At 36.3% G+C, this 72,089-nt stretch overlaps 6 protein-coding genes across 6 annotated transcripts in view; 5 read left to right on the plus strand and 1 right to left on the minus strand.

Annotated features, from left to right (window-relative positions):
- Positions 1–3,005: 3,005 nt before the first annotated feature.
- Positions 3,006–3,846, minus strand: LOC115526097 (olfactory receptor 5F1-like). Its single transcript, XM_030333572.1, is given in 2 exon segments — positions 3,006–3,041; positions 3,043–3,846. Coding segments are annotated over 2 exon segments (840 nt in total).
- Positions 3,847–23,144: 19,298 nt separating this feature from the next.
- On the plus strand, positions 23,145–24,083 carry LOC115526386 (olfactory receptor 5AS1). Its single transcript, XM_030333792.1, has one exon. It carries the CDS (start codon positions 23,145–23,147, stop codon positions 24,081–24,083), a length of 939 nt encoding a protein of 312 aa, XP_030189652.1.
- Positions 24,084–34,297: 10,214 nt separating this feature from the next.
- On the plus strand, positions 34,298–35,236 carry LOC115526179 (olfactory receptor 1052-like). Its single transcript, XM_030333660.1, has one exon. It carries the CDS (start codon positions 34,298–34,300, stop codon positions 35,234–35,236), a length of 939 nt encoding a protein of 312 aa, XP_030189520.1.
- Positions 35,237–48,763: 13,527 nt separating this feature from the next.
- On the plus strand, positions 48,764–49,772 carry LOC115526142 (olfactory receptor 1052-like). Its single transcript, XM_030333626.1, is given in 2 exon segments — positions 48,764–48,828; positions 48,830–49,772. Coding segments are annotated over 2 exon segments (1,005 nt in total). The 5' UTR covers positions 48,764–48,766.
- A 6,918-nt stretch (positions 49,773–56,690) lies between these two features.
- Positions 56,691–57,629, plus strand: LOC115526387 (olfactory receptor 1052-like). Its single transcript, XM_030333793.1, has one exon. It carries the CDS (start codon positions 56,691–56,693, stop codon positions 57,627–57,629), a length of 939 nt encoding a protein of 312 aa, XP_030189653.1.
- Positions 57,630–71,188: 13,559 nt separating this feature from the next.
- The window catches only part of LOC115526388 (olfactory receptor 8I2), a 933-nt gene continuing 32 nt past the window's right edge, over positions 71,189–72,089 (plus strand). The window contains exon 1 of the mRNA XM_030333794.1: positions 71,189–72,089. This exon is cut by the window's right edge and continues 32 nt beyond it. Within this exon, the coding sequence (XP_030189654.1) occupies positions 71,189–72,089 (901 nt within the window).

Below are 72,089 nucleotides of genomic sequence, written 5' to 3' on the forward strand. Positions count from 1 at the left end.
GGGTGTTGTATGGAAACCAATTTGACAATAAACTTCATATATTGAAAAAAAAATTTTTTTTAATTTGAAAAATTAAAAAAAATAAACCACAATTTTTTTTATCCATTCATCAGTTGATGGAGATTTAGGCTCTTTCCATAATTTGGCTATTGTTGAGAGTGCTGCTATAAACCTTGGGGTACAAGTGCCCCTATGCATCAGTACTCCTGTATCCCTTTGGTAAATTCCCACACTGGACAATGTTTAAATAAATACTAAACACTGGGTAAATAATAAAATGGATAAGGAAACTTTTTTTTTTTAATTTCAGAATTGTGCTGGTGTTTACAATTGTTGTCTATTATTCAGATACTAAAATGGGATGAAATGACAAGTTTTCCAGATCTAAACACAAGAAAAGGGATGCCTGGGTGGCTCAGTCATTTGAGTGTCCGGCTCTTGATTTTGGCTCTAGTCATATTCCCAGGGTCATGGGATCCAGCCCACAATGGGCTCTGGGATGAGTGTGGAGTCTGCTTAGGACTCTCTCCTCTCTACCTCTACCCTCCCTTGCTCGCACTCAATCTATCTCTAAAATTAAAATACATAAATAAACACACACACACACACACACACACACACACACACACAAGGAAAGCAAAGTGAAATAAACCACATTGGGTCTTCCTATGCATGGTGAGCCCATTTGCATACAGAACTCATAACATGTTACTCTTTTCAATTTAATACCTCAATTAATCTTCCACACCCATCTTTGAGGTTCTCATTATTATTTTACACATGTTGCAGTGGAGATTTGAGACTATTAAATGACTTTTTAATAGAAAAACCGTTAGCAAGTAAGGTAATCAATTTGAGTACAATCTATACTGGAGGCAAATAATGCCAAGCTACTTAACTTCCCATCCCATCCTATTTTATGCTTGTCACTTAGAAGATAACAAATATGTATATATGTGTGTGTGTGTATACATATATATTTACTAAAGCAATGAAAATTACACTATGTATGTTAGTGTACATTTCACAAACTAAATCAAAATTACTTATGTGTGTTACTTGGATATATGTGATTCTTGAATATTGATGTTTCATTCCTTCCAACTTGTTTGTTTATTTTTCCAACTTTTTGATGCTCATAGGTTTTGAAAGGTAGCTCTATTTGAATTCATTCACCTCATCACTGATGAAAATATTGGCCAAAACAAAGCCCAAATACATACACTTCAAATACCCTTCATTAATTTTAGTAAATGACTTACTCAAAAAAAAACATCGAATAAGGCAAAATATAGGATTACATCTGTGTTTTTATATAATGAATTTGAATTAAACATTCAACTGAAACAAAAGTCTGAGGGAAATAAAAAAAATAGAAAAAGTGGAGAGTATATAGCAAACAAGGAAAAAGCATATTACATTCACGAAGAAGGATATGGTAAATATTGTCAAGGACATAAGACAAAATGGAACAATAAACACACTCAGTAGAATAATGAGAAGACTCAATGCTTTTACAGTTTAAATTTATTTTGAGCTAAGTAAAATATGTAATATTTGGAACACTTTTACATAAATACATTAAATAATAAGCAAGAAACTAGAATAATTTAAAAATATGTTTTACAAGTAACTTGAATTAATGAAGCAATCAAGATTTAGATAGGAAACAGATAGTCAATGAATTACAAAGCAGGCAAGATAATTAAGTGATCATCCCTCCCAAAGTTGGAAGCATTCGGAGACACTGTGAAGAAGATTCAAGAAACATAGGAAGGGCAAATTGGAGAGCAGAGCACATGGCCTCACATGCATATAAATGTGACAGATAAATGCCAAATCTCATGATAACTGGATTTTATCTCCCATTGTTTCAATTTCTAAGTTTTAATAGAAATTAAAGCATTTAAGGAAAGGAATATACTATTATCATTTACTTGTGCAACATCTCTGTCTGATCTATGGATCTACCAAATATCCAGGGCAGAGAAAAGAAAGAGTCCAGTCAATGAGCAGCCAGCTGGTGCAGAAGAATGTGAGCAAACTGCTCAGTCAAGGAGCAAATTATGTCTGAGGACAACGTGGTCATTGTCTGAAGAGTGCCCTAGGCCAGGAAACCCCTACAGACCTGGAGAGGAAGAGTTCGGTGCATGGGTGCAGAGACCATACCGATGACTCCATGTACACCTGTCTGGGCAAGGTCACTTACGTGGATCATAGGGAACATTGGAATACAAGCGGGATGACCTGTTTGTGACAGGACACAATGTATGTGATGTCGCAGTTATCACGGACATCACTACTTCTATCATGTACAACTTTAGTGGCAAGGGTAAAGCCCATGGGTAATCTCTGTCTGAAGATTATCCATGTGGCCGTCTCCCATGCAAGCACTGGCACCCATCAGTTTCTAAGTAGCCAATTCCCTGTTTGCCTTCATACTAATAATGCTTACTTTCAAATATTAGGTTAAATTAATTTTATTGGCAAGAGATAGACACCTTTTTGAGCTGAAATCCATGAGCTTATTGGAAAGAAAATATGTCAGATTTAAATATTGAATATTGATCTCTCCCTTTGTAACTATGTGTGGATTAAAATACATAGCAGCTGAATGTGTGTATGTGTTATTCTGTTGATGTGTCAGTGAAAGCGAGACAAAGAGGGAAAAGGGCTGGAAATTTTTGAGATAAAAGGAAGTTAAATATGGAATAATTACAAGGAAGTTCTATGGCCTTATGTAAGTTTGGTAATTTACCTTATGCCTCAATGGTTACATATATCTGAACACTATAGACTGTAATTACTCAGAAAATATTCTAAAAAAAAAACCTGTAGGCTTGAAGCAGCCTCTGAAAATCAATGAAATACTCAATTTTGTTCAGAGAATCAACCAAACAACCATAAAAATGGAGGGATCCTTGTCCTGGTGCTTACTTTCCATAAAGCCTTCTTTACTTCCTCATTTCTAAGGCTATAGATCAGAGGATTTAACATGGGGATCACTACTGTGTAGAACACAGAAGCCACTTTGTCCTGACCCAAGGAGTAGCTGGAACTAGGTCTCAGATAGGTATAGATGGCGGTGGCATAGAACAGAGTTATCGCTGTCAAGTGAGAGGCACACGTGGAGACGGCTTTGTGCCTCCCCTCCCCTGAATGCATGTGGAAGACAGAGAAGAGAATGTAGGAGTAGGAGGTGAGGATGATCAGCAGAGTTCCGGCCAGATTCGCACCAGCAAATGCGGAAAAGATACTTTCATTCACGTGTGTGTCAGCACAGGAGAGTCTAAAGAGTGGAGGGCTGTCACAGAAGAAGTGGTGAATGACGTTGGAACCACAGAATGGCAAGCTGCCTACATAACTCGTGTTAACCATGGAGTTCAAGAATCCTGCCGTAAAAGCCCCTGCTGCCATTTTGAGGCAGGCTGTCCTGGACATGATCAAGGAGTAAAGGAGGGGGTTGCATATGGCCACGTAACGGTCATAGGCCATTAAGCCAAAGAGGATGCATTCGGTTGTGGCCAAGGCGATGAAGAAGTACAATTGCAGGAAGCAGCCTGCGAAGGAGATGGTTTTCGTCTCTGACAGTAAGTCTGCCAGCATCTTTGGGGTGATGGCGGAGGAATAACAAACATCCACAAAGGACAGGTTAGCCAGGAAGAAATACATGGGTGTGTGAAGTCGGGAATCAGTGCCGATTAAGAGGATCATCCCAACATTCCCCAAAACTGTAAGGGCGTAAATCACAAAGAAAAGCAGAAAGAGGATGATCTGTAGCTCCATGGTGTCTGCTAATCCCAACAGGATGAACCCCTCCAGCGAAGTGTCGTTCTTGCCCCTCATGTGTTACAAATACACTTTGCTGAAACTTGCATTAGGTGTCGATATTGCCGATATTGCCAATATTGCTTATGGGAAATAGAAATGTGAATGGGGTTATTCATGCATCGGAAAGGAAAAAACAACCTAGGGTAGTACAACACAGTAAATAGAGTGACACAGGAAGTGGAAAATTGGGGGACAAAGAGGTGAGCTTTATGAGCAATTGTCTGTGTGATGTCACTAGTGCAAGGCCACAGACATGTCACTCAATTTCTGTAACAGCCATCTGTGTTGGTCTATTCTTTCATTCCAGCTAATAGCTAAATTCAATTGATAAATATATCCTTGCTGAAAACTCTCTAATTTTGTGAACGTTTATGGGAGTTTAACTCAGATGTATTTTTTCCCACTCAGGCCCACTCTGGATATTCTTCAATACCAAAATTCATTCATTGCCTGCCAGAAATCATTCTTGTCTACCCAAGGAGCAACTATATTGACCATTTCAAACAACCAATAGGTTGTCACCTCTCATAAAAGTTTAAGAACGATTTTGTGGTGTTTTCAAAGTGAATCGAGGGACGTCTGGGTGGCTCAGTCGGATAAGTGTCCTACTTTGGCTCAGGTCGTGATTTCATGGTTTCTGGGTTTGAGCCCTTCATAGGGCTGTGCTGACACCTTAGAGCCTGAAGCCTGCTTCCGATTCTGTGTCTTCAGCTCTCTCTGCTCCTCCCCTGCTCCCTCTCTCTCTCTCTCTCTCGCTCAAAAATAAATAAACCTTAAAAAATAAAAGAAAAAATAAAAGTGAATCAAACAATTGTTCTTGTGACAAAGTACACTCTCCGTTAGCATCTTCTAGTAGCAGGCATGCTGTTTGTCCACCTCAGTGCATTACAGTGCCAAAGCCCGATAAATTCCTTCCTCATGTCTTACCTGCGTAGTGTAGTATTTTCTTTTTTATTAGGAGTTCTCAGCTGAAGCTCTGAATGAAAAGAAGAACATTTTCATTTTTAAACTGCAATGCAATGCAATCCAAATTTGAATTAACTCTTTGTTAAAATTTAAGACACCTGGAAAAATACACATTTCCATGCTTTTATATTGTTTTTCATAAAGAGAAATGGGTAACCATTGGAACCAATTTATGAGTTTTCATTGTTAGTCAATCCCCTAAAGGCAGAATCTCCCATCTTAAAGGAGAACACAATATGATCACATGCAGATCTACGGGCTCAAACATTATGTGGGACCCTTCACCACAGAGTACTTCTTGATCTCTATGTTACTTTAAGGGCTTGCCAAAATAATTGATGAATCACTATATTATACACTGTATGTTGACTATGCTGGAATTTAAAGAAATTGAAAAATTGTCATTTGCCAAAAAAAAAAAAATTAATTGGTTATTTGTTTCCTCTCTCTATGTATTGGTAGTTTATCCCAAATGGGTACATGGTCAACCGCCAATTTATTATTCTTCCCTTGCCTTTTTAAAAATTGAAATAATTATTCTTTTCCTTTATCTTTGTGTGTACATGTTTGTGATGTGTGTGTATGTGTGTGTGTGTGTGTGCATGTGTACAAGCACACACACTTTTTCCCTTTGGGCAAGTTTTATCCTTCAACCCAACTCGAGACCTGAGTGAATTTCATAACAATGAGAAACTAAATCCATTGTACCATGTTTAAAGAATTACTACGCCCTGAGCAAATGAGGCAATAGATGAGAAAACTTAACTTCTTTTTTATGATTTTAGAGCTGTGTTGGCTTTTGCAGTTATTGTCTGTTATTCTGTCCCTAGATGGGGGTTAAAAAAACAACTTTCCATATCTAAGTATAAAGAAAACAAGATGGCCAACAAATACATGGGGCATCTGTATGCACAGAGTCTATTTGCATAGAGAACTTGAAATATATTACATTTGTCCACTTAAATTCCCAATTAATCCTCCACACCAGTATTTGAGGTTCACATTATTATTTTACACATTTTGTAGCTGAGGTTTCAAGCTATTAAATGACTTTTCAGTAGACAAATGGTTAGAAAGTGGGGGGATCAATTTGATCACAATTTTCAACAGAAAGAATATTCAGCTACCTAACTTTCCTATCTTGTTCCTTTTTATCATAGTCACTTAGAACATTATAAATAAATAAATAAATAAATAAATAAATAAATAAATGCACATATATATACACATACACACACATATATACTGCACACATATGTTGCATGTATCTTCCAGTATATAGAATCTTCCAATCATTAGACCAGGGAGACTACTTCTAAAAAAAGGTCTCTAACATCATGCAATATATTGCTTGAAAACATAACTTGATGTAAAGATGTCATCCTCATGCCATTAAAAACTACCTCCTAATTCATATATATACATATATACATATATGTATATATGTATATATATGTATATATGTATATATACATATATATACATATGTATGTGTATATGTATATATGTATATATACATATATATGTGTATATATGTATATATGTATATATATGTATATGTATGTATGTGTATATATATGTATATATGTATATATATGTATATATATATATGTATAAATATGTAATGTTTATTTATTTTTGAGAGAGAGAGAACAGGGCAGGGGAAGAGAGAGAAGGAGACAGAGGATCTGAAGCAGTCTCCATGCTGAAAGCAGAAAGCCCGATGTAGGGCTTGAAACATGAGATCATTAACCTAGCTAAAGTCAGATGCTTAATCAACTGAACCACTCAGGTGAGCCCATAATATTTATTTAAAATGTATATGAGTTATCATGGGAGCAAGGGAAGGAGATAATGTTATGAACAAAGAAGAGATCAATATTATTCAACCAAACTTAAAACAAAGACCAAAAACCAATATTAAAATGGGGCACCAGGGTGGCTCAGTCAGTTAAAAGTTCGACTTCAGCTCAGGTCATGAACTCGCGGTTTGTGAGCTCGAGCCCTGCATCAGGCTCTGTGCTGACAGCTCGGAGCCTGGAGCCTGCTTTGGATTCTGTGTCTCCCTCTCTCTCTGCCCCTTCCCCGCTCACACTCTGTCTCCCTCTGTTTGTCAAAAATGAATAAATGTTAAAAAAAAATTAAAAAATATATTACATTTATTGAACAAGAGATTATAACAGAAAATCTTGAGTTTCATTGGAGAAAAAGCAGAAAGGACAATAAATTTAAAAAATGTTTCCATTTAAAACACGGTTAAAAATGGTAAAATAATGAGTTGGAAGCTGTGACCTTTTAAATTTGTTTTTTAGTGTTTTATTTATTTTTGAGAGAGAGAGAGAGAGAGAGAGAGACAGAGTGTGAAGGGGGAAGGGCCAGAGAGAGAGGGAGACACAGAATCCAAAGCAGGATCCAGGCTCTGAACTCTCAGCATAGAGCCCAGTGTGAGGCTCAAACCCATGAACCCTGAGATCATGACCTGAGCTGATGTCAGATGCTTAACTGGCTGAACCACCCAGACGTCCCTGGAAGCTGTCAGATTTTTAAAGTCAGGTTTACTGTACCACAGTTTTCCTACAGGAAATTATCACCATGTTTAAGTACACAGTTTCATGATTTTTGACCAAGAAAGTCTTGCAAACACCAGCAAAATCAAGACAGAGTATTGCTGTGCTAGCCTAACAAATTCCATTATACCCCTTTATAGACAATTCCATCCCTTTCTCCAATCTCTGACAACCAAGGGGAAACCATTGATGTGATTTATCTCATGCTTTTTGTCCTCTCCAGGCTATGATCTAAATGGAATCATGCTGGAGGAGGTCATTGAGAGGATGTGACCTCTAGTTGAGTTGTGATCTGAACTTAGGCAATCAGAGGCTCCTTACTCCTCTCCTGTCTTTGAAATGCATGTTCTACCCATTATTCCAATGTTAGCAGCCATGACAAGGATGCAGCCTTGAGAGAGTAAGGTGATGTTGAGATCTTCTGGACTGAAAACATGACTAAATCCAGGTAAGGCCTCTGTATAAACTTTTAAATTTCCGGTGAGCAGGTGTAGCAACCTACTTGTCTTGCTTATTAAACCTGCCACCAGTGGAGTGGTCTACCTCTTCCTTAGGTTTCTCTTTGCCATCCATGCTTGGGGCCAATTTGCAAACCAACCATAGGAATGTAGCCTTTTGAGTGTGGCTTCTATCCTTCATTGTAACTTTTGAGATTCAACAATGTTGTTACTTTTATCCATGTTCCCCCTTACATTACTAAGCTAGTCCCTTCTATATATGCATCATCCATTGATGGCAATTGAGTCTGTTTCCAATTTAGAGCACTTATGTATAAAGCTCCTCTTCCTGTGGACCTATGTTTTTATCCTGAGTAAATAATAAAATTGCTAGAATCCATAGTAAGTGTTTAAAAGACTGACAAGCTTTAACAAAATTATCGTGTTGCTTTTTTTTTTTTCATTTTTTTTTTCAACGTTTATTTATTTTTGGGACAGAGAGAGACAGAGCATGAACGGGGGAGGGGCTGAGAGAAAGGGAGACACAGAATCGGAAACAGGCTCCAGGCTCTGAGCCGTCAGCCCAGAGCCTGACGCGGGGCTCGAACTCACGGACTGCGAGATCGTGACCTGGCTGAAGTCGGACGCCCAACCGACTGCGCCACCCAGGCGTCCCTATCGTGTTGCTTTTTATTGCCACCAACAACGTCTGAGAAGTTCTGTTGCTTTAAATAATCTCTAGCACCTGGCATGTTCTTTCTGTTTTTTTTTTTTCTTTTTTAAAGTTTTAGCCATTTTAATAGTTATGAATGTGTTTCTTATTGTGATTTTAATTTGTTTCCTTGATGACTAATCATCTTGAACATTTTCATGGGCATATTTCTACCTTTATTTTACTTTGGTGAAATATCTGTGAAAATCTCTTGCTTATTCTGTTATTTGGTTGCTTGTTTTATTGCTACTGAGTTATAATAATTCCTTATATATTCTGGATACAAGTCTTTAAATGGATATGCACTTGCCAATATTTGTTTTCTAGTTTGTAGCTTGACTCTTTATATTTTTATAAAAATATAAAATATCACTTATAATAAAATATATTATATATATTATTTTATATAGTGTATAATATTATATATTTGTATTAAAATAAACTATATTTTATAGTGTCTTTTTGAAAACAAATTATACTTTTAAGTACAGCTTATTAAATTTATTTGTTTGTGCTTTTTGTGCAATATTTAAGAGAAATGTTCCTAACTCAAGGTGAAATTATTTCCTCCTGTGTTTTGTTCCAGAATTTTTAAATTAAATTTTACTTCAGGTCTATCACTTTTCCCTTGACTTGGGTATATGGTTTGACATAATTTTCCTTTCTCCCTCCCTCCTTTCTTCCTTCCTTCTCTCTCTCATTTCCTCTCCTTTTATTGCTTTTTCTTTTTCTTTCCTTTTTATATTTTTTTTTTCCTGTGAATTAATGTCCAATTGATCAACCAGTGGGTTGAATCTTTCCCTGGGTTCCAAGGTCATCAAGCTCTGGGAAACTGGTGTTTCTCAGCACTCCTCTGAATAGCTGACTCAAATCCAGGCTTTGGCACCTGAGTTGATAATATTTGTCACTCAGGGGTAGGGCCACACACACACACACACACACACACACACTGAATCCATAAAAAGAGGAAGCCACAGGGATAGGGCTGTCTTCCCGAAGTCAAGCTCACTATATATCTAGCAGGCTTTCCATGTCCCTATAGAATAATAAGGAGATGATAGGGATAGGTCTGGTCTACTTTCTGAAGACCTCTGTGTTATAAACTTTGCCAAAATCCTGATCTTTAATCTGATGTAAGTGGTGTGGTGCTTGCATTCGCCTGCTTTTGCACAGTAACTAGTCAAAGTAGCCATGACTTTTATGACCTGGTCAGACCTAAAGGGAACATCTCATGGCATCATTTTCTTAACAGGGTTTAATGTTCATAGGTGCAAACTTTTCTGTCCTGCCACAGATGACTCCTCTTGTAATAATACAGGAAAAACAGAAAACACTAGAGCTGCTCAGGCAGGCTTAGAATCCTGATGATGTTCTTGGTTATTTCTTTTATAATGTACTCATTTCCATTACATACACATAAATAATTAAGGGCTAAAATATTGAGTTTGTTGGAATTACTTCCCATAAGTAGGGAGGATTGGGTAATATATCCTTGAGCAGAGACGTCATAGAGTTTGAGACCCTTACATTGCATATTGTATCTTTGCTACTGTGGCCTTCTTTTCAGTGCCATCAGTGACTTGCTTTTTGCTACATCCAATGGATTTATTTTACTTTTTAACTTAATAATGTCTCTGAAGAATTCTACACATCTGTGAAAACTCAGTGTGTGGATATATTCACTTGTATTTGATTCCTTCTGATTCTCTTACAGACTTTCACAGAAAGTGTCTAGGAAATAAACTCTAGTGTTTTGATAATTGCAATCTCTTGACTCAGTATAAATTGGACTCATCACAGGGCCATTATAGTTTATGAGATGTAGGGTAAGTCCTGTGTTTTCACATGTCATTTACTCAGTTATGACCAAACAAAAACATTGACATAAAAATGGAGTTTGAAAGGATAATTTTAAGTAAGCTAAATATTTTTGTTATTCATTCAGTTACATGATGAAGAGGGTATTCATTTATGTTGATTCAGATTTCTATATATCTTGACATTATTACATAAGATTGTTGTGATATTTATATAGTTTTTAAAACTTCAACATCAAAGGTAGAATAAAGCCCTTAATTATTAAAGTTCATTCAATTATATTCTCAGGACATATTAATAACAAAATTTATCATTTTCAGTTACTGGTTTATGTATTTTTTCTTTTTTACTTTTCTAACATTTTTTTGGGAGCACAAAGCTTTATAATATTGACAGGTTAATAGAACAGTGTCCGTCATATAGTAGACATTCAACAAGTATTTTAGAGAAATTAAAAAAAAGTATGAATAGACTTGATTATATTTTAAACTGTAAAATTATAAATCTTTAAGTCATCTTATACATAATTAGAATCATAATTCATCACTTCCTAGATTGTAAACATGTTTATCTGTGCAATTTAAGGATCAAAATGTTAATATTTTATTATAATAGTTTTATTCAAATTAATAAAGCAAATACACATAATAAATTGTGCATTAATATTGTAGGAAAATTGGTTATTAATTTAGTCATTTCTGTTGCTGAAATTCATGAGTGGATTTTTTTATACTTAGAAGAATGAAAAATATGTTGATTCATTAAGTAACTGTGATGTCTATTAATTTCTCTTGAGATTCAATAAGAAATAACATAATTAGGAAGCATTCTGATGTTGAGCCTTATATTTTTCCCAATGCAAAAGGTAGTAATTCACAATTTTCAAAGGGATTTATTACATTATAGTAAAAAAGGTTAGTAAGGAGTCTTCATTTTCTTATCCTATAGTAATTATTTTTCTCTCACGGTATTCACCACCATGGTACTTATCCCTTCAGTAGTAATTGAACTGTATGCTCCTTAAATTTAAGCTAAAAAATGCACCAAAGGTTATTGTTGATGAGATCCATTGGGCATTAATTTTGAAAGGTTGATCTTTCTCAAAAGGTAATAACATCAGCGCTGCAAATTTGTGGCTTAAAAAGGTGAAATGATAATGCTTTTGAAAATAGTGGACAACCACCTTTAATGGCATGTCTTCCTTTGCAATTTAATGGCTAAAAGTGTATGATTAGTTCCTTGAATTTTTGTTCCAAAAGATTTATCATTGAAAAGGTTTTTTTTTTCTTTCCTTTTTTTTTGTATCTTCCTTTATTGTAACAATGGTACAAGACAAGCCAGATAAATTGCATTTGGAGGCTCAAACATAATTTTGATTAAGATTTAAAATTAAATTGACATACTGTTATCAAAACTAATAAACAAGGTTAGTTATATTCACTTTAAAATTAAATACAAAACAATGACATTCAATGTTGTCAATTCTAGGTAACAATTCAATGGAAGGTGCGGGTAGCAGAAAAAAACAAAACCAAAAACAAAACAAAATTTTAAAATGTATATGGAATAGATTCTTGGAAAAAGTAAAATAGAAATTTATGAGAATAAATAAAAACATTTGTCTGAGTTGTTGAATTTAGGATGCATATCTGATCAAAAACTTAGTTGTATTTTCTGACAACTTCAGAAAATACTTGGATGTAATTTTTTGAAGGTTAACATTTGTAATATTAAATGTCCTTAAAAAAATAATCGAGCAATGGATACTCAAAACATTTGTAAAGAAAATTATAAAACATTATTAAAAGATTTTAAATAATTATGAATTGTGACACCATGTTTATAAAGATGGCTTCATATTTTAAAGATACATGTGTTACAAAGTTGATCTTTTTTTTTTTTAATTTTTTTTTCAACGTTTATTTATTTTTTTGGGGACAGAGAGAGACAGAGCATGAACGGGGGAGGGGCAGAGAGAAAGGGAGACACAGAATCGGAAACAGGCTCCAGGCTCCGAGCCATCAGCCCAGAGCCTGACGCGGGGCTCGAACTCACGGACCGCGAGATCGTGACCTGGCTGAAGTCGGACGCTTAACCGACTGCGCCACCCAGGCGCCCCACAAAGTTGATCTTAAACACAGCACGATTCCAAACAAAATTTCAAAAATATTCTGAAAGTAACAAGTTAATTTAAATATATGCTGAATAACCCAAAAAAAAAAGGTCTACTCATTCCTAAAGAAGAATCTAACAGAGAGCAATGCTATTACATGAAGAAAAACTTACCAATGAAGAAAGTTTAATATAGGCCAATGATTAGAAGAGTCAGATCTACATGTGATAATTAGAAGAAACAGATCTACACGTAAATAAAACTTTAATACAGTCCAGGATATCACTGCAAATGAATGGAAAACGTATGTTTTTTTAAAAAGCAGTGAGGAAAATATATTGCCTGCATTCAAAAAAGAAAAGATTCCTACTTAATATAATAGGCAAATAATAATAATTAATAATAATAATAATAATAATAATAATTCCAGATATGTGTTAAAGATTTAAATATCTGACTCCCCCACTGTGTTGGCAAAAACAATGTTAAATGCTTGACTATAACAAGTGTTAGGAAGTATATGGAACCTGAGGTATTTTGTGCTGTTTTGGGGAGTAAAAATATGAGCAAGAAATTTAGAAAACATTTTGTTATATTTTAAAGTTGAACATATATATACTCTGCATCTAATCAATGCCACATCTAGGGATGCACTTGGATAAAACTCATACTGTGCACTTAGTGACATATAAAGCAGCATTCATAGCAGCTTTAGTCGTGATAGCACGTCAGTGACAATTTAATGTGACAAGTTAAGGAAAAATAATACTACAAAGCTGTAAAATTAAAGAGTGCAGCGGGATGCCTGGGTGGCTTGGTCGGTTAAGCCACTGACTCTTGATTTCAGCTCAGGTCAAAATCTCATGGTTCGGGGGGATTAAGCCCCGTGTCGGGCTCTGTGCTGACAGTGTGGAGCCTGCTTGGGATTCTTTCTCTTCTCTTTCTGCCTTTCTCTGGCTTGTTCTCTCTCTCTCTCTCAAAATAAATAAATAAAAATAAACAAACAAACAAGCAAACAAATAAATAAGGCAGGAATACATAAGAACACTAGAAACATAATATTGAAGAAAAGCACAAGCAATCTACCGGACAAACTGGATGCCAGTACGTTCATAATATTCAAAAATTAAAAAAAAAGTAGATTTGTTGAAAATATCTTTAAAGAATATGGATGAATCGATTTTTAAAACTGAAAGCTAGGGAATGAAAAATACAGAAGGGTGGTCGTCACTGTCACAGAAGCAGGATTATAGGGGTGATCACAGAGACCTTCCAATCTGGGCAATTCTCAAAGTTCTTTGTTTTCTTTATTTAAATCGGGAGGTGAGTGTATATGTATTCATTTATTTTTGTTTTCTAATATTTGTTTTATATTTTTGAAGTCGATCAAGTTTCATCTTTTACGTGTGAAAGAACAATGAAGTTTAAAATCTTAATTAAAAGAAAAAAAAAAGAAAAAGAAAACCACTTGAGGAAATTTTTTGAGTATAGTACTTAGGTCAGAGGTGCCCAAGATGGCCATCGGGCTTGGTGATTTACTAGAAGGACCCAAAAAATTCAGGATCACGATTATGGTTATGGTTCATTGCAGCTACAGATTGGGATTAAAATTGGCAAAGGAAAAAGGTGTGCGAGGCAGTGTCCAGAGGAAACCAGGCATAGCCTCCTCTTGTCCACTCTCAGTGATGTCACACAGACTGCACTTGGTTTTCCCAGCAATGTTGTCTGATGAAGTCTTGCCAATCAGAAAAGCTTAATCAAATCTTTGTGTCCAGGGTTTCAATGAAGGACAGTACTTAGGCTTGGAGAGCCCACATAACTGTCCTTAGTTACTTAGTTTCCAACTGCTCCACTCCAGAATTCAAGCTGATTCAGCCTAGCCCAAGGTGTTCAAAGAAACCCCAGGTGTACAAAAATAGGCATTTACCATAAATCACATCATTAGCTTAAACTGTTTGTGGTGGGAACCCGGCATTCAAATATGCTCTCATCAGGTAAGATATTCCAAGATTTCAAAAGTTATCTGTTGGGAGTTAGTCAAAGGCCCACTCTTGAAGATCTTTAGAATATGCAGAGTTTGGGCAATCCAAACTGACTGAGTTAACCCTCTACTGCACAGTACCAAAGTGAAAAAACTTGGTGACAGTGATTGTTACATAATTATAAGCTGGCTCTTTAGTTTTGTCAGTGTAGAAAAATGAGTTAATTTTTAAAATGTTAGTTAATTATTCTTTATGAATATAATCAGCTGATTACTTCCCTTTATAACTACTATTCCTAATATGGTACTCTTACAGTACAGCGCATGATGATCCTGAATCATTTTGCTTTTTCTTGGTAGAGGAAACAAAAAACTTTCACAATTTTGTCTATAAATGTGTAAATCCCAGGTTCTTGGGAAATATATATATACATATATATATATATATATATATATATATATATATGTTTGCCTTGCACTATCCCATGAAAATATACAACTATCTGCAATATTGAAGAACAGAATGTTATATGGCATCTGCAAATACCAGCAATCTAGAAGCTCTGTTTCCGTGGGTACTGTCATTTAGGGCATGTTGGTATATCCTGTGTTTGAGTTCTGTACTCAACTACCAACGTGTGGAAGGGGGGTTTTCCCCCAACACCACCAAGCAAGCTATGCTTTGTACACTAGCATAGTATATAGAAGGGTATCCTACAATGTAACTCAATTCTGACACTATCTACCTAAAGGTAGCATCAGATTCCACAGGTTAAGGATTCAGTCCTGCAAGACTGCCCTTGCCCTCAAATGCCATTCATAAGCCTGGATTGTTACCCATGTTTCTGATAGACTGGCTATTGATTGGAGCTTCCAAGGGCCCCCTCCTGGGATTATAATTTAAGGTCTCTGTCCTACAAGATTCTCATTCCCTTGAGGTGCCCATTACAAGTCCTGATTGTCACCTGTACTTTTGACTGAAATGGCTAAAAATCAGAGGTTCCCAGGTCCCTCCCTTGGGTTTAATTAAATTGCTACAGTGGCTTGAAGAACTCAGGGACACATTTCACTTACTGGATTAGTAGTTTATTATAAAAGGACATAACTCAGAAACAGCCAGATGACAGTGATGCATGGGGCAAGGTATGAGAAAAGGGTGTGGAGCTTCCTTGCCTTCTGGGAGAGGGTTCCACTCTCCCTGAATCTCTGAGTGCTCACCAATATGGAAGCTTCCTAAATCCCATACCTTCAAGTTTTAATGGAGGCTTTGTTACACAGGCACAATTGATTAAATCATTGGCCATTGCCAATAGATTCAACACCCAGCACTCTCACCTCCCCCTTCCCAGCCTTAGGTTGACATAGGGACATCCCAAAGGTTACCTCATTATTAACATAGCAGAAGACATCTTTATATCTCTCACCAGTTAGGAAACTTCCAGGGGTTTTATTTGTGTGTGTGTGTGTGTGTGTATGTTTATCCTTTTATTTTTTAAATGTAATTTATTGTCAAATTGGCTTATGTACAACACCCAGTGCTCATCCCAACAAGTGCGCCCCTCAATGCCCATCACCCACTTTCCCCTCCCCTCCCACTTCCATCAACCCTCAGTTTGTTCTCTGTATTTAAGAGTCTCTAATGGTTTGCCTCCCTCCCTCTCTGTTTGTAACTATTTTTTTCCTCTTCCCTTCCCCTTTGGTCTTCTGGTAAGTTTCTCAAGATCCACATATGAGTGAAAACATATATCTGTCTTTCTCTGACTTATTTCACTTAGCATAATACCCTCCAGTTCCATCCACGTTGCTGCAAATGGCATGATTTTATTTTTTCTCATTGCCAAGTAATATTCCATTGTATATATAAACCACATCTTCTTTATCCATTCATCAGTTGATGGGCATTTAGGCTCTTTCTATAATTTGGCTATTGTTGAAAGCGCTGTTTTAGAAGCCCTGTGCTAGAAACTGGGACAAAGAACAAATATGTATTTTTTATTATACATCACAATATCACATCCTTCCTAGGTGGAGGCACATTTTTCTAAACCTCATGTTTCCTACCACATAAAAAATGCAACATACTGATAAACAGCTTTCAATTCTGGAGATTATATCTTCTATATGGGTGAGTCCACTTTTAACCCACTCGGTGGTTCCTTTTATAGGTTGACAACTCTGTCCAGGACGCACAGCAAGAAGGGCTCTTCCAACTGCAATGCAAGCAGTTCCAGACCTCAGTCATTTTCATACAGCATTTCCCAAATTGACATGAGCATATCAAAATGATATGTGCAATAGCAGAAGCCTTTAGAAATCTTAAACAGATCAAATTTTTGTTTCAGCAAATGTACTTCCCCCATCTTGAAAAACAGCATTATCTTGCTACTGGGTTCTGGCTGAGATAGAAATGCCTGACCATAAGACACCAGGTTATCATGAGTCCTAAATTTTCTATTACGAACATGGTGTTATAACGTCTCTTATTGATAAAGTCAGGTACTCTATGAAGAACAGTATTATTTCATGGAATTTGCATATGTGAAGCTGGGCCTGAGCAAATCCTGAAGGTTTAAGTAATTTTCAGGAGACCCCCACTTACTTTCCCAGCACAGTGTGGCACCAAGGGACTCTATGGCCAATTAACAGAAGAGTTTAAACAAAAGCAAAAGCAAAACAAAACAAAAAAATACAAAAACGAAGCCCGGTTTTTGGGAAGATCTACATACGGTAGTGATCGTACCTCAAAGAATGTACTGCAACAGTATTTTTACCCCAGGCTAGGGAATTCCTAAAGAATATTGGATGATTTATCCATTAAGTAGAGCTTCTAGAAGTTCTAGAACATTTTTATCTACACTGCTTGGTAGAAGAGATCTATTTCAGTTTGGCCAGTTGGTCAAGAACATGAAGGAATACAATTGGTAGCAAAGGGGAGATTCAGGGAAGTTATATGTGGATGGACTTCTTGGTATGGGTCATGCACAGTTGACGACACACCCCTAAACATGATTCTTCCCTACTCTGGTTCAACTGTTTGTATGAAGGAGAGTTAAATTTCCTCTGATGCACACAGTAATGTTTGGACTGAATTGGAAGGTAGGAATGTCACAATGCCCTTTCAGCCCCTCAACTAAGGTCACGGAGAGAAATATTTCATCCTCTAGCTCCCTAGAAACTAAAGCTTGAATATGTGCACTACTCTTGGCTAATCAAAATTTCCAGTCCTAAGTTAGAATTCAAAGCAAAATGAAAGATTATTCACAACAGCTGGAAATGCAAGGGGCCGGCGATTGTCGTATATGAAACAGACTGTTTCCACGGTGAGATCCTCGCTCTTGTCTATTTCCTTTGGTTCCTGCCGGTTTCTCAAGGTCCTCACCTTCCCGAGACTCTGAAGGAATTATCCAGTCTATTTTCTGCTTTCAAAGGGCATATCTGTCCTACTGCTGTTTCTCCCCATATCAATGTTTGTGAAACACGATAGTACCCTTAAAGTGAGGGATCTTTGTGTTTTAATAACAGACACACACTCCTTATAGAAAGGGGAATGTTCTTGACAATTACATATGTTGAAAACACAATGAAGAGATTGCTATTTTTGTATTTCTTTTTGCCGGATGTGTGGGGTTAGTCAATGAAATAGGAAAAAAGAAAAAGAGAAAGAAAGAAGGAAAAGAAAGAAAGAAGAAAGAAAGAAAGAAAGAAAGAAAGAAAGAAAGAAAGAAAGAAAGAAAGAAAGAAAGTGATTTTGGCATCTGATCTTTTGTTATTAAAGATCTGACCTTTTGCTTATTAAATAAGAAACCCTCTAGTTGCAACAAAAGTGATTTTAATTTTCCCACTAGCCATAAGAAAGAAGCCAGATGTTTACAATGTCTAGCATCCTGGATTTACCTGTTTTCCATTCTGTCTACCTTAAGAGTCTTAAGGTACAGACACTACACCATTGCCGATAACTTAAAAGCTAGAACTGTATTTGAATTACCAAGAAATACTGCTGTAAATGCTGCTATACTTGTTAAAGAAAGCTAACCATTATTAAATGAATGCAATGTGCTGAACAAGGGGCTAGGTTTTACATGCATTGTCCCAATCCTCACATGAATATGATGAGATGGACAATTATTATTCATAATTTAAAAATTAATAACCACGAGGCTAAATAAGTAGCTTAGGGGCTCACAGTTACGAAATGGTGAAACTCCTATTCAGATCCAGGTTGCCTGAGTCATAAGCTCTTACTCCAGCATCTTATCATTCAAGGCATATTTTCTTATAGTCACTCAGATAATTGAATGCCAAACAAAAATCCGGGTGCCTAGGATTCTTCTCAATAGTATTGAGACTGTACTTTAGAATCCCCTCAAATACCGAATGCTTTGAAGTGTCTTTCAGCATCTGACAGAAATCTTAGAATTTACAAGAGAGAGCATTTTTTTGTTGTTGTTGTTCGGTACTATTAAAATGTTTACTTTATTCAGTCAAACATTTTCCAGTGATGGAGACACGTGTTGTTTCCTAACTGGCTATATTAGAGTTGATTATATTACCAGTTTTCATCTTTCTCATTTAAAAGAAGCCATTTAAGGGGTGCCTGGGTGGCTCAGTTAGTTGAGCATCTGACTCTTGAATTTGGCTAAGGTCATAATCCCAGGGTCTTGGGATCGAGCCCCGAGTCGGGCTCTGAGCCGAGTGTGGAGGCTGCTTGAGATTCTCTCTCTCTCTCTCTCTCTCTCTCTCTGTTTCTCTCTCTGTCTCTCCCTCTGCCCTTCTCCCTTGTGTTTTCTTTCTCTATAAAATAAAAAATAATACTAAAATAAAATAAAATAAAATAAAATAAAATAAAATAAATAAAATAAACCCTTCAAGTCATACCACTGGAAACAAAGTGGTTGCATATCCCAAGTCCTCCTGGGGTTGGGGATTATCTTGAGGTAATGTCCCACTTGTCACACACTGGGAGATAAATACTCATCCCTCATAAGATCCATTTGTAAAATTTGGAGAGAAGTGTTGTCAACAGCTTATACAAGATAAATTCTACAATTCAGAATTCTAGATGGTGCTAAGGTAGGTGACTGCTGCGAATGGGACAGTGTAACAAAAATAATGTTGTCTTAGAGAAAAGGTTATGCTCACTGATTGTGGCATTTTCTTAGTTTATGTGTATATGTGGGCTGGGGGAGTAGACAGGGGATGATAGAGGCATCAATCTGCACTTACCTTACCTAGAGCTTTTTCCAAAAGTACCGCTTCATTCATTTTGCTCATTATTGCCAGGAGGCGAAAGCTGACTTGTGTCTAGGTTGGAATTTGGGAAAATCCAATGATTTAATTAACTGAGTAAAACTTAAGTAAGCTCACTCTCATCAGTAAGGCGAATCTCACTTTCTATGAGCATATACGTATATTTGCATACAATGTGACTATTTTGTGTTTGTGCCTATAAATATCAATTTAGGGAACTTGTGACTTTGTGTCAGATATTGAATAATCATAATGGCATTAATGGTAATAATAGATAATAATGAATCCATTTGATGCATCTCTAATACAATAAGTTCTATAAATGGTGCTATAAATTATCGACGTTAATCCTGGTTTCAACCTTCTTTGTGGGATATTATTACGTTAATAAATGAAATAAAACAATTCAGGGATACAAACCTTGAATAGCTTACAAAACCTTAGAGACCACACCTGAGGTTAAAGTCAACTTTGGCTACCCCAAATCTTGCGTGTTTAACCACTATGGCATGGTGCCATTAGCTTGTTGATACCAATGGGAAAATAAAACATGTTTCAAGAAACGTGCCTGATTTTGAGAATTTCTATTAATATTCTACAAACAAAGATCAAAGTGTCCTACCCCGTCATGAAGCTCTTGAATATGCAGTCTTGTTTGCCTTACAGGACAATTCTATACAGTGAATAAAGTGGGTCTGATTTCATAAACAAGGATAGGTTGGCGTAAAGATGGAACGATTTGTAGTAGAAGAACCAGAATTAGAACTCAGGCATCCAGACACTTCTTTTTTCCTATTTCCTAGTCTTTGCTATAGCCTCTTTTACACCAGTGATAGCAAAATCAAGCCCGATAAGCAGGCAAACGTGATGGTCTGGAGGTCTCAGTGTAGAGTGTTGTTACTCGTATAGTCAAAAAGCTGATGCTAATAGTGATATCTTGTCTGATACAACCCTTGAGAACCAATGACGAAAAACCTAAATTTGGTACACTTTTGTTATTTAGTGCGTTCTTTAACACTAATTCTTTAATTGGAAGGTTCACACAAATTATTTAGAGGAAACCTTGTTATGATTATTGAATTGATTCTTTTTAAAAATTTTATTATTTATTTTGAGAGAGAGAGAGGGCGCAAGCAGGGAAGGGGTGGAGAGAAAGAGAGAGAATCCCAAGTAGGCACCAGGCTATCAGTGCAGAGCCCAACGAGGGGCTGGGCCTCACAAACCATGAGATCATGACCTGAGCCGAAATCAAGAGTTGGAGGCTTAACTGATTGAATTACTTGGGCACCCCATGATTATTGGATTGATTCTTTAACTACTGAATCTGTGTGAACGCCTTATTTAAAGTTCAATGTAGAATGTAGTTACAGCAAATAATTAATTATAGATTCTCTAGCCACTTTAATCACTGAATTTATTTATTTATTTAAAAAATGTTTAATGTTTATTTATTTTTGAGAGAGAGAGAGTGGAAGTGGGGGAAGGGCAGAGAGAGAGGGAGACAGAGTCCGAAGCAGGCTCCAGGCTCTGAGCGGTCAGCACAGAGCCCGACACTGGGCTCAAATTCATGAGCTGTGAGATCATGACTTGAACTGAAGTTGGACACTTAACCAACTGAGTCACCCAGGCGCCCCACTGAATTGAGTTTTTAAACCAGTACTTTAGAGAAAAAAGAAAAGACAGATTTAAGTTAGGATGTGAATATTACATAAAGCTTAGAAATGACATTTGCACAGCATAGCCATGTAAACTTTTTTCTCTTTTATTTTAAGAGTTTGGATTGCTTCCCCATAGTTTCTGACATTCACCTTACATGTTTTCTTAGTCAAGTTCTTCCTTTCTACGATCCGGTTCCCAAAGAAGACCGACCTCTCTTCTAAGTGTATCTGGAAGATTGCAGATGATTTTGTTGGGCGAGGCGGCGCTCTGAGGTTACCAAGCATGGCAGAGAGAATAGACCTCCAATATTTAATTGCCTTACTACTCACTACAGTATTCCTCTAACATTTCTAATCTTTAACTTCCTGCTGAATATATTCCATCACACTATGATTTATTTTGTATTTACACACATTCTGTTTTTTTTTTCCTTGATTAATTTCCCTCTGGTTATATAGCATATATTTTCTCATATAGCTAGCTTAGAAGTTCATTAATGAGTGCAGAGATACAGTTTTTCCTCAAGACACTTCCTGTTTCCGGGATCTCACATCAGACATTGTCTTATCTCAGAGGTAAGAAAGAAACATAAACCCTAGGAGAGGAAAGCAATACTTATAGGACACGTGTATAAGATTTACTACTGCGAAACAATATATTTACATAGAACACACACACACACTTTTCTTTATAAGAAAGCACAGATTGTGTATCCATGTTGTCAAAAATAAGATGAATTTTGAGACACCTGAGTATTTTATTAAAAAAATTGTCCTTCCCCTGCTCACACATGTGCTCTTTCTCTCTCAAAATAAACAAATAAACTTTTAAAAGGGGTTCCTGGGTATCTCAGTTGGTTACGTGGCTGACTCTTGGTTTTAGCTCAGGTCATGATCTCACAATTCATGAGATCGAGCCCCACATGAGGTTACCATGCTGTCAGCATGGAGGTTACTTGGGATTCTCTCTCCCTTTCCCTCTGCCCCTTCCTGTCTCATGCTGTCACTCTCTCTCTCTCCCTCTCTCTATCTCTCTCTCTCAAAACAAATAAATAGGCTTTAAAAACTGAGTATTGAGTAAGCAATTAAAAAGAAACAAGATGTCCATTTATTTGCTTTAACGAATTGTATTTAATAAATTCTCATATTAGTGTTTATGAGATGCCAGTAACATAAACAATATTTACAAATATCCACTCATTTATTCCTCTAATCATTACAGAGTGGTTAAATAATTTAATCATTCTCACACAGCCAGTAAGCAGGAAAGCTAGGATTTGAATCCTGTCATCTCTTACAATAACTACTATGCCTTAACAGTTAAGTTAAACTACTTCCCAAGATCACAGTTGTTCTTCTGTAGAATTATCTACAGAAAGTGGTAACTTTCTTCCTAGAGTTTTTCTCAACTTTCCTTTACATGGAAGAATGGGATTTCAGGATGGAAAAATAAAGCTTTGCTTCGAGGATTTTGCCAACTTTCACAATGCTACTGGTCTTAATCAACCAAGCCACATTCATCCCATTTCTGCTTGGAAGGAACAAATACATTCTTCATGCCCAAAACACCACCTCTGAATAACATCCTCTAGTGTCAACAAAGATTTTTAATTACCTTTTTTAAAGAAAGTGACAGAAAAGAAAAAAAAAAAAAACAAATGTCACAGAAAAGGCCATCATAACTATGATTTTATTATCCTTCTATTTGCTTCCTTAGAAGAGAGAGTGAAGACGTTCTTGCTTCATACATCACTCAAGTCAACACGTGTGTTCTGATCCCCTCTCTTTTGGACAAGGAAAACAAGAAAACCAGGATGTTGGAGAGTAATTACACCATGCCAACTGAGTTTCTTCTTGTTGGATTCACAGATTATTTGCCTCTCAGGGTCACACTCTTCTTGGTATTTCTTATAGTCTATACACTAACTGTGGTGGGAAATCTGGGTTTAATAATCTTAGTTCATATCAATCCAAGCCTTCAAACCCCCATGTATTATTTTCTTAGCAACCTGTCTTTCTTAGACATCTGCTATTCTACCGCGATCACTCCTAAAATGCTGGTGAATTTTTTAGCATCCAGGAAAAGCATCTCTCCCTATGGCTGTGCACTACAAATGTTTTTCTTTGGTTGCTTTGCTGATGCTGAGTGCCTCATTCTGGCAGCAATGGCCTATGACCGCTATGCAGCCATCTGTAACCCATTGCTCTATTCTACCCTTATGTCGAGGAGAGTCTGTATCTGCTTCGTTGTGTTGGCATACTTCAGTGGGAGTATGACTTCCATGGTACATGTCTGCCTCACATTCAGGCTGTCATTTTGTGGCTCTAATATTGTCAATCATTTCTTCTGTGATATCCCACCTCTTCTGGCTTTATCATGCACGGACATCCATGTCAATGAGCTTCTGCTCTTTGCCTTATGTGGTTTCATCCAGACCAGCACTTTTGTGGTCATATTTATCTCTTACTTCTGTATCCTCATCACTGTTTTGAGCATTAAGTCCTCAGGGGGCAGGAGCAAAACGTTCTCCACTTGTACTTCCCATTTCATAGCGGTCTCCTTGTTCTACGGAACACTCCTGTTTATGTACTTACGTCCCACCACTGACTATTCCCTGGACACTGACAAGGTAGTTGCAGTGTTTTATACTGTGGTCTTTCCCATGTTTAATCCAATAATATACAGTTTCAGAAACAGGGATGTAAAAAATGCCCTCAAAAAGCTATTAGAAAGAAACTGGACTTTCAAATGAATAAGAATGAAAATCATTTAAGAATATTCAAGGTAGGCGCGCCTGGGTGGCTCAGTCGTTTAAGTGCCGGACTTTGGCCCAGGTCATGATCCCACAGTTCATGGGTTCGAGCCCCGTGTCAGGTTCTGTGCTGGCAACTCAGAGCCTGGAACCTGCTTCAGATTCTGTCTCTCCCTCTCTCTGCCCCTCCCCCGCTCACCCTCTGTCTCTCTCTCAAAAATAAATAAACATTTAAAAATTTAAAAAAAGGAATATTCAAGGTATAGTCTGCACTTCCAATATCATCATGGCATGAACACCTTGTATGTCAACTATTTAAAATTTATTATAATTTCTCAGAAATAAAGATAACGTTTCATCCTCCATTCTTTTTTTTTTTTATATATATATATGAAATTTATTGACAAATTGGTTTCCATACAACACCCAGTGCTCATCCCAAAAGGTGCCCTCCTCAATACCCATCACCCACCCTCCCCTCCCTCCCACCCCCCATCAACCCTCAGTTTGTTCTCAGTTTTTAACAGTCTCTTATGCTTTGGCTCTCTCCCACTATAACCTCTTTTTTTTTTTTTTTCCTTCCCCTCCCCCATGGGTTCCTGTTAAGTTTCTCAGGATCCACATAAGAGTGAAACCATATGGTATCTGTCTTTCTCTGTATGGCTTATTTCACTTAGCATTACACTCTCCAGTTCCATCCACGTTACTACAAAAGGCCATATTTCATTTTTTCTCATTGCCACATAGTACTCCATTGTGTATATATACCACAATTTCTTTATCCATTCATCAGTTGATGGACATTTAGGCTCTTTCCATAATTTGACTATTGTTGAGAGTGCTGCCATGAACATTGGGGTACAAGTGCCCCTATGCATCAGTACTCCTGTATCCCTTGGATAAATTCCTAGCAGTGCTATTGCTGGGTCATAGGGTAGGTCTATTTTTAGTTTTCTGAGGAACCTCCACACTGCTTTCCAGAGCGGCTGCACCAATTTGCATTCCCACCAACAGTGCAAGAGGGTTCCCGTTTCTCCACATCCTCTCCAGCATCTATAGTCTCCTGATTTGATCATTTTGGCCACTCTGACTGGCGTGAGGTGATACCTGAGTGTGGTTTTGATTTGTATTTCCCTGATAAGGAGCGACGCTGAACATCTTTTCATGTGCCTGTTGGCCATCTGGATGTCTTCTTTAGAGAAGTGTCTATTCATGTTTTCTGCCCATTTCTTCACTGGGTTATTTGTTTTTCGGGTGTGGAGTTTGGTGAGCTCTTTATAGATTTTAGATACTAGCCCTTTGTCCGATATGTCATTTGCAAATATCTTTTCCCATTCCGTTGGTTGCCTTTTAGTTTTGTTGGTTGTTTCCTTTGCTGTGCAGAAGCTTTTTATCTTCATAAGGTCCCAGTAATTCACTTTTGCTTTTAATTCCCTTGCCTTTCATCCTCCATTCTTTAAAATGCTTTTGTCTTCTAAAAATCTTCTCTCCAAAATTACTCTACTCTATGAAATATGCTTGAGATAAAATAAATAATAATATCTCTTTTCCAATTAGTGTTCACAAAATACTTTGTATATTGATTCATTATATTTTTTATCATGTTATACTCAAGGTCTATGTTGACTTGTCTATCAACCCATCCATAAGTAGAAACTCCTTGGCAGCAGGGGATATGTATCTTGGTTATTGTTCCAATTCCTATATAGTACAGGAAATATGGCATATTCTCATCACATGTATGTTTAATGGATGAATGGATGGAATAAATGGATGGATGGATGGATGGATGGTGAAGTGAGTAAATGTAGCTTCCTGTGTCTGGGAAAATGAGTCTAGATTTTGCACTTTCAGAACACTTATCATCAGGGAAATTGATATCACTCATGATAAACAATGGTGGTTTCGCTGGTTCTTAGGAGGTTAGATAGAAGTCACATAGCAAGGATCTCTTTAATATTAGTACAGTGTGAGGTTATAACACATTTATTTCTCTGGGATGCACTGATTAGTGTAAGAGATCCTCTACTGTTCCATTCACAGTGGGTACATGTGAAAACCAAACAAGTTTGTGAAGATCATCAAGATTATAAACTGTATACATTACTAATTATTTGCCCATCTGTTCCTGAGTGAATCTTTGAGTCCCCATCTTCAAAGAGGCGAACAATTGCTCTAGTTATTTTATTATGTATATTGACAACGCAAATCGATTGCAGTATAAACACTACTGTCTCTGCGATCGCTTCTGTCGATTGAACTATCCGTAGTTGTTCTCATCCTTCGGTTCCCATTTCCTCTTTGTTTTATCTTGACAAAGTTGAAGGAATACATTGTATACATGTGAAAATATGATATTGTTCATTTTCTAGTAAATGTGGAAATATGAGTGACTGGATTAGTTTATAGTGGATGTAACCCTATAAATGGAGATAAAACAACAATAAGATATTGCCCATTGAAATGGATTGTTTTGGGGATTAAATGAAACAATATATGTAAAGCTACTAGCGTATGCATGATTTGAGAATTAGATGTTCAAATATGTATCAATCTCCTAGAAAACATGTAAAACTTGCACTTCTTGTTACAATCTAATGGAATATTAATGTTTATTATTTTTCTACCATTATATTATTATTTGATTTTAAGAAACAGTAAAGGTTTAATTTCCAGAAGAAATTAAGCATTAAAAAATATCTGTGAAGTTCAGGGTGCCTGGGTGGCTCAATCGGTTAAGCGTCCAACTTCAGCTCAGGTCTTGATCTCACGGTTCGTGAGTTCGAGCCCCCCATCGGGCTCTGTGCTGACAGCTAAGGTCTGGAGCCTTCTTCAGATTCTGTGTCTCCCTCTGTCTCTGTCCCTCCCCTGCTCACACTCTGTCTCTCTCTGTCTCTCAAAAAATGAATAAATTTTAAAAAAATTAAAAAAATCTGTGAAACAGTCCAAATGTTCTGAGATGTTACCAGGAAGCAAAAAACAAACAAACAAACAAAATAAAAATAAAGAAAACAAAAGAACAAAAACAAGATAAAAACACAACCTGGATTTCAATATTCAAATCAGTGACCTTCAACTTGTTAAAACACGTGTCCTACTATGAAGCATTTGTTAGAGTACACAATGTCATTCATTTGTAATTGGTTTTTTTTACTAGTTTCTGAAACTTATAGGTTAATTTGAATTATTCTTTTAATTTTAGAATACTCTGTTTTAAAAAAACATTGATGGGAATATTGTGGAATGAGCTGCTTCCTCTTTGTTATCCATCCATTGTGTGATGGACATAAGGTTTCATGAAAAGAAAAATATCAGCTTCCTTGTATGGACCTATTAAATCTAAGACTCATTTTTTCATTTTCCAAAATAAGTTATTTTTAAAATAAGTAAACCAAAATATATTTGGCTTTTTTTGTTGTTGGCATTGTTTTAATTTTCTTAAGTTTTTGTTTAAATTCCAGTTGGCTAACTTACAGTGGGATACCAATGTCAAGTGTACAATATGGAGATTCGATACTTCCATAGAACACTGGTGTTCATCACAGAAAGTACATTCCTTAACATGTATCACTTGTTTAACCCATCCCTTGCCCACCGCCCCTCTGGTAACCATCACTTTGTTCTCTATAGTGCAGGGTCTGTTTCTTGGTTTGCCTCCCACTCTTTCTTCTCTTTATTCTTTTGCTTTGTTTTTTAAACTCCACATGTGAGTAAAGTCATATGGTATTTGTCTTTCTCTAACTTATTTCACTCAGCATAATGCTCTCTAGCTGCAGCCATGTCTTTGCCAATGGTAAGATTTCATTCTTTTTTATGACCAAGTAATATTCCATTGTATATACATACATATACATATAATATATTATAAATAACATGTATAATGTATATATATTATTCATAGTAACAATTTTATTATTATTAAATTTTTCAATGTCTAATCCTTATCTAAATAACAAATCATTCTTTACATGATTGAACTTTGCATTGATGAAAAGTGAAATTACAAAAGCTTTTAAAATAATGATGGAAATTCTAATGTTTGTCTAGGTTATGTATTGTCTTACAATTTATATTCAAAGTCATATGGATATTTTCTACCCCCCTCTCCTCTCTCTCTCTTCCTTCCTTCCTTCCTTCCTTTTTTCCTCCTTTGTTTAATACTAGATCATGAGTGTGTATGGAAAGAGACTTTTTTTAATCCAATGTCACCAGAGTTTCATGAATAATATATGGGAATCTGAATGTAATGAAATTTTCAGCGTGTAGTCAGCAATTAATATACTGATAAGTTACCATTATATCAGACTCCAAATATCATTGATCTAAAATGCTGGAAATTAAGTAATGTGAAGAGTGATTTTGTTTTGGAATACTGTACACATAATTCCCCATCTATTTGTTGACAGACGAATTATTTGTTAGCTTCAAGAACCACTTTTCCACACAGTAATGACTATACACTGCTAATTTGCTATCTTATTTTACTTAACAAGCAATGCTTTTCTGTAATAAACATAAAAATAAAACTTTTTTCCTTATATTTTGATTCGTATAACAAAAACATGGTAGTCTAATTATATAACTAGTGAATTTTCACCATTACATTCCTAAGTGCTCTTAAAAACTGCCACAATTTATAGTCTTATTTAATTAAACTATATATTTTCCATTGAAGTTATAGATTTCTGTTTATCTTCTTAAGCTTATTAGGTCAATAAATTGAATCAACACAAGAATATAAATGCTTTTTATTTTAATACATGAATATATAAATATAGTGAATTCCAAATTATCTTATTACTTTAATACTGTTTAAAATCATACTAACATTCCCTTCAACTGTCAACAAAACACCCAGTCTTAAGTCAGTTTCTGAATTGTGTATTTGAAATTGGTTTCATGAATATGATAAATCTTAGGATCTAAATTTTCTAAAACTTTGTGTTTTATGAGCTTAAGTTTATTGTTTCTGTATTAAATCTAATCTTCCTGGGATTCAAAATATTCCCCATTTATGAAGCAGCTAACCCATCTCAAGAAAGTTAGAGATTGCATTGCAGAAAACTCAAGTTGTGTATCAGCCATGGCATTTTTGGCCAGTATTTAAGATTATCTTCTGGCCATTGACACTGATCCTTTGTTAGAGTTATTAAAACAATGTCTTTACAAATTATGAAAAAGCTGGTTTTATAGTATGTGCCATTAATTTGGCTACATTTAATAATATTGGGTTTTTTTTTTCCTGCTTCTAATTTCCAACCTTCCTAATTTTTTTCTGCTTCATTATGTAGGTAACTTTATTTCTCCATTGACTGTTTTGTTGGATTTTGAAGATTTTTTTCCTGTGATTACATGGTAATATCTTCCATTTTGTATCTAAAGACACTCTAATTTTGTTTTATTGGAATCTTCACAACTGCATATAATTTTGTGATATGAATTTGATTTTTGCACAATATTTGGACTGACATGACTTTATTATTTTATTTATCTGCATATGTTGTAACTAACTTGCTTTTACATTGAAATAGCTAAGGCATTCTAATTAGCAATACGCTTTAATAAAACCATCCACCACCCTCTCCCAAATGTATAGTGAATATATTATTTGTATGATTGAAGAGAGATGAATATGAAATTATGCAAAAAGCTAATAAAACTATGTGAAACATATGCAAAATCCCCACAGTGTCTCATGTGTCTCCTACCACTTCAGTAGAATGGAAGCTAAAAAAAGAATTACAAGGCACAATCCACAGCTCTGTGATTCCTATTGAATTATTGCTGAAAAGAAAAGCATACATTTTAATTTTTTATATTTTTTAATGTTATTTTATTTGATTTTGAGAGAGACGGAGCGTGAGCGGGGGAGGGGCGGAAAGAGAGGGAGACAGTGAATCCGAAGCAGGCTCCAGGCTCTGAACGGTCAGCACATGGTCCGACGTGGGGCTCAAAATAACAAACCGTGAGATCATGACCTGAACCGGGGTCAGATGCTCTCTGGACTGAGTCACCCAGGCACTCTGAGAAAAGCATACATTTTTATGTAAATAAACCAAAAGGAGAGTGTGCAATTCAATCAATGCTCTGTGTGTGTGTGTGTGTGTGTATGTGTGTGTGTTGTGTAAAATCTCATAAAAAGTGTAAATGTAAATTAATGTCAATGATTATTAAAGTTCGGAGAGTAAAATGTTATGCGTTTCCTTATATCAATTTCATAATGAACCAATGAGGTAGACAAAACATGTATGAATGTCCCCATTTCACAGGGGGAAAAAAAAAGTCAGTCTGAGCTCTTTCACCATGAGAACACTTGAACATTTGTCTGAGTCGCATGCTTGTGATTGGAACACTTTTCTTCAGTTCCTGCACTGCGTTTATTCTCTGTATCGTTTATTCATCTTGACCCCAAGATGTTTGAGCGTTTTATGTACGAAAGGGAGTGCATTTTATCAAAGTGAAAGCAGAGACATCTAGTGGATGGTGATTGAGGAGACTTCAGCCACATGGCATGATTAGCTCTAGTCTTAAGAGACTGGGAAGGACGCTAATGATCCAACCTGTGGACATCTGAGATTCACATCTACACGTGAGCTACAGCTCATGTCCCCCAAAGAAAAGCCACCAAACGTTACAAAAATCTCCGCTCTCAACAATCAGTCTTTGAAGAATCATGAAAACCTGGTCTTCTTTACCAGATATTCTGTTTACTCTGGACTTTGCTTTGTTGTGAATGTGTTTAAGAAGTGGTAACGTAGCTTTATTTAAAACTTTTAATATTTCCTATCTCCTCACCCTAAAATAATCTGTTACCAGCTCTATGATTTCAGGAATGTTCCCAAATAGAACACAACGTCCTAACTTGTGGGTTATTTAGATTTCAAAGGTTTTCTTCTCATGTTATGAAAAAAGGGCAATGTGTATATAATACCTGCTGCACTTAATGTTTTCATGTATGCATGTGTGTTTACAATATTTAATATGTAGTTGATGCAGTAACTTAAGGCTATTTACACATATTTTTACAAAGTCCTTAACATAGAATATCTGAGAATTATAATGTATTTATATCGCAAGGAAAATAATTTCTTTCATATCTATATAATAACATTTTGGAATATTTTGAAAACATTTGGAACATTTTGGAAATATTTTACATGTAATTTTATTTGATGGCTCCAATAATAATATTTTAAGAATTATTTTTCTATTTTCCTTGAGTTTGTCACTGCATCCTGTCTGTGATCAAACCAGGGCATGCACACAGACACTTGATTTTCAGAGCTTAACACTGTTTTCACTGCAGCCAGCTGATCCTTCTTCCCACTAGAAATCTAGTGTGCCTGGATAGAATAGTCTTCAAATCAAGGTGTATTGTTTTTAAAGTAGACTAGATAAACTATAGTTTCAAACTTGCAGGAAACCCATTTTTTTTCTCTTTCCCTACATTTAGGGAAATACATAAAATACATAAAAGGGAAAACCATGCAAACATTTAGGGAAATACATAAAATACATAAAAGGGAAAATCATGCAAACTCTGCCATGTTGGTTCCTTTTTATAGTTTCTTACAAATAGGCAAAATATAAGGCAAATTAAGGGCTAAGCTATGGTGGAACCAAGCCTTCCTCATTCTGCTATACTCCAGAATGCCATGTTCCCATGATGCTAAACAGCCTTGCAGGAGAAAAATATTGCTGCTCAGAAACATACACAAAGTACATTTTACCTCTAATTTTTTTTTTAATTTTTGTTCTTGTTTTTGTTTTAGGTTGAGTTTATTTCCAGGTTATTTTTTTTTAATTGTTAATGTTTATTTATTTTTGAGGGAGAGAGAAACAGAACATGAGCAGGGGAGGAGCAGAGAGAGAGGGAGACACAGAATCCGAAGCAGGCTCCAGGCTCTGAGCTGTCAGCACAGAGCCCGACGCAGGGCTCGAACCCATGAACCGCGAGATCATGACTTGAGGGGAAGTTGGGCACTTAACCGACTGAGCCACCCAGGCGCCCCTCCAGGTTAAAAATTTGATTTTATACTTTATGATCTGGTTTTATTAACAGAAAAAAAAAAGTACTGGTAATTTCCACAAATAGTTCCTCTTTGCCTTGGATACAATTGAACGTGGATTCACTGTGTTTCTCAGGGCCACTGATTTAAAATACAGATAGGATCTAATTTAAAAAAAAAATTAACCTTTGTTTATTTTTTGAGACAGGGAGAGAACAGAGCATGAACAGGGGAGGGTCAGAGAGAGGGAGACACAGAATCTGAAACAGGCTCCAGGCTCTGAGCTGTCTGCACAGAGCTGGACGTGGGGCTCGAACTCACGGACCGCGAGATCATGACCTGAGCCGAAGTCGGCCGCTTAACCGACTGAGCCACCCAGGTGCCCCAATAGGATCTAATTTATAACCTCAGTTGATAAGAGATAATATTATACTTACAGAATGAAGATTTTGCTTTTGATTTAGCAATACCATAAAGAATCATGTTCCAAGTTTCCCCTTATCCCTACTTTAGTAGACCTCAAATTCCATAGAGCACAATTTTTTTGAGATCTCTAATGCCTTTTTTAAAATGCATGTTTGTTGTTCTAAGACACCAATTTTTGGTAATTTTTTATGGTAATGATACAGAACTAATATACTGCAGAATAGGGTACCTATCATCATTTTTGCTCCCTCTTCTTTACCTTTCTTCATGGCACTTATTATTACTGTATATAGTATATCAATACTTGTTTATTTATTTCTCTAATAAAATGTGAGCTACTTGAAAGCGTGGCATGTTTCTTGCTCACTGCTTCATTTCTAGCAAATTTAACATTTCTTGGCATAAAGTAGTAAGTAAGAATACCTATTGAGTGCATGAAAGTGTATATGAATGAATTAACTTATTAATATTTAACCATAAATATTATTGAATAAGTATAATATGTCAAAAAACAAGTGAAACTCTGTGGCAGTCTACATTTTTGAAAGCAGGCATATCTGATAGGTGTAGTTTTGGTCCCTCACACTCATATCTTGTCTCTATACATTGGGTTTTTGGAGGTTTTGTTTCAATGATGATAAAAAAACAAAGATGTAAAGGTGAAATTATACAAAGATGCAAAGGGGAAGGAGTTTCAAATTAAATTGCCCTGCTAGTTTTTGATTGGCCTTAACAATATCAAATGTAGAAAAGATTGTTCTACCTCTTTCTCTCAATTCAGCTCTTTCGGAGGACATGGTCATTGAACTTGCGAGTGTGGAATCTGGGCAAAAGGTGAGGCAAAATAAAGTTCTGATGTTTGAGATTTGGAAAGGAAAGGGGTTGCCTATTATGAAAGTCAGAATCATGAGTTAACTGGGTTTTAAAAAGTAGGAACAGGGGCACCTGGCTGGCTCAGTCAGGAGGCAGCAACTTCAGCTCAGGTCATGATCTCATGGTTCATGAGTTTGAGCCCCACATTGGGCTCTGTGTTGATGGTGCAGAGCCTTCTTGGGATTCTCTCTCTCTCCCTCTCTCTCAGCCCCTCCCCCCACCTCTCAAAATAGATACATAAACTAAAAAAAAAAAGTAGGAACAGTTTGGCCAAAAGATAAGGAAATATTTTTTTTTAGTTTTATTTATTTATTTGAGAGAGAGAGAGAGAGAGAGAGAAGAGAGAGAGACAGAGAATCCAAAGCAGGCTCCAGGCTCTGAGCTGTCAGCACAGAGCCTGATGCATGGTTTTAATACACGAATCATGAGATCATGACCGGAGCCAAAGTCAGATGCTTAACCGAGTCATCCCGGTGCCCGAAGAAATAATTTCTATAATAAGGTGCAACAGTGTGTAGCCCATGTAAGCAGAAGACTTGTATATGGCCTAGAATGAGTCAGAGGTTTGATATGAAGCATAGTCATGTTTGACTATCGGTTCTACCAATTAATAATTTCTTGTCAGAGAGTTTCTGTTTTGTAATATTTATGATGTGGAAACTGAGAAGCCAGGAATAAAATAATCTCCAGTTCCCAAAATGTAAGACACTGTAGATGAATTGTCCGGTACTTATATAGTCCACTGCTGAAGTTAATTTCTTTCTTTCAACCAACTATAGGGTAGACATAAATGTTCCAATGCTATTATGGATCCTGGATCATGGAGGAAGTTATATACATATATCTTTTTTCATCTGAGTGATATCACCTTGCTCTGCGACTGAAAAGCTACATGAACCTGAATGCATGGCAGGTTGGAACCAGACAGGGGTGAAGGAATTCCTTCTGGTAGGTTTAACTGAAAACCCTAATTTGCAGATCCCTCTCTTTTTCCTTTTCACCCTTATTTATTCCATCACTCTGGCAGGTAATTGGGGGATGATTATCTTGATCTGGTTAAATACCCAACTTCATACTCCAATGTACTTTTTCCTTAGCAACCTCTCTTTTTGTGATATCTGCTACTCTACTGTCTTTGCTCCAAAGATGTTGGTCAATTTTCTATCAAAACACAAAGCTAGCACATTTTCTGGTTGTGTTCTACAGAGTTTCTTTTTTGCAGTTTATGTAACCACAGAGGGCATCCTTCTGTCTATGATGGCTTATGACCGCTATGTGGCAATAGCTAATCCCTTGTCGTATACACTCATAATGACCCAGAAGGTTTGTATTCAGATGGTCCTTGCGTCATACTTGGGTGGGCTCATTAATTCGTTGACACACACAATAGGTTTGCTCAAGCTAGATTTCTGTGGTCCTAACATCGTGAATCATTATTTCTGTGACATTCCGCCTCTTCTGAGACTCTCTTGCTCTGATGCCCATAACAATGAGATGCTACTTTTGGTTTTCTCTGGGGTCATTGCAATGTTCACTTTCACTATCATCATGGTCTCTTATACGTGCATCATCATTGCCATCCAGAGAATCCGCTCAGCTGAGGGGAGGCACAAAGCCTTCTCCACTTGCGCCTCTCACCTCACTGCTGTGACCTTATTCTATGGGTCTGTAACCTTTAGTTACATCCAGCCAAGTTCTCAGTATTCCCTGGAACAGGAGAAAGTCTCTGCTGTGTTTTATACATTGGTTATCCCCATGCTGAACCCACTGATTTATAGCCTACGCAATAAGGATGTAAAAGAGGCAGCAAAAAGGTCAATGTGGTGGAAGAGAACCCCCACCTGACACAACTTTGGTGGTGGCTTTGTTGACCTAACATTAAATTGATAGCCTTTCCTGAAAATTGTATCACAGACACAAATGCCAACAAAACTATAATCAAGATAGTCTTATGAAATTGAAGACTAAGTGTTGAGTTTGACATGAGTGTTGAGTGTTGAGAATTAATGGAAAATTACTGGAAAATCACTCTATTTGACCATTCATTGTTTTGTGACTTAACAGTTCCTTTCTCTCAAGAGCTAATACATTTTTTTTTTCTGAGAAATTCTGATGCTAAACTGTGAAAGAGCTCAGCATGGATTTAAAAGAGTCAGACATTTGTTCAAATGAAAAGAACATTCCAATACTCCAACAAATGCACTCTTATCTGAGAGGAAGAATGAAATAGTCCCTTGGCTTGATTATCTTGGAATCAGATCTTTTTGGTTGTTGTTCTAAAAATGCTGCCTTTGAAGTAAGGACATATATCTCCACTTCTGTATTTAAGTTACATATTTTAGTGATATCTTAGAAGAGTGGTTATAGAAGAAATGACATATATTAGTTATAGATTATTCATTCAACACACTTCTGTTGAATCCCTTTACTTGTACCAAGTATGCTGTGAGATCCAAACACAAATAGATTCAGGATACGGAGCAAAAGGTGTTAGAGGAATGGGCAATAGAGGAATATAATAAAAGAGTCTCCAAAGTGTTGTGTGAAGATGAATGCATTACCTAATATTGGATCGCAAACATTTGGAGAGCATGACTATGTACTGGATAATATAAAATAATATTATGTCATTACTATTATAAGCATAAATATAAATATATGTATATACACTCATACTTATGTACATACAGTAAGTAGAAATTGAGAAAGTAATAAAACAAATGTAGCAATTGCAGTTAGGATCTACAGGTAAAGAACACAGGAGAGATCATCTAAATATTTTTGAAAATCTGTCTTATTCTTGAGTCTGTTCTGCAAATTTGAAATGTTTCAATTTTTTTTTATAAAATTAAAACGAAATTTTAATGTTTATTTTGGAGAGACAGAGAGAGACAGAGCACAAGGAGGGGAGGAGAAGAGAGAGAGAGGGAGACACAGAACCCGAAGCAGGCTCCAGGCTCTGACCTCTGAGCACAGAGCCCAATGAGGGGCTAGAACTCATGAACTGCGAGATCATGACCTGAGCCAAAGTTGCACAACTGACTGAGCCACCCAGGCACCCCTCAATTTTTTTTTTTTTAAGTTAGGAAAATATGGGGAAAGTGCTTATAACATGACAGGAGCACTTTTACTTCTGGATGGAGTAGCTTGTGATGGAAACAGCATCTATGCAAAAATGACAAGACAAGCAAGATAAGATAAGACATCATCTCTGGAATAAAGTGAGTCTCTATGGAAGAAAAGAGAGTTGGAGTGGCTTAGGTTTCAGAGAGATGTAAATTTGAAGATGTGAGCTGACTTCATCTCACTGATTCAGTGCACACTTGGTGATGCACACATGGTTTGCCTGGAGGGTCTACAGAGGGTTCAGAGGACTCGGGAGAGGTTTGGGCAGATATTTGCAGGTTTTACCCACATGGTTGTATATCCTCTCAGGGCATTAGCCATATTCTGGGTCTGAGCAGGCCTGAAGGCCAGGTAAACAAATAAATGAAAGGATGGACATATAGTAGATCAGGTAGATAGATGATAGATAGATGATAGATGATAGATGAAAAGGGGTAGATAAATGATTGACAGATGACAGATAGATAATAGATTAGAGAGACAAATAGATGGATAGACATATCTAAATGGAGGATTAATGGAAAACAGAGGAGGAACAGGAACAAGGAGGAACAGGAAAACAGAGGAACATTTGGTGTTGTCCCAAACAAAGTAAATATTGAAGATTGTAGTCTACCTAAAGGAGGGACTCCTGTGCTCTGTGGCTGCTTTTGGAGCCACAGAGAGAACAGTGGCCCTTTAGGCAGGTATGTGGCCTGCAGAGATGACTGGATTACCTGGGAGCTTAAACACACAGCTGTTTTTGGCCTCATGGGAAATTGGATGGGATGGAGGGCGGAGAACGTAAGCAATTGGTTCTGGACCGCAGGGTGGAGTAAAATCTCCCACTTTCCTGCTGTGCTTAGAAGACAGGAAGTCCTGCTAGCACCAAATGTAATACGGGTTTCTTCCCCAAAGCATTGGCCAGATTTTGATCTTGCTGTAAGCCAGGCACAAAGGGCTAGAGTTTTCTTTTTGGAGCACGAGAAGGTTCAGACTTTGCAGATTCGGATGTAGCTGGAAAGACAGTGACATCTTTCTCAGTGTTTAGGCGCTTGGCTGCTAAGTTCCCACCCGACGTAGAGGTCTGCGTCGAACACAGGGCTGGCAGCCGCCTCAAGGCCCCTGCTCCCATTTGAAGATGTACAGGCCCACCTCACTTGATTGTGCTTCACGTTAACTTCAAAGCTACTGCGTTTGTTTTTTTTTTTAACAAATTGAAGTTTCTTGGCAACCCTGCATCAAGCAAGACTATTGGTGCCACTTTTCCACCAGAATTTTCTCACTTTGTAACTCTGTGTCACATTTTGGTAATTCTCAGCAATATTCCAAAATTTTCATTGCGTATTTTTTTAACGTTTATTTATTTTTGAGACAGAGAGAGACAGAGCATGAATGGGGGAAGGGCAGAGAGAGAGGGAGACACAGAATCGGAAGCAGGCTCCAGGCTCGGAGCCATCAGCCCAGAGCCCGACGCGGGGCTCAAACTCACGGACCGCGAGATCGTGACCTGAGCTGAAGTCGGAGGCTTAACCGACTGAGCCACCCAGGCGCCTCTCATTGCGTATTTGTACATCAATAGTGACCAATGATGGTAACTCACTGGAAGCTCAGATGATAGTTAATATTTCGTAGCAATAAAATGTTTTTAAATTAAAGTACCACATTGTGTTTTTTTTTGATACAGTGTTATTGCACACTTAATAGACTATCGCATAATGTCTATTATGTGACATAATAGCCAAAGAGTCAAGTAAATATTTTCCTTGACTCACTATATTTCAGCATTCTGGAACTGAATCCACAATATCTCCAAGATATGCCTTTATAGGGCAGGAGGCTAACTACACCGCCAGAGTCAAAACTGAATTTTCTGCAGTATTTAAGGACTAGAAAGAGAGAGGCCCACCTGAACCCTGCAACAGGGACAAACCAGAAGAAAAATGAGTTCTAACTTCAACCCAGTCCAGAACTAGCCCAAATAATAATTGAATTAACTTAGTCAGCCTCTCATTCTTTCTGCCTTTTTAGAAAGAGTGAAGCCCTCCCTGGTGGAAAGTAATGTTATCCTCCCTTTCTATGAAAATTTCATTCACATGCAAAGAGCCTGAAAGTATTTAAAAAAATTAACATTTATTCATTTTGAAGAGACAGAGTGCGAGCAGGGGAGGGGCCGAGACAGAGGGAGACACAGAATCCGAAGCAGGTTCCAGGCTCTGAGCTGTCAGCACAGAGCCCGACCCGGGGCTCGTACTCACGAACCAGGAGATCATGTTCTGAGCTGAAGTCAGACGCTCAACCGGCTGAGCCACCAACCGGCCCAAGCCTGAAAGTATTTTTAAAAAAAGAGTAAGAAAGAGCAGGAAAACACAAAATATAAGCAGGGCTACAAAAGAGTTACAAACCTTAATTTTAACTCATATCGTACGTGAAGATTGACTTAAGATGGATCATAGAAGTAAACGTGTGAGAGATGAAAACAAAACAAAACACTGAAGCCTCTAGAAATAAACATAAGTCTGAATCTTTATTACATCAAAATGGGCAAACGTTGGTTTTCTTTTTCTTTTTTCTTTTTTTTTTGGAGGGGAGGGGCATACATTTCTTAATAAGGATACACAAGTAGTAAAATAAAATGGACAATGGAAGTACAGGTCTTTGTTTTATTTTTTTCTTTCTCTGAAATTGTATTTAAATTCCAGTTAGTTAACCTAGAGTGTGATATTAGTTCTGGGTATAGAATTGAGTGATTCATCACTTACATACAACACCTAGTGAGGTCTTTGTTTTAAATGAGGACTTTTGTCTCTAGAAATACACCATTATGACACTGAAAAGGTAACCCATACAATATGGAAAAATATTCACAGAATGTGTACTGACAAAAGATTCATCCGGAATATATTAAAAAGAATCACCAATCAATAAAAGACATGTAAGACAACTAAATGTGGAAAAAAATAGAAAACAAACTTTGTATGAAAGACATCCAAAATGCCAACAAGCGTAGGTAAAAATGTTTAACATCATTGCTCACACATTTCCAACAGATATATGAAAATGGTACAGGCATTTTGGAGAACGTCTGATGGTAAGCTGGATATATAGCTAACTATGTCCCAGGATTTCCACTTAGATATGAGTGTGTGTGTTCACAAGCATAGAGGAACAAAAATGCTCTCAGCAGTCTTATTCTTATTGTTTACAACTAGAACAATAAAACAGACCATTTTGAGAGAATAAGTTAATAAGTTTTGATATATTCACAAGATGGAGGGATACATAGTGCTTTTTGGAAACAGCTACCAAAACACAATGTCAATGAAGGTCACAAACGTTATGATCAATAAAGGAAAGCAGACACAAAAAGTCCATATGCAAGATTCCATTTGTGTAAGGTTTAACAAATTAATTTATAGTAATACAACTACCGGGGAGCATTCTGTAGTGCTAGAAATATCTGTATCACTATGATTTATATGGTGGTTATGCCCATAGCCATAGACACAAAATTTAAATAAGCTGTATACTTAATATCAGGGCACTTTATAATGTGTGTCTATGTGTATGAGTGTGTATATAATTTTTAAATGCTCAGAGGAAAAGACAAAAATGGAATTTCAGCGAATAAAATATGGAAAGCAAAGGGAAGGGTAAGTTTGAGATTTGTGGGTAATTATAAATAGTGATTGAATTTTGACTGTACAACAACAATAATATTTTATTAGGAGGTTTAAAGTAAATAGAATACAAATGCATGGAAAAGACAATGAAAAATGCAGTTCAAAGGGGTTTAAACCTTCTAAGGCTCTACCATTATAAGAAAAATGAAAAAGGGAACAGAGTGCAGTATATTTAATATTTCAAATTGTATGATTAAAAATGGAGGGCAATCAATCATACATAGTGAATGCAAAAGTTATAACAATAAAAAACCTGTATTGAGACATCTTAAACACTTAATAGGCATCATATTTCTTTAATATGACATAAAAAGTTCTGACCATTAAGGAGAAAAATAGCAAATTGAACTATATTGATTTTTTAAAAAAAAAGTATAGAGTAAAACCACAGAGTCAACGAAAATATTTTTCCTACATAAATATGAAATTACAATCAAAATATATAAAGAAATCCAATAAAACCTAATAGTCAATGTAATAGAAAAAAAATAAAAGACGGGGGCAGGGAGCAAGGTATGTCACACCATAAATATCGAAAATCTCCCCACTTGCAGTAAAAATGAAAGAAAGTTGTTCAACTTTATTAGTAATTTGGGGAAATAAAATTAATCACAAAAATGTATGACAATAAAAATAGTATTTTAATATTAGGGGTACCTGTTTTAGCTTAATTGTTGGAGCCAGTGACTCCTTAACTTGTGGTTGTGAGTTCGAGCCCCATGTTGGGTGTAGAGATTACTTAAAAGAAATAAAATCTTTAAAACAAATAGTGAGTGGGGAGAGGCAAATAAAAATGTTGGTGGGGGTGCCTGGGTGGCTCAGTCGGTAAGCGTCCGACTTCAGCTTGGGTCATGATCTCACGGTTCGTGAGTTCGAGCCCCACATTGGGCTCTGTGCCGACAGCTCAGAGCCTGGAGCCTGCTTCGGATTCTGTGTCTCCCTCTCTCTCTGCTCCTCCCCCACTCACATTCTGTCTCTCTCTCAAAAATAAACAGTAAAAAAATTAAAATAAAAAAATAAAAAATAAAAATGGTGAAGAAATGGAGGTGCTATTATTCTTATAAAGCACCGATGGAGATGTTACTCAGAACAACAATCTTGAAAGTTGCCAGTACTTAATAAAGTTGCACATACAAAATGCAGAGCATCTACACTGTACATATAAAGAGAAGATTTTTTATTGTTTTAGTTTTTAGAGAGGGAGAGAGAGAGAGAGAGCATCAGCAAGGGAGAGGGGCAGAGGGAGAGAAAGAGAATCTTAGGCAGGTCCCATGCTAAGCACAGAACCCAACGTGGGGCTTGATCCCATGACCCTGGGATCATGACCTGAGCCGAAATCAAGAGTTAGATGCTCAATCGAGTCACCTGGGTGCTCCTATAAAGTGTAGTTTTTAACACAAATTTACAAGACCTATAAAGGAACAGAAAAGTGTAATGCATTGAACTCAGGAAAAACAAAAGTCAGTAGGAACTGCATGACCCAGATGTTAGCTTGAGCAGAAAAAGACTTCAAGGTATTATATAAATAATATGTTCAAATAATTAAAGAAAATATATAAAGAATTAAAAGAAAGTGTTAACAATAAGTATTCATCAAATAGAGTATCTCAATAAAAAGAAAAGGATTAAATACCAAATGAGAATTCTGTAGTTAAAAAATGTAATAACTGAAATGAAAAATCTATTAAAAAGATCCAAAAACAAGTATGAGATGATGAAAGAAAGAATCGGTGAACTTAGAGATAAATCAATGGAAATCATCCCATTTGAAGATCGAACATGAAAAGAATGAAGGAAAATAAACACAGCAGAGATTTGTGTGATACGATTCAGTATAACAATAGACACATAGTGAAGTTTCCAGAGAGGAAGAGAAGAGAAACAGGTTAAAAAGCAAAACAATAAATAAATAAATAAATAAATAAATAAATACCAAATAAATAAATAAATAAAAACCTGACATAGTATTGGACAAACTACTTTTGGTAAAAAAATTCTATTGAATATTTTACTGGAGATTCCCATTACATAACATACAATACACAAAAATACACAAAAATAAGCTGCAGGAATAGATGCGCTTTACATTTAAGTAAAAGGTAGAACAATTCAAAAATGAGGCAAAAAATAAGTAAGGAAGGAATAAACAATACAAAATAAAGGAACAATACTAAATGAAAGAACAATAAAAAAATAGAACATTACAGGAGCACCTGAGTGGCTCAGTGGGTTGAGCCTCAGACTTTGGCTTAGGTCATGATCTCAAAGTTCTTGTGTTCAAGCCCCTTGGGCTCTGTGCTGACAGCTCAGAGCCTGGAGCCTGCTTTGGACTCTATGTCTCCCTCTCTCTACCCCTCCCCCGCTTGCACTCTGTCTCTCAGAAATAAACAAACATTAAAAAAATGAAAAAAACAAAATAGAATAACACAAAATAAATGAACAATACAAAGAAAATGCTAAAGGCAGGCAAATTAGAAAAGAATAAGTACAATTTTCATTATTCTTGGATGAAATTTTCATGTATGTAAAATGTCTTACCAAGTCTTACAAAATCAATATACAAAACTCAACTGTTTTCTGTGTATTACTAGCAAACTGCTCAAATAATTAATAAAATATCTCTATTAATGATAGTACTAAATGTATAAAACATTTTGGAATAAATCCAACAACAAAAAATCAACTTGATGGTAAGGACACTAAAACTATAAAACATTGCTGAGAGGAACGGGACATTTAAATAAATAGATATTCCCTGTTAATGAAGTGAAAGACTTCACTCTTAGATACTTATGGAGGAGAACTGAGTAATCATGTCCTTTCAAAACTTTTACTCTAGTATTTATAACAGGTTTATTCGAAGTAGCCGAAAATTGCAAACAACCCAAAAGTGCATTAAGGCGTGAGCGGATAAACAAAGTGTGTATATGCATACCATGGAATGTTACCAAACAACAACAACAACAACAACAACTAATGATTGCTGTCACATGTTTCTGAAAACAGTATTCTGATTGAAAAAAAATCCAGACCAAAAAAACCTGTATTATCCCAACTTTATGAAACTCCGAAAAAGCATATCTCGTAAATATATATATGGCTGATCAGCAGCTCTTTGGAGCTGGGTTTCAGAAACAGGGGTTTCTTGGAGAGAGAACAAGATACTTTGAGGGTTATAGAAATGTTCTATGTTTTGATTGTGGTAGTAATTGGCCTGGAGTATGCGTTTGTCAAAACTCATTAAATTATACACTTATATCATCACTGCTTCTTGTATCAGAATCATTCCTCTGTAACTTTTCTTGAAGAAAGTTATTTTCTATAACGTTTCAATATGTTGTATTAATTAATATAACGTATTGTAACTTTTTTAATGTTTATGTATATTTGAGAAAGAGAGAGAAACTGAGTTTGAGAGGGAGACACAGAATCTAAACAGGCTCTGGACTCTGAGCTGTCAGCACAGAGCCCGACGTGGGGCTCGAACCCACAAGCCATGAGATCATGACCTGAGCCAAAATCCGATGCTTAATGGACCGAGCTGCCCAGACGCCCCTAATAAATATACTTCTGAAATATGTTGTTCACAAAAAAATTTCTTTCATGATCAAAAACCAATAAATATATGCTAAATTCATTTTAAATACTGCTGCTAAATTTTTCTATATGCCAAATTCAATCGCAGCCCTATAAATGGGTTTGATGTCAATACTTTTAAAATGTCAATACATTTAAATAAATAAAAGCATTTAAGTCAATATTTTTAAAAATGTCAGCTTTTATTGTTAATCCATTAGCTCTTAGTTTGGCTATTCATTTAAGGATCTGATAATCGGTATGAGGCCATTTCTAAGAAATAGGTGCATTTATGTATGTATTTATTTATTTATTTAAATGTTTACTTGTTTATTTTGAGAGACAGAGAGCGTGGACAGAGGAAGGACAGAGAAAGACACAGAATCTGAAGCAGGCTCCAGGCTCTGAGCTGTCAACACAGAGTCTGATGCAGGACTGGAACCCACGAACCACAAGATCATGACCTGAGTCATAGTAAGACCCTTAACTGAGTGAGCCACTCAGGCACCCCAAGAAATAGGTGCTTTTAAAGATAGCATTGCCCTGGGTGCCTGCCTGACTCCACAGTACAACATTTGAGTCTTGATCTCGGGGTCCTGAGTTAGGACCCATATTGGGTGTAGAGATTACTAAAAAAAAAAAAAATAGTATTGCATATAATCTCAAGAGGTTTGTAGATCTACAGAAGATAGAGGACCTGATAGCGACTTTCTAAATGCAGGGTTTTTCCCCCAACTGAGTGCCTGTGTCAAGGAACAAAAGACAAACTAGAAGTTGCAACATACAGTACGTGTGTTTATTTGGGGATTTAGGGATTCCAGCGCAAGAGAGACAGATTCAACCCAAATCACAAGCGTTTTGAGGGGAAACAGAGGAAGTTAGAGTTTTTAAAGAGGAGAGAGGGAATTTACATAAGTAATTTTGAAGGACATGTGATGGGTGCTGCTGTAGCTACAGTTACGCTAACCTGTATTTGATTGGTGGGTAGGGCTAATGTCAGGCCGAAAGGCCATTTGTGTCCATTTTAACACAGAACGCATGCGTTGGCTTCTAGTCGCACCTCCTCAATGTCCTCCCAGCTCCATTTTAAACAACCCTCTGAAAAATACTTATTCAGTTTTATTCTCTCCCTTGTCACCTGCAAATACAGAAATCTATCAAGTTTTTTTTTTTTTTCCCACATACTTGTTGTCCTTAATCTACCATTTGCTAGGAGAAAAGAGGGTATTAGTCCGAGAAGCTTAATCTCTTTATACTTCTAGGTGCATCAGTTGGTTAAGCCTCCTGCTCTTGATTTCAGCTCAGGTCATGATCTCACCAGTCGTGCTAGGATTGAGCCCTGCATTGGGCTGTGTGCTTGAGATTCTCACTCTTTCTTCCCCTCCCCCATTTGTGGGCACATTCTGTCTCTCTCTCTCTCTCAAAATAAATAAATAAACTTACCTAAAAAAGTCTCCTTATAGGTCTGATATATATTTGTTATATAATTCTTCATATATGGACTGGCAGTAAATTATATGCTTGGAAAAAAACAGAATGCACCAGGTACTTAGAATGTTCTAGGCCTTCTGAAATAATGAGTCCTCTTCTGGCCTAATTCAAATTTAGAATATCACTAATCCCCACTTGTACCAACGGCTCCATTAGCTTTCAATGAAGGAATTTAGGAAATGTACATTTAGGAAAGAAAAGTTAAATTGCTTTTAGAATCAACAACAAAGGACAATTTTTATTTACAGGATTATAAGTAAACAATTTGCGGTTCAATAAATCAAGTTTACAATTCCACACTGTGCGGAAATAGTGTGACATATTACCACCAGAAATCTTCATTATTCACTTAAAGATGGAAGCCAAATGCCAAAAGTTTCTATCGGTAGACACATGATAGAATGGAGAAGCAACCACTCAAGCTTTAGGTGGTTGGGTTCATTTCATGGAATCCTGTGAAGTAGTAATTTCAATTTCCTTTGTTGTTATCCATAAAATCCAAGAAAACAAAGAAATACATTTTTTTCTTAAACCACATGTTATTCTACTACCTTAAAACCCATAGATGTTGTGTTTTAGTTTCACTTTTGTGTGTGTGTGTGGGGGGGGGGGGATGTGTGTGTGCGCGTGCGTGTATATGCTCCCGGTAGGCCCAACTAATGTATTCTTCTGAAAAGCTTCTCTTGGTAAAGTACCGAGCAGGCATCACTATCTATTCTATGGCATTGTTTTTCAGAGTTTATATATTCTTTTTTTTTTTTTTTAATACCTGTCCCATATTTCCTTTTATTCGCTGTAACATTCAGGTAATTAAATGTCTTCAGGGAGCCATTAAGTTCTTAAGAGTTTCCTTAATCCCTTAAGAGGAACTTTTAATCATGTATTTCTTAAATCCTTTTGATCAGACGATTAACTCCAGAGACTCTATTCCCATTTGAACTGAAGTAAACATATAACTGAATTTGCATCTAAGCCTGTCTTCGGACAGGGTGGTTTTCTGACCATCTCGTGCTTGCTCTCACATCATGGAGCCTCTGCGTATGGTTCTTATATATTAAAGGATAAGTTTGAATTTCAATCCTGCTACCTTTAACTACTACCATTTACCAAATTTTTGTATTACTGTAAGTATAAGACAAATGAAACATTTTGTGTGATTGATGGGTTGCTTTGGGGGAAATATAGAGAAATAATCCATTAGAATGAGTGATTATAAGGTTCCTAAATAAGTTGAAGTGTTGAATAGTTTTTCTTTAAAAGTGTTTTATTTATTTTTGAGAGAGAGAGTGAGAGACGGAGCCTAAGCAGGGGAGAGGCAGAGAGTGGAGGAGACACAGAATCCGAAGCAGGCTTCAGGCTCAGAGCTGTCAGCACAGAGCCCCATGTGGGGCTTGAACTCAGGAAGAGTGAGATCATGACCTGAGCCAAAATCAAACACTTAACTGCCTGCGCCACCCAGGTGCTCCTTTTTTTTCTTACACTAGTACGTTAAACTCACTTATTTGATTATCTCATATACATACATTTTGCAAATCAGTTAAAATTACAAACAGCAAGATGAAGGCACAAAAACGATGTTCCAATTTGAATCTTATAAACACAGTGTGGGAGAAACTTATAATTTGGCCATTTATTCACACCCCTTATCCCACACTTCATTCTCTTTTTCCACGTTAACATAAAAATCACTAGCCAACATCTACTGAAACAATGAAAAACAATGTTTTCAATGTGTATTTATTTTTGAGAGAGTGAGCACCAATGGGGGAGCGGCAGAGAGAGAGGAACATAGGATCCAAAGCCTGGTGAAGGGCTCGAATGCAAAACTTGGAGATAATGACCTCCGCTGAAGTCAGTAGCTCAACCAACTGAGCCACCCAGGTGCCTCCCCAAATCAGCATTTTACAGTGTGAAAACTCTTCTCTAAAGGATGAATTGCAATCTGTCATAGCCACGTGTAAACATAGGGATTACTCACCTATCATTGCAGATATTCTACATCTTACACAGTTGCCTCGTTTCCTACTATTTTAGTAATTTTGCTATGTTTTTTTTTTTCTGAGTTTGACATCCTGTACCCAAGAAATAGTCTCTCAGTGAAAGGATGATGAAGCCATCAAGAGTGTCTCCCTTTATCCTATAGAAGTAAAACTGTATTATTGTGAACTGTTTAAAATATTTATTTTTATATTCTATATAGATGTAGAAAGATAGCTATATTTTTTCAAACAAAATATAATAATAATCAACAACTGCCCATTAAGTGGAAAAGACTTTGCATACCTCAGGAAACATGCTGCCACATCCAAAAAATACTGTAAAAAAGTATCTGTATGTTTTATAGTTTTGCTTTACTTTATAGGCTTACTTAGCTCTTTCTCAAAAAGGTATAAAAATTCTGTTTCTTGAATCTTTTGAGTAAGGTATTTCTTTTTTTTTATTTTTATAAAGTTTATTTATTTTTAAGAGAGATGGAGACAGGTGAGAGGGGAGGGGGGCAGAGAGAGAAGGAAAGAGAGAATACCAAGCAGGCTCCACGCTGTCAGGATAGAGTCTGATGTGGGGCTCAGACTCACAAAACCATGAGATAATGATCTGAGCCAAAACCAAGAGTCAGATGCTCAACTGACTGAACCACCCATATGCCCTGTAAGATATTTCTATTTGATATCAAAAGCTAAGTATAAGTTGATTATAAGTTACTGTCCATCAGGTTTTGCATTCCAGCTCAGAGTATCCATCTCTCGTTTCCAGTGGACATTTTTCTAAGAAGCCAATGCCTTTGGCTATTTTACAAGGATGACCACAAGTTTTTTGGGTGTTAGGGCTTTATCATTCATCACATCCAGCATACAAAAAAATGAACTAAATGTGAAGGCTTAAGTGGATTTCTTAGTTCAAATGGTATAGTACAGTTAATTCTTATATCTTGTTGTATTTGGCATTAGCTACCATTAAACCCAAAGCGAGAAGTTTATTTTTTTTTAATTTTTTAAAGCTCTATTTATTTATTTTGAGAGAGACAGTGCAAGTCAAGGAGGGGCAGAGAGAGAGAGGGAGACAAAGAATCCCAAGCAGGCTCTACACTGTCAGCATGGAGTCTGACCTGGGGCTCAGACTCATGAAACCATGAGATCATGACCTGAGGTGAAACTGAGAATTGGTTGCTTAATCAACTGAGCCACTCAGGAGCCCCCCAAAGTGAGAAGGTTAAAAGAACTTCAATGAGACCACAGATTAAAGTTCTAACCTTATTTAGTACGCTTTATTAACTGGACTTTGCTTTGCATATTTTAGAATAAAATTCGTTTTAGTTTTTTTTTTTCTTCACATAAAAACATAAACACTTGAATGCGTCCTGAAACTAAGACCCTAATGTTTTCTTTTCTCACTCATGGAATTTCCTTAAAAAATAGACTAATAAACAGTCTTTGAAGAGATTAGAGACCTTCTAGTTAAAACAACCAGAAAAGAAAAATCAACAGCTCAAGTTGCCAGATAGGGATTCCAAATAGGCTTGATGGTGTGGCATGATTATTCTCAATTTATTCCAGTCTTATCATTAACAGGTGCCAAGAAACACACGCATGGCTGATGATAATTTGACACTGGTTACAGAGTTTATCCTTTTGGGACTGACAGACCGTCCTGAACTGAAAGCGGTCCTCTTTGCACCATTCCTTCTGATCTACACCATATCGTTGGTGGGGAATCTAGGAATGCTCTTTCTAATCCAAATAACTCCCAAACTCCACACACCCATGTATCATTTCCTTAGCTGCCTGTCATTTGTTGATGCCTGTTATTCGTCTGTCTTTGCACCAAAAATGCTGCTCAACTTCTTTGTTGAACGGGAGACAATCTCATTCTCTGCATGCATCGTGCAATATTTTTTCTTTGTGTCACTCCTTACCACTGAGGGCTTCTTGCTGGCGGCAATGGCTTATGACCGCTACGTGGCCATCGTGAACCCTTTACTTTATACAGTGGCGATGACTAAAATAGTTTGCGTTGTCCTGGTCATTGGGTCATGTGTAGGAGGCTTAATCAACTCGTTGACACACACAATTGGCTTGGTGAAATTGTCTTTCTGTGGGCCAAACATCATCAGTCACTTCTTCTGTGACCTTCCCCCACTGTTGAAGCTGTCGTGTTCTGACACGTCCCTGAATGAACTGTTGCTTTTAATCTTTTCTGGAATTATTGCCATCGTCACTTTCTTGACTGTGATGATCTCCTACATCTTCATTGTTGCCGCCATCCTGAGGATCCGCTCAGCAGCAGGAAGACAAAAAGCCTTCTCTACCTGTGCTTCGCATCTAACGGCCGTGACTTTATTCTATGGCTCTGTAAGCTTTAGTTACATTCAACCAAGTTCCCAATATTCCTTAGAACAAGAGAAGGTGGTGTCTGTGCTTTATACCTTGGTGATTCCTATGTTAAACCCAATGATTTACAGCCTGAGGAATAAGGAAGTAAAGGATGCCGTGAAAAAGGCTATAGAAATGAAATACTTCCCTTGTTAATTTCACACCCTCTGCATCCCAAAATAGCATACAAAGAGGCACTCTGGATAAGAATGTTTATATGAATTTGTTAAAGTTTTGAGCCCACAGGAATCCTAGACTTTATTTAATGGGAACCTATGATTTATAGCAGAAGAAAAATGTCTAGAAGAATGTAACATGTTATAAGAGATATGTCTGGCTATTGTGTAAACAAACCTAAAAACCATAGTAAGATCTAGGCTTTTTATTAGTGGACAATTGAAGACACTTTCATTCCTGCATATGGGTAGAAGTGAGTACATACAAATAGATATACAGACACATAAACACACACACACAAATAGATAAATACAAACATAAGATTAATAAGTCATAAAATATATCTTAACTCCATCTTTCTATTAAGCACAGAAATAAGTAATAACTTTCAAAGCAAAAAGTATTGGTACTTGAATTATCCACAAACCTGGCATGTGTGTTTTCTTTTCTCTCTCTCTCTTTTTTAATGTTTATTTATTTTTGAGTGACAGAGAGAGAAAGAGAGACAGAGCATGAGCAAGGAAAGGGCAGAGAGAGAGGGAGACACAGAATCTGAAACAAGCTCCAGGCTCGGAGCTGTCTCACAGAGCCTGATGGGGGATTTGAACTCATGGACTGTGAGATCATGACCTGAGCCCGAAGTTGGATGCTTAACCGACTGAGCCACCCAGGAGCCCCCTGGCATGTGCATTTTCTAAAATTAGCCTGGATTATTTATAGCCAGACATTTTTCAAAACAAATGTAGGTATTCAAAAATAGTAAGAAAGAAAACTTGGGGAGACCTGTGGCTCAGTCAGTTAAGCACCTGACTCGATTTTGGCTCAGGTCATGATCTCACAGGTTTGTGAGATCGACCCCCAGTCGGGCTCCTTGCTGACAGTGCAGTGCCTGCTTGGGATTCTCTTTCTGCCCCTTCCCACTTGCTCTCTCTTTTTTTCCTCTCTCTCTCTCTCAAAGTAAATAAACATTAAAAAAAGAGAGAGAGAACTTGAGTTCTAGATTGCCTGTGCAATTTCACTTGTAGTCGTCACTATGAACTATTTCCCTATCCCCAGCCTTGGTTTCCATTACTACGTATGAATCTGAACAGGAAAAAATGCCACTGTTTTACTACTGCTCATTGTGGAAGGGTCACTAATACTCACAGAAAACTTACTCTGAAAGGTTTTACTTCGAGTTTGGAAAGAAGGTTTCCAAGATAACTAGGGAGTCATTAAAAAATCAGACTCATTTCCCTTTTTCCATTAAGGATTTTCCAAAATCTTCTTTAGATATTAAACAAGAAATTCCCTGAAGGTATTGTATGCAGGGGAACACCTGTGCTGTGTATTCCAGGTAGAGAAAATACGTGAAGCCAATTGTTTTCCCTTTAATTCAAATTATTTGTATAAGTGCATAATGATGAAATCAGGCCCATAGATACTGATTGTTCCATAGTGACCTCTTCCCCTAAAATGCTATAAAGTCTTCTATCTGGAAACAAAACAGTATTCTAGAAAATATCTTCATTTACAAATAAACTTATATTTAATTTTTTGAGATTCTTTTAAATACTTAAATAACAAGAGGCATCTAAGCTAATCAGCAAATTAAGACCGTTGAATCCTCTGTAGGTATGAATTCATGGTTTTACATGGAAAGCTAGATTAAGCTTTTATTTTTTTCCTCTCAATGACAGGAAAACTCATGAGTGAATGGCTCCAATGTTTGTGAAGTTATCAGATTGAAATGTGTAAAAAATAAAGATAGCAAATTGACATCCTCATTGTACTAGACATCCATGCAAAGAAATTCAGAAGAAAGGTTGCTTTTCAGAATGAAATAATAGCACCACCACCAACAAAATAAGAACATCATATAACATTGGTAGAGCCCTTTATGATTTTCCAAAATCATTGAATATATTATTTGAAATTGGGGCCCGTAATGCTACATATATGTGACATTTATACATAAGAGGCATTTATATAAATGAAGGACAAGTTTTAGTTTTCAGAAAAAATAAAAACAAATAATAATGCTAGGTAAATCTGATTTTGTATCATGCTTCACAATTTTTTCAAAAGCATTCAATATCTTATACACTAGAGTATCAAACACAAGGAATGATATACAGGCGAGATATTTAAAACTCAGAAAGACAAAACTAATCTGTTACAATACTCTCCTCATAAAATAAGGGGCTGGCCAGAATGCAGATAACAGTATACTTATGTGGGTATGTGTGGGAGAGGAGTCATTCTATACAAAAAAAAAACTAGGATATTTGTTTATGTTTAATATTGACCTTCAACAAAAGGTTACTGTATTATATATAGTAACTATATTATACTATAAAGTCACTGGATACTAAAATAAGGGGGGAAAAGTCCATTTTCTAAATCATGAAGCAAATGAAGGGTGTGTGGCAGATTTGTTGAACGTAGATTGGAAAACGAGTAATATATTCTAGATAATGGGTAATATACCTTATATAATGAGTAATATACTGTCTATATATACCTGAGTGATCTCTATATATGTGTGTATCAATAAATACAACTCAGTTAAACAGATTCCAAATGTCCTTAAATGGTTTATATAGTTAGTCAATAAGAAATAAATGAGGACTTCATGAGTGAAATATCTGATGCTATGCCATCAATTTTCCTGTAAAATATCAGGACAAATTTGAGAATGGGCACTTTCAGTTCCAGTCCCTTTACCCCATCTATAAAACTGGTTATTGCTCAACATCAACACTTGGAGAAATCAGAACTTAGCAGATGTCTATCAAACATAACTTTCCTCTCAGTTCACAGAGAATCTCTACTAAATATGTATTATTATTATTATTATTATTATTATTTAATTTCATGTGTGTAGGTTTGGAGTGTGCAGTTTGGAAATTGGCATAACTCATCAAGGAAATAAGTTACTGACACTGTTTGGATCAGTCATGGGTACAGTTGCACCATGGTCAGGTTTCTTATTTGTTAAGAGACCCATAAGCCAGTGTGATGAATTTATGGTTTCCAAAATCTGAGATTTGTCTTGTGCTGTGAACACAATAATTGATCCCAGCTTTGATGACACTTTTCATTTGTCTTTGGTCAAATGTGGCCTGTGAACAAATTGCAACTCCCAGAATTAAGGATACCTAAGGCTCATATTGTCATCCCAATGAAACCCTAATCTGATATAGAATACCCTATAAAAATGGTCTAATGGCTATCATCTTTCTCCTATAAACTAGCTTATTCAATTTTACCAGTTTAATATAACCTTTTTTTTTTCAGTTTGAGCAAGACCTTTCTTTGTAGAGCCAATATCAACAAGTCTTCAATACATCTTATGAAGTCTTAAAATTCATAAATTCTCACTCTTTATTCTTAGGTGGTTCAGATGTTCAGTTTTTGCTAGAATACTGTCCTGAGTCTAATTTTTCTAGCACTGGAAATTTCCTATATTTTCCACTATTCTTCATGCAATATGGTTTCCAATTCCATCATTTTTATGTTCACTCCTTAGTCTGTCAATATTGAAAGTCTGTCTATAATAAATACTAAAAGCAGCACAAAGTTTTACTTCGGGCAATCACTGTATTAAGGTACTGTTCAACCATTTCCTAAAGTGTAAACTTAGACAATTCCTTTAAATATGCTGGGCCACGTATAATGTAAAGCATATGGATCAGAATATTCAATTAAATAAAATTACATAATGGTTAGAGATAATAGTTGTGAAGTGCCTGGAACATATTGGGATTTAATACATAAAAAGCATTCCAACGAGGCTCCTACTTAATATTTAGTTGCCAAAGAAAAAGAAATACGCTTGTTAGTAAAATTAATTATAATATTCCCTGTGTGTCAGTCTGTTTTTAACTATGTAGTCTGTTGGTCTCATTTTAAAATTCTTGCAAATTTTCACCACCTTTTTCTTATATAGCTGTGTTTATTGGTTTGGATGCATTTGACCTGTATCAGTGACTTATTCATTCTTATTTGCCCCCTTTCCCTTTTTTATCATATGTAAATGCCTACCATTTCACTGTGATTTACTACCTTTTATATTTTTCATTCTATCCTCCAAATAGCAGCCTGCCTAGAATTTCTAGAAATTACATTTATGTTCAACCAGTACAGTGACAAAAATGTTAAACTTGAGATAAATTCCCTCCTAACTAAAGTGTAATCTGGTGTATGAACACACACACACACACACACACACGCACACACCCCTGAATTCTATCTAGTGATTGCTGATTGCTTATGGTTCTCTTGAGTTACCTTACATTGAAATATAGGATATTTTCCATAACTGCTACCAAATATAATGTATGTATATAGAAGCATATGGTCATCAACAAATGGAACTTAGCACTCTTTAAAAAATGATATACATAAAATATTCATAACTATATTATGCAAATTATAATAACAAACACCGATGGTGTTCATTTTTAATAATGAGGCTCATATAGGTAAGACATAAATTTATGTGATGACTTTCTCTAAAACTGAGAAAGGGCAAATACATGAATTGCTACAATTTGGAAAGATAGTGCTGGGACCTTGGCTTCCCCTGGTCTCTCTTTGCTCTTTTAATGAAACGTAGTATCACAGAATCATTGGGGATTCCATTCTCCAAAGACCCTGAGCCAAATATAAATGCAAGTCAGGAAACTAAAAGAAAGGGCTAAGCTTCCTCTCAACACCAGGTAGGTGTTACACTTCTGTGTTTTAACAAAGGAATTATAAATGCCTCTCTAGTTTTCAAAAACAGCAACTCTTGACACATGCTATGAATGCAAGACAAAAAAAAATCACATGCTTCAAATCCCTTCCAATTATTGAGATAAGGGAGATAAAATGAGACCATCGCCACATCAAATGGCTCTCTTAAGTAATTAGTGGGTTAATTCCCTATTTCCTCAGGTAGCTGTGTAGCTATGAATTACATATAGCTATGTAAATTACAAAAGGGAATTTAAAGACATTCTTTAAAATTTAAGTTTGATAATTACAAGCTGTTGAATTGTGTTAGATCTGAGGAAGAGAATGGTGACTTTTGGCCCTTTAACCAGAGCTAATTTTTAGACTCAATGCTTTATAGCATTAGAAAAGTGGTGTGAAAGGCAGTCCAGATGAAAATTACTGCTAATTAAATGAAAATCGAAGAAACAAACATGAAATCAGTGAGATAAGAAGAAACTCATCATCATATTAACAAATTGGTTTGCTTAAAAACAAAGTCAATGGAACGAAAGCTATTTAAACAAAATGAAACAAACAACAAAAAAGCAAAGATCCAAAAAATTACTTCCTTCAAAAGCCGTTTGTCCAGTGTGTCAATAGTCCAGTTTCTGTTTTAGCTATTTGTTTCACTTTGACTCTACAGCAAACATTTAGGGAGTGTGCCAGTTTTAACATATTTTCTTATTTAATTATTTCAACTACCTCCTGAGGAAGGTTCACAGAAAACAGTAGTAAAGCTAGAAACTAAGGCTGAGAAGTGAAATCACAGGTTTTGTGGCAAAAAAGAACTAGTCGTTCTTTTTCACGTCTGGCATTTCAGTAAAGTAGACATGATCAAAGCAATCTTGTCCCAAGGTTTGCAACATTTGAATTGTTACTAAATTCCAAACCTATGTCTTTCTCACTTTTTATTCAACACCAGGGAAATAGTCTCAAAGCCTGGATTGTGGAATACCATATCCATTACTGTTCAGTGAAAATAAATTCAGCTGTCAAATTAACGTGAAGCATGCTTTATATTTACTTCTCCCCAAACTCCCCAAATATAATAGTGGACTATATATTCTTATAAATTCTCCAGTAAAGAAAACTTTCCTTTAAAAAGATTTAATCAAATATGTCCCTAATATATCTGCTATTATAATCTTATTTTTCATGTATTCTGGTGTATATGATGAAGCCCAAGATAAAATTAATTTAATAATCTTTTTCTCAATAAAAACCTATGACCTAATGAACCAAAAACATGTTCACGGTCCTTGAAATTAGACTTGTAATCTGTTGACTGCAGGGATCAAAACATATTGAAAAGTTTCTTGATTCAATCTTATGAAAAAAATCTGATATGGACTAATCCAAGCCATCGGGTAATAAATACTCTAGGAAATCAGAAAATAGAATGGTAAGTTATTTGTTGGAACAGCAAAGAATGACTTCCTGCAACAAGGGAGTTTTAACAAAAAGTAATGTTATGATAGAAGATGTTTGATTTTTTTTAATTCTCTATGCTAGACATCCCTAATTTCTCATTTTCGATTTTTATGGACCGTCTATAAATTTAATCATATATATATATATATATATATATATATAGTATATGCATATTATTGTGAAACATGTGTCATGTATTGCTTGTCTAAGTTAAAAAGACATCATAGACAATAATTTTGTTAGATGTCAACAAAAGACATCATAGACAATAATTTTGTCAGAAATTGATCTGTTAATATTGAGGGGTGTTTTGTTTTGTTTTGTTTTGTTTTGTTTGTTTGTTTTTTTAAGGGATGTTTTTCTTACAATATGGGGTCCTTGCCTTATGTTCTAGAATCTGGAATATATTGTTATCCAGGGTCCATGTCTTAAACTTTCTGTTAAACCAACATTCCCATGAGGCTTTGCAAGGGGGCTTAATTTCTCCAGGGTTCTTATGATGCATAATGCCAGTTCACATCAAAGTCCCTGATGGGACTTCAATTCAACCCAAGTCTCTTATCAGGCTGACTTGTCACAGTTGTGAGAATTGAATTTTCTGTGGACTGTGATTGTTAACTAAGACCATTCGGTTTTCTAAAGATACTAGTAGATTGGATGCATATATTCGGGTTGTTATCATTGCCCTCTTGTTCCCTCCAGGGCCCCCACTGGGGAGACACACAGATGGCCAACAGAAATGTCAGTGTGGTAACTGAATTCATCCTCCTTGGGCTGACTGATAACCCTGAACTGAATACTGTCCTTTTTGTGCTGTTTCTCTCCATTTATTTTGTCACCGTGGTGGGCAATGTTTGGATTATAGCAATAATCTGGGCTAGTACCCAGCTCCATTCCCCCAAGTACTTTTTCCTTTGCCAGCTGGCTTTCTTGGATTTCTGCTATTCGTCAGTCTTTATCCCTAAAATGTTGGTGAATTACCTAGCAGGACAGAAAGTCATCTCCTATCACGGTTGCCTCCTTCAGTATTCCTTTGTCAGCATGATCCTGACCACTGAATGTTTCCTGCTGGCGGCCATGGCCTATGACCGCTATGTCGCCATTTGCCGCCCGCTTCACTACAAAGGCCTCATGACCCCCACGTTCTGCACCCACTTGGTGGCTGCTTGCTACCTGCTAGGTTCTGCCAGCTCACTCACCCACCTGAGAGGCTTGCTCAGCCTGTCTTTCTGTGGGCCCAACGTCATCAACCATTACTTCTGTGACATCCCACTGCTCTTTCAACTGTCCTGTTCGGACACCCAACACAACAAGATTTTACTTACCGTCCTCTCTGGAATGACATCGGTGACCACCTTCCTGATGGTGGTTGGTTCCTATGTGGGAATCCTGCTCACTGTCCTGAAGTCACCCTCCACAAGGAGCCGATATAAAGCGTTCTCCACGTGTGTATCTCACCTAACAGTAGTGACTCTCTTCTACGGAACAGTGATATTTACTTATCTGGGAAGCAGTTCCAGCTACGCACCAGATAGAGCCAAAATCCTGTCCATGTTTTACACCCTTTTGCTGCCAATCCTAAATTTCCTGATATACAGTGTGAGAAACACAGAGGCCAACGAAGCAATGAAAAGAATTATTGTGAGAAAAATATTTGCTCTCTGACTATGAATTTTTAAGAAGTGACATTTAAGGAATGTTTATTGATTCTATAGGCAGGTGCATTGTTTAATACCTGTGAGACTTGTTGGAGGAAACAAAATGGTGTTTTCAAAGTATATATTCATTATTGGCTTTTGGAAACACACAGACATATATTATATATGTATTATGTATTATGCACATATGAACATATACATATGCAATACATTCTGTCTGGTAAGGAAGACATTTCCTCTGTCCTCTTAGGTTTACTGTTTGAGGACCTGTGAACTAAACTGACAGGCGACAGACTATCAGGTGAATAGATAAAGTTTCCTCATATGTATATAAGATGCACACACAAAAAGTGCCTTGCTCAGTAATTAGAGGTGGGGTTTATATACTTAATTTAGCAGAGGAAACACTTCTATGGGAAGAATAAAATGGCTTTTGAGGGAAAAAATGAGAGATAAATTTTGTGATATTGTTTATCAAGGGGCAAGTGGTCTCCTCTGTCTTCTTTCTTGTCAGAACCCCCCCCCCCTTGGGAGAGAGCAGTTATAGGCAGCCTCACTCTCAAAATTCCTGCCTTAAATCAGATAAGGGAAGTTCTGCAAAAGCCTCTTTGTGCATCTATTGAATCCTAAGTGTCTCCAGTTTAAAATAAGTTTATGTCACTATTTAATTTGGATCCCTTACATTCACAAATTATTATTTTTTTAAATTTTAATGTATTTTTTAAATTTATTATTGAGAGAGAAAGACAGAGCATGAGCAGGGAGGGGCAGAGAGAGACAGAGGCACAGAATCCAAAGCAGGGTCCAGGCTCCCAGCTGTCAGAGCAGAGCCAGACGCGGGGCTCTAACTCACCAGCCATGAGATCATGACCTGAGCCAAAGTTGGGCACTTAACCGACTGAGCCACCCAGACGCCCCTCCCAAATTATTATTTTGAATCTCTACTAACTCAGTAAAATCCATTGCAAAGAATGCCGGAGACTTCCTTATTCTTTACGACTCTAGAGGAGCTGCCCTGTTTTACAGATGAGACGACAAAGGACCAATGGAGTTGAAAGCTCACCCAAGCTCAGACAAGATGAACATTTGAGACATAGAATCCAAGCACACAGGCATACATGGTGCCAGGGTGGCTTAGTCCATTGAAAGTCCCACTCTTGATTTCACCACAGCTCCTGGGAGTCAACCCTGTGTCGGGCCTCCATGCTGAGTGTGGAGCCTGCTTAGGATTCTCTCTCTCCCTCAGACCCTCTCCTCCTCTCTTCTCTCTCTCTCTTTCTCCCTAATTAAAAAAAATCAAGTATACATATATCCGTATACTTGTACACAGGCCTCCTCCCATTTTACATAAACAAATAGAAGTTCCTATATGCATTTTGTACGCCATTTTTGCCTAGAACCATTACAATTTGAATATTTACCTTAAAAAATAATTCCACAGCTGGGGCTCCTGGGTGGCTCAGTCGGTTAGGTGTCCGACTTCAGCTCAGGTCATGATCTCACAGTCTGTGAGTTTGAGCCCTGCATCAGGCTCTGTGCTGACAGCTCAGAGCCTGGAGCCTGCTTCAGATTCTGGGTCTCCCTCTCTCTGCCCCTCCCCCGCTTATGCCTCTATCTCTCTCTCTCTCAAAAGTAAATAAACGTTAAAATGACAAAAAAAATAATAATTCCACAGACTTCTTTTTTATGGCAATTCCATTTCTCCCAGTTGTTTAAAAGAAGTACCAAAATGGCAATGCAAAGGGATTCTGTCATATCAGAGTACATTGGATTCACTTAAAATCAGCCCTTAGGAAACTTCCACAAAAGAGTATAGCCACTTGAAGATGCTGATAGTTTTTTAAACAAAATGACTGTTGGCATTATATGTGTTCCTCATTGCATATAGTGTTTATTGTTCTGCTTACTCAGACATGGATCAGAAATTGTCCGGTATCATTGTTTAAACCACAATTGCTAAGAAAGCAAGCATAACTTTGGTTAACGGCACTTTCGCAGTATGCAGCTAACAATGGTTTTGAGTTTATGAGAATGTTTATCAAATGGAATGATATTTAGCTCATGCCAGTAAATTTTTCCTGCTAACAGCTATTAACTTATGGAGTTTTTTTTTTCTTATTTCTGAATAGTCAAATTTAGGTAAATATGTAATATAATGTGTTAAAGCAAATTTTATTTTACTGCTTCTATATGGCCCATATTTCTTTCCAGAATAATCCCACTGTCATATATTTTAACATAATAGCTATTCATTTTCCAAAATATAAGTAATCACTATTGTTGTTATAAATAAACTTCCAATAAGGATGCCTGAGTGGCTCAGTTGGATAAGTGTCAGACTCTTGATTTTGGCTCAGGTCATGATCTCGCGGTTCCTGAGCTGGGACCCTGCACTGGGCTCTACACTGTCAGTGCCTGGGATTCTCCCTCTCTCACTCTCTCTCTCTGCCCCTCCCCTGTTCACACTCTCTCTCAAAAATAAATAAATAAACCTTAAAAAAATCAAACTTCCAATTGTAAAACTATTACCTAGGAAGGAAGATTTTAGGCAATGGCAAGCAGTTTTCTGGATATCCCATAATCACATACTAAAATTTAATTCAATGTTGGCCCTACTAAATATCCATCTCCCGGTGTCATATGCTTAAAGTTTTTATGCTTTACAAAGAAATTGAGATCATAATGAAAAATTTTGTGTATAAATCTTTATTTTTGTAATTGGATTCATCTCAATAAATTACTTTGGAAAATTCATAGAAAAAAACTTATTTTGATACTATCCTAAATGACTTTCCAAGAGACTTGTATGCAACCTAATTCCTTCATCAATACAATTATATCTATTTAAAATTTGAGTTATTATAGCTTTATAGAAATAAATAATAAATGCTCTGCATAATAAAATCTCATAAATAGGAAGTCAAAACCAATAATCTGAAAATTAATGAAGATACAATGAGTGATCGTGCTTTTCTTTCCCCAAATTATCAATTGATTTCATGAGAAGCAATATGAGGACATTAAGTTTCCTCTGTTCTTTTTACTAAAAAAAGGGACTTGAAAATATGATCATTGAACCGAAGTCAATAAACAGGAACATATTAAATCAAATGGAAGGGATAGGATAAAGGAAATTGGCATTCTGAAATATTATAAAGTTGCGGAGAGAGGGACTGTTTAAGAATACCATTGAAACCACAAAGAACCCAGATGTATTTAAATATTTCTTACAAAAGTTATAAATTGGTAGAGTGAGTTTTCCTTATAGTTTAAGGCTGATATATAAAAGAACAACAAAAATTAACTTCTCAGATCCAGTGAGACCTTAGTTATCTACAAAGATAGTTCCTCCAACAATCAGTAAACTACCTTAAACAAAGTTCACCCTGAAGTTTGCCTCATCTACTTCTGCACTTTGCGATGATCTTGTTTCTGGCAATATATTTATGCTTTTTAAAATTAAGCCAGTAATTTAGTATACTTTTATGGCATGTGATTGAATATAGTTTATTTCTGTAGATGTATAACCAGTCTGAAGATATGTGTTTGATTTTATTGCTATTAAAAGCCTCTGTTAATAGCCAAATTATGGAAAGAGCCTAAATGTCCATCAACTGATGAATGGATAAAGAAATTGTGGATTATATACACAATGGAGTACTACGTGGCAATGAGAAAAAATGAAATATGGCCCTTTGTAGCAACGTGGATGGAACTGGAGAGTGTTATGCTAAGTGAAATAAGCCATACAGAGAAAGACAGATACCGTATATTTTCACTCTTAGGTGGATCCTGAGAAACTTAACAGAAACCCATGGGGGAGGGGAAGGAAAAAAAAAAAGAGGTTAGAGTAGGAGAGAGCCAAAGCATAAGAGACTCTTAAAAACTGAGAACAAACTGAGGGTTGATGGGGGGTGGGAGGGAGGGGAGGGTGCGTGATGGGTATTGACGAGGGCACCTTTTTGGATGAGCACTGGGTGTTGTATGGAAACCAATTTGACAATAAATTTCATATATTGAAAAAAAATAAAATAAAATTTAAAAAATAAAAAAAAGCCTCTGTTAGCAGTGCAGTGCTGATAATAATATGTAACTATATCTAATCTATATCTGTATCTATATCTATATATATCTGTATCTATCTAATGGTAAAATTAAGGTATTAAGGTGTTAAGTTCTACTTTAATCCACAGTGGTCAAACAATCCTAAATTAATATATGTAGGTGTGACTATCACATATTTCAATGTTCTAATTTGTTTAAGTGCTTTTGTAGGGGAAAGCATATCATCCTGATGAATTAAAAATTAAAAGAGGACACACATTATAATTGCCTCATTATTCATTATTGGAGAAATGTCATAAAAAGAAGAGATTAGGTATGTCTTACAGGGTTTGAAGGAATACAATTATAAGAATTAAAAAAAAAACATTTGAACTAAATGCATTTGAAAATCAAAGAAATGTATCTTTAATGCTACCCTGACTTCTTAGAAGCTGTGTGGAAATACATTTCAACTCAACATAATGAGGCTTTGCAATATATGATATCCTGAGATCATATGAGATGCAAGAGAATAAAGATTGCTTAGAAGATTCAAGCCAAAGAGGACAACAATTTGGTGAGAATTTGTAGGGAGCATTTTAAGGTCCAGATTAATGGTATGTGTATTGGCCTCCAAGTGTCATTTTGAACAATGAGGAATCCTGCTGATGGACATTAAATAGTTTATAACTTATGAATTTCAAAGAGCTGAAAATGGTCTTTTCTTTGGTGCCATGTTCTTTCAGAATCATAGAAATTTCTAATTGAATCGGCCATTGTAATCTGTTCTGGTGAAAAAGCCAAGTACTGAAGAGAAGAAAATGCAACTATATACTATAAATGCATTTGGGCTCATTACTCATTGTGTAATTAGTGACTGTCTGAATTTCAGTTCTGTTCTCTCATATTGGATTAAGTATTGTTGACTCTGGTTCCCAAATACCCTTAAAACAAGTTTTCTCTTCTTCATTAATCATCAGCACTGCTGTCTCAGTTCAGGCCCTATGTTCTCGAATCCTAACTATTGAAATAGCCTTCTGACTTCTTCCATTGCCACTTTACCTTCAGTGTGTTTCTATTCTTATCTCAGAAACACACGTTGGTCATAATTCTTTCCTTAATGTCACATATGTTCTCTTATCTTAGTAGGAAGTCCAAATTCCCTGAACTGTTTATACTTCTCTTTAATCATTCTCAAGGGCCAAGAACAAGAATTCTCATCTTTCCCAAGATTTTCCTTGATAATATCCTTGAGAAAATTAGATTATTTCCTCCATTGTTCTATCATTGTGCACTGTATTGTAACAGTGGATTGTGAACTTTTGTTTTCACTTCTGATTCCTCTTCTGAACTGTTTAATCCTGTGAGGAAAAGACTGTATCTTATTCAAGGACTTTTGGGATAGTTTCAGGATTTCTGGCATAGTGATTATCACATAGTAGGTACACAATACTGACTCATTTAATAAATCAGGGTGTTAATTATTTCAGAGTGTTTTTCTCTTTTACCTGTGTGGTAATGGCATGTTTGATATTGAGGAATAAATAAAGATAAGTTTTAAATTAGAAGTTTTTCCATCTAGTATACTTTTTTTTAAAAAATTAGCTATTTATAGGAGTCAGGTTCTCAATAACATGTAAAGTGGTGAGCATATAAATAGTAAGCAAAAATATAAGGAAGTTTTCTTGATGCATAGTAATTAAATAAATACCTAATAAAATAACTTCTGATTTATCAAGCTATTGAGCTTTATTATATATGGAGCTTGAGGAGATGTAAATGATTAATAGAGGCAAGGTTATTATGACACTGATGATCAGGGACAAAGCTCATGGAAATTAAAATTTTCCAGACCACTCTAGAATGCCTCCCAGTGATAGGTCGCAGAAAGTATTAATGCTTCAGGTTATTTAACTGAAGGAAACAAATTAATGTGCATTCTGAATTATTTTTTTTTGAAAAGAGATATGTACATTCATTCATGATGAATGTAAATGTCCAATGGTGAAAGAAACAGCTTAATAGACATGGGTGTATAGATATAATAGATTATTGCAAATTTCATTTATATTAAAGGCCTGAAACAAATGTCAATTGAATACCTAGTCTATCTTCAATATTATAACATATGTATTATAACATAACATCTTGCACTATATATATATATATATATATATATATATATATGATATTTAGTTTTATTTTCAAAAACCATGAGGAAGGTACTACCATTGTTCTATTGTCACTTTGCAGATGATGGATGCTGAGGATTAAAGACATTACAAAATTTTCACATGGTCATAAAGGCAGTAAATGGTATTTCAAGACACAAACTCAAAATTATGACTCCCAAATCTAAACGTTTTCAACTATAGCACCGTCTTCTTTTGAAAAGTTATAATTACAAAGACTTGGACATTTAAAAGCATTGAAAATATGTGTGACATATTCTCAAGGGAAAAACATGGGTGCACACACAAAAATAGAACCTGTGGTCCAGATTCAGGTTTCCAAATACCATCCTCCCATAAAAGATGGCAAGGATCCTTGGAGAAGTAGTTGTTTCTAGAGCTGAGTCTGGGAAAATAGAAGATGAGCCTGGAATATACTGTGCTGCCAGATTTAAGAGGTGAAAAAACAAACACAAAACAAAACAAAACAAAACAAAACAAAAAGACAAAAGCATGACCAAAGACCAAAGAGCAAAGTGCACAGAAGCTAATTCAGTAATGGTTCGATTAGCAGAGCTATTTGAGCAATAAAATAAATGAAGGGGGTGTTGGATAACCCAAAGGAAAATAATTCCAAGTACATATTCGTACAACTATCTAACCAAATAAATACATAAAGAAGAAAGAACAACTCTTCCTTACAGAATCATTTCAGTTAAAATATCCGGGCACCTGCGTGGCTCAGGGGTGTTGAAAGCCAACTTCGTCTGAGGTCATGATCTCATTGTTCGTGGGTTCGAGCCCTGAGTCGGTCTCTGTGCTGACAGCTTAGAGCCTAGAACCTGCTTTGGATTCTGTGTCTCCCTCTCTCTCTCTCTCTGCCCTCCCCTGCTTGCATTCTGCCTCTCTCTCAGAAATAAATAAACATTAAGAAAAATTATATATATATATATATATATATATATATATATATATATATATATGTTTGAAGGCCCTTTCATGAAGATGGCTGAAGCTGAAGAAGGAAGCTCATCCCCCTCAAAAAGCCACAGCCAAAGCAAAGGCTTTGAAGGCCAAGAAAGTGGTACTGAAAAGTGTCCACAGTCACACAAAAAAGAAGATCTGCAGGTCACGCACCTTTCCAGGATCCAAGGCACTGAAGGCAGCCCAAATATCCTCTAAAAAGCATCCCCAGGAGAAACAAGCTTGGCCACTAGGCCATCATTAAGTTCCCCCTGACCATAGATGGAGTCAGCCGTGAAGAAAATAGAAGACAACACACCTGTGCTCATTGTGGATGCCAAGGCCAACAAGCACCAGGTCCAACAGGCTTTGAAGAAGTTTTACCACATTGACATGGCCAAGGTCAACACCCTGATTAGGCTGGATGGAAAGAAGAAAGCGTGTGTTCCACTGGCTCCCAAGTATGACACTTTGGATGTTGACAACAAAATTGGGTTTATCTAAATTGAGTCCAGCAGGCTAAATCTAAATCTAAATTTTTTCACCAAAATAAATAAAATAAAGTAAAATAATAAAATAACATAACATAAAAAAATAAAAATAAAAAAACGAAATAAAATAAAATAGTTGAAAGAATGGGAACATGGAAATTTGCCACAAAAACACCACAGTAATAATAGGTAGAGGCAACATATTGATGGGGGCCGAAAAGAATAAATGGAATATTTGCATACCCTACATTATCTTCCCCAAGTATACATAAACTACAAAGAAAAATCCTAAATTTATAGTGAAAAAGGCAGGCAGACACTATGTTAAGTAAATGATCGAGTTTAAATCACTGGTAATATCACTCAGCGACATCATGTATCCTTGGAGAAGATGAAAAGGCATGCATATCACCTCTCTGGTACTTTTCCCCATAATCGATTACCTCCATTTCATCATGAGAAAAATATCTTGTAAACTTACATGCAGGGACATTGTACAAAATACTTGATGAGTAATCTTGACAAATATCACAGTCGTGAAAGAAAAGGAAAGAAAATGGGACAGTCACAGATCTCAGGAGATGAGACAGAGGTAACAGTAATGGCAGCATGATATTCTAGATTGCACCATAGTGACCCAGAGCCCTTATGCCAGTTATGTAATGGCAACCAGTATACTTACCCCTCTAGGCTCACCAAAGATCAGACTACCAAAGAGCTGAGCCAAATTTTGAATCTCAAAAGAGGCAGTTAACTCTAAGTAATGGAAAAGCAACAGCAGTATCATTCTTATCTTTGCAATCATACACAAAGCGGACATCCCAGAGTCCACTTGGGATTCTCTTTCCTCCTCTCTCTGCCCCTCCTCTTCTCATGGTTTATCTCTCTCTCAAAAAATAAATGAATAAACTTTTCATTCACACCTTAGAGACCTTGTGCATTCAGTTCCAGACCACTGCAATGAAGTGGGTCAAATGAATTTTTTGGTTTCCCAGTACCTATGAAAGTTATGTTTGCATTATGCTGTAGTCTATTAAGAGTAAAACGTGCTTTACTGCTAAAAATGTTAACCATCATCTGAGCTTTCAGTGAGTCATAATTTTTTTGGAGGGTCTTGTCTCAGTATTGATGGCTGCTGACTGACCAGGGTGATGGTTGCTGAAGGTTGGATGGCTGAGGCAATTTCTTAAAATGAGACGACAATGAAGTTTGCTACATCAATTGATTCTTCCTTTAACAAACAATTTCTGCATAGCGTGTGATTCTTTTTAATATCATTTTACCTATGGTAGAGGTTCCTTAAAATTGGAGTCATTTCTCCCAAAACCTCCCACTGCTTTATCCACTAAGCGTATGTGATAGTTTAGGTCTTTTTTCGTTTCAACAATCTCGATGACTTTTTCACTAGGAGTAGATCCCATCTCAAGAAAACATTTTCTTTGCTCATTTTATAAGAAGCAAGTACTCATGCATTAAAGATTTATTATGAGATTATGGCCATTCAAACATAATAATGAGGAAAAGTTTGAAATATTGCAAAAATTACCAAAATGTGACAAAGAGACACAAAGTGAGTAAAAGATATTTGAAAAACGACACCTACAGGTCTTGCTGACAATGAGTCTCCACAAACCTTCAATCTGCAGGCAACCCCCCCCCACCAAAAAAAAAAAAAAAAAACAAACCCAAAACAAAAAAAAAACAAATGCAATATTGGTGACGCGTGGTAAAGTGCAAGAAAACAAGTCCTGTCTGTATCTCTCATTTAATAGCTTCTTAATAGATGGGTGTCGAAAAAATAAGAGAATGGATAGAAATTTGAGATTTCAGGTATACGATCCAAGACTTTCAACGTTTTATTTTTTTCAAGATACATAATAGGGCAAATAAAAAATGTTGTTCCGTTCCTTTTGTCTAAATATCTGAGTCTACTGATCATTTGTAAGTGATATGGCACATATATAGTAGATTTTATTCCTTCTTAAAAATCTCTAGTGTGAAAAGCAGGATTAGAGAGGCATTTATCCCCTTTCCAATGCAGAATCTATCTTGTTTAATCATTGTAATACTAACTCCCTTTATTTTTTAGTGTATTTTTTTAAGTTTATTCATTGATTTTTTGAGAGAGAGAGAGATAGACCATGAGAAGAGGAGGGGCAGAGAGAGGAGGAAAGAGAATCCCAAGTGGAGTCTGCAACCCACTCACCATGAGCTCGTGACCTGAGCCGAAATCAAGAATCAGATGCTCAACGGACAGCCACCCAGGTGCCCTCTAACCCCCTTTTAGAGATAAACCAAAAAGAGATGACAATTCCAGTAGAAAAATAATTTAGACGAGTCTGTGAGGTCCTTCAGACCTGATGTTTGTCAATCATCAACGGACCTGATGCATTTTGAAAAATTTACCTTTGTGGGTCTGATCCTACTAACCCAGAAATGTTTTAGGGGTGTGGCCTAGGAAATGGCTTTAAAACAGTAAACAAACAACAAATGGAATAATGATGTGAATTGAGTTCCTATCAGCCATTCCTGAAACTGGGAGTAGAGTTTGAGTTTTTACTTCAGGTTTCTTGTCTATTTTCCTAGATGGCATTTTCATTCTTAGTGATTCCATGTGTGCATCATTGAGCACAGTCAACAAAAAATCAGAGTACCCGCATTAAAAATAAATACATAGTGGCGCCTGGGTGGTTCAGTCCGTTAGGCGCTGACTTCAGCTCTGGTCATGATCTTGCAGTCCATGAGTTCCAGCCCTGCGAGGGGCTCTGTGCTGACAGCTCAGAGACTAGAGCCTGCTTTGGATTCTGTGTCTCCCTCTCTCTCTCCCCTCCCCTGCTTGTGCTCTGTCTCTGTCTCTGAAAAAATGAATACACCTTTAAAAACATACATAGATGATTTGTTGACATCACGGTAATGTAATTTCAATGTATAATAACACCATTTAATCAGTAGATAGGAAAAGCTCACTTTTCCTTGCTGGGAGGGTTGTCTGAGAAGCCCAGGCGGAGGCAACAGTGATCTGATATTCTCTAACATCATGTATCTTATATATTTTCATGGTGGTCAGTGTTTTAGAAAATCTTCATATATTTACATATTTATTATATATACGTTATATTATAGTTGTATTACATATACATATATATTGCACTGTTATAATATCATATATGTGACATGATATATAACATATGATTATATATTATATTTTATCACATCATATGAATTATATATTATATACCATATAATCATATAACATCATATATCATGATACCATACTATATATTCCATATGAATATATTATTATATATAAAATATTTTTCAATATATTTTTAAACAATTTTTTAATGTTTATTTATTTATTTTTTGAGAAAGAGAGACAGAGTGTGAGTGGGGAGGGACAGAGAGAGAGAGGGAGACAGAATCCAAAGCAGGCTCCAGGTTCTGAGCTATCAGCATAGAGCCCAAGGTGGGGCTCGAACTCACGAACCATGAGATCATAACCTGAGCTGAAGTCAGCCGCTTAACCAACTGAGCCACCCAGGTACCCCTCAATATATTTTATATGAGTAGATAAAATATACGATTAGAACATATTTTATAATAAAATAGATTTTATATAGAAAATATATGAATAGAATATATTTTTCCTATATTCTGTATGTATATATTATTATATATGATTTATATTCTATAAACATGTATCGTGTATATATTATATATTATGTATATTATATATATATGCTAATAATATAAAAAATGACTTTCAAAACTATATCAATTATATTTTTCAGTATATCCATTGCCATTTAAAGTGAAATACACAAAAGGAAGGGATATGTATTTCTGAACATTTCCATTGGAAATGTATCCCAGGCAAATTAAGAATAAGCCTTTGGGTACAATTAAAATGCAAATCTCAAGAGATCAAAGATGCTAATTGATCAATTCCTTTATGATATGAGTTTGAGATTTGGGAAGAGATCTTGCTATAAGAAGAGTGTTAACACACTACATTTCCGAAGACAATTCTTTGTCCTGGGACTGCATTAGAAATACATGAAGAACAACACGAATCCTGAATGTGAATCTAGCTTTGAGCTAAAGCAGTAGATATTAATTCTCAACAAGGCACATGAAAATAAATAGTTATTGTAGTTAACTTGGGTGTCATTTCCATTCTATCAATGAAAGATAATAGACACATTACCCAGAACTCTCCTCAACACCAGCAATTTTTTTCATCAACTTCATAATATTAATAGAGTTCCATTATATAGGAAATAGAGCTCTGTGCTAAACCACAGCAACAGATGAAAGCTGTCACATTAACAATTCATGAGATCCAGAACTGCAAATAAGGGAAATATATGTCAAAAACTAATGGTGAATTTGGTGAATATTGAATGATGTCTTCTCTTCCTGTCATCTGATAATAAACCTCAAAATCACAGGAAGATGACCGAAAGAGGCTTCGTTTGGATGACTAAATCTCGGGTTAAGTCTAATCTTATATTCTTTCTGAAAATGTGTGACGTGTTTTTCACACTGAAAACCTTTCTCTTCCTCTTTTTACATGACTGCATCTTTCAGTAAACCTTAAGAAAAGTGCCTTCAGGGGTGCCTGGGCGACTCTGTCAGTTGAGCTTCTGACTTGATTTCATCTCAGGTCATGATCTCAGTTTGTGGGGTTGAGCCCTGCGTCGGGCTCAGCAATGGCAGTGCAGAGCATGTTTGAGATTCTTTCTCCCTCTGCCCCTATATCCTGCTTTCTCGATTTCTCTCTCTCAAAATAAATAAATAAACAAGAAGAAAACTAAAGCGCCTCTAATGAAAGGCAAGAAGAAATGCCTTCATTGATTAAATGCTTGTTAAATGGATTGGTGATGAATAGGCACCCTCGAGAGGGTGGGAGACACTGAATGATCAAGTCTCCTTGATACAACATCAAGTCCCTTTGGATCACTCGGGGGGAATGTTAAACATCTGAAACAAACTTGCATTAACCATCATATTTATGTCACCTGAATTAGGCAAATAACTTCTCTAATTTCTAGTAAGATCACCTTGTGTTTTAATACTTGGTTGTAAATCACATTTATTTTACTATTTTTAGCCTTTCTATTTTTGACTTGGAAACTACTGTTTTTGGCAATGAATTGTCTGTTGCCTGATGTCACAGATAACCATGTGCTTTATTTAGGAGCAAACATGTTTGCTGAGCGCATGCACAAAACAATTTGGCTATGTTATAGATTAACTCTCATGTTTGGTCTTTCTTTACTCACCAATAGAAAGGGTATGTGACAAAAAAGGTGTAAAGAATTTTATCATTAACGTGTAAAGTAGGATTTTTCATATATATATATATATACATGAATACATATGTGTGTGTATATATATATATCTATATATCTGTGTGTGTATATATGTGTGTGTGTATATATATATATATATGTTTTCTTTAAAAAATTTAGCAAAGCTTTATTGACTACAAGAAACTATTAGATGTGCTCATATAAGATCTTGTTAAGCTCCTAAAATGACCCTTTAAAGTATCTGTTAGGTGTTGACAAATTAAAACTGCCACACAAAGGTATCACTGAATTCACAAATTATAGAACTTTCTTTCCTAAATAGCCTTTATACTCTCTAAGAACATCATATAATTGATTCCAGTAGGTAAGTTGCAAAATGTATGATTTGGGGCCCAACGGTAGACTGGAGTAGATGGTAGTATATTCCAGGAAGAATCTCTTCCAAAATCATTCTGCCATCTTTGACCCTCTCATTATTGGAGTCTAGGTCAACTCTGGGTACTAAGTCTTTAAGCTTGAATTCTTTTCTGACTTTTGTTTCTGCTTTTCAGCAGGTAAAGTAAAAGGCCTGAGTTGATAAAAATGACTGGGAACAATTTCACTGAGATCACTCTCTTCATCCTCTCTGGATTTGCAAATCACCCGGAACTACAAGTCAGTCTTTTCTTAATGTTCCTCTTTATTTATCTGTTCACTGTTCTGGGGAACCTTGGGCTGATCATGTTAATCAGAATTGACTCTCATCTTCGCACACCTATGTACTTTTTTCTTAGCAACTTAGCATTTATTGACATATTTTATTCTTCCACTGTAACACCCAAGGCGCTGGTAAATTTCCAATCCAAACAGAAAACCATCTCTTTTGTTGCCTGCTTTGTTCAAATGTACTTTTTTGTGGGTTTGGTGTGTAGTGAGTGTTTTCTTTTGGGATCAATGGCCTATGACCGCTACGTAGCAATCTGCAGTCCCTTATTGTACTCAGTGGTTATGTCCCGGAAAGTGTGCAACGGGCTGGGAGGCATGCCATATGCAATAGGCTTCACGAATTCTCTGATATCCGTCTGTGTGATAAGCAGCTTGGCATTCTGTGATTCCAGCATCAATCATTTCTTCTGTGATACCACAGCTCTTTTGGCCCTGTCTTGTGCGGATGCGTTCAGCACAGAAATGGTGATCTTTGTCTTAGCTGGGACCACTCTTCTTAGCTCTCTGCTCATCATCACAGTCACTTACGTTGCCATCATCTTGGCCATTCTCAAGATCCAGTCTGCAGCAGGCAGACAGAAGGCCTTTTCCACCTGTGCTTCCCACCTCATGGGCGTCACTATCTTCTATGGGTCCCTGATTTTCACGTATTTGCAGCCTGATAACACATCATCCCTGACCCAGGCACAGGTGGCGTCCGTATTCTATACCATCGTCATTCCGATGCTGAATCCACTGATCTATAGTCTGAGGAACAGAGATGTGAAAAATGCTCTCC

Source organism: Lynx canadensis, chromosome D1 (genome assembly GCF_007474595.2).
Source record: "Lynx canadensis isolate LIC74 chromosome D1, mLynCan4.pri.v2, whole genome shotgun sequence".
Taxonomy (NCBI): domain Eukaryota; kingdom Metazoa; phylum Chordata; class Mammalia; order Carnivora; family Felidae; genus Lynx; species Lynx canadensis.

What these genes read in the sequence shown, in the direction of transcription:
- LOC115526386 (XM_030333792.1), top strand. Translation starts at nt 23,145, where the DNA reads ATGTTGGAGAGTAATTACACCATGCCAACTGAGTTTCTTCTTGTTGGA.
- LOC115526179 (XM_030333660.1), top strand. Translation starts at nt 34,298, where the DNA reads ATGGCAGGTTGGAACCAGACAGGGGTGAAGGAATTCCTTCTGGTAGGT.
- LOC115526387 (XM_030333793.1), top strand. Translation starts at nt 56,691, where the DNA reads ATGGCCAACAGAAATGTCAGTGTGGTAACTGAATTCATCCTCCTTGGG.